Below are 72,089 nucleotides of genomic sequence, written 5' to 3'. Positions count from 1 at the left end.
CAGAACAGAGCCCAACATGGGGCTCGATCTCATGAACCATGAGATTATGACCTAAGCCAAAGTTGGACGATCAACCGACTGAGCCACCCAGGTGCCCCAGGAGACATCTCTTTACCTAGCAAATTTTTCTCCTTTGTTCAACAGTTCCTAGGGTGTCTTCTATAGGGAATAACGCCTTACATACCTTAAAGTGAGGTTTATACTACAAATACATCCAGCAACATTTTAGTTTAAGCTGTAAAATTTATAATGTACAGGTCTTAATGAGGAAGCATAAAGGCCCCATAAGAGGTATCATTAGGACAGAAAAGAAAGAACCATCATTCTAAGGACAAAATTCAGACTTTTCTTAATTGCAACTTTCTCAGATCAAAGATTAGGTGACTTTGAGAAAAAGATCATTTCTCCCTGAACCTCAGTTTCATTTTTAAAAAATTTTTTTTTTACTGTTTTATTTTTGACAGAGAGAGACAGAGCATGAGTGGGGGAGGGGCAGAGAGAGAGGGAGACACAGAATCCCAAGCAGGCTCCAGGCTCCGAGCTGTCAGCACAGAGCCCGACGCGGGGCTCGAACTCACAGACCGTGAGATCATGTCCTAAGCTGAAGTCAGATGCTCAACCGACTGAACCACCTGGGTGCCCCAATGAACTTTAGTCCCCAATGAACTTCAGTTTCTTTACCTGTAAAATGTGAGGTTCGAGGTGATCCATGCAGTAGCTCTTTTTTTCCCTTCAATATGAAAACCACACCTCCTTCTTAGGTAGCTTCTACCCTTTGGACTACAAGCATGAGAACTTACCTTCATTGGCCCAATCTGAGTCTTTTTCTAAAGAAGCTTAATTTAAGCAAAGGCATACAGAAGTAGGAAAGAGTCAGCTACCTCATGAAAGGGGCACACAGAGTGAAGGTACACTGACCAGTCTACTGCTGAGGTCTGCACCCCGTTTCTGTCTTTTTGGGGAAAGCGGTGTCAAAAGCAAACAATATTGGGTTCAAATCCTACCTATGCACCCCTACTCACGTAACTTATTCTGTTTCAAGTTTAATTTCTTCACCTAATAAAAGGGGATCCTAATGTGCACCTTGAAGTGTTAATGCGATTATTCACTGAAAACATCAGCTCTATGAGGCACCTTTGTTTGTTCACCTTCTATCAGTGCATAGCTCACAGTAGGCTTGTCCCAACAAATGGGGGTTTCAGTTTCACATGTACTTTTTCCCATCTCCATGATCCTCAGCAAGTGTTTAACACTTCTCAGTGGCAGTTTGCTTATCTTTTAAATAGGAGATAACAGCTACTAACTTTTAGTATTACTATGAATATTCAATAATATGTAAACATGTAGAAGCTGATATTATTACTACTAATACATACAAGTGTTTGCTAAAACAATTGAAAAGTAGAATTTGAGAATCTACCCAACAAATATTACTTGTCAGAAACTGTTCTAGATGCCTATCATTTCCATTTCATTGGAAAGATTATCTCTACTGATTTCTTCCCATCCTATATAAAATATTAATAGTAAGCTTCAAAAGGGTTATGCACATTCTAGGGTGTCTTCTTAAATACCTGCCATACTGGTGTTCTGCCCCTTAAGAGAGGTAAGTTCAATTCTGCCCCTGGGCCTCCGTGCTTGCTGATCCCTCCATCATCCGCTTTTCCTCCAGCTTTTCAAATAATTGGCTTCTCTTCTTTATCCAGATCCAACTTTGTGGTATCTTCCGAGTCATCAGTCTTTCCCTTTCACACTTACAACTTTATGTCTTCCATTGCACTTATCCCTATATGAAATCATCTTTGATTGTATGTTCATATACATACATTCACATACCTGTTCGTATATATATGTTCATATATATCTCCTGTGTCCCTCCACCAAATTATAATCGCCATAAAGATAAGGATTATATTTGCTTTGTCTTAAACAGGTCCCAACATGTAATAGTTGCTCATTAGCTTTTTTTTTTTTTTTCAAAATGAATGAATCAATGGTTGATGAATATAATTTTGGAGAATGCTTAGTTTGTACTTGACAGCTTATCAGTTGTTTGGGGCTAGGAAATACCGATTTAAAAATCCTAAGTCTTTAAATTACTCTCAGAGAAAAAGCAGCAGAGATGACTTCCCTTACTTGATGGCATCTGAGCAGAACCCCCCAGAAGGCACAGGGAGCACAGCGACCCGCCCTCCAAGAAAGCAAACGTGTGTGTGCTAATTTCCTTACATCTGCCCCGGTGCTGGCAGGCACAGAAGAAGGTGAGTCTGTTGACGGTTGGAGGAGAAAATGTGGGGTCCCTGGCTTGGTAAAAAGCAATCCTCATCCTCCCTACAATCCCCATGGGGTTCATTCACGCGGAAGAGTGACATCGGTGCATTCAATGGAAACTACCAGATTCAGTGAGAGGAGCCCCAGACGCAAGTGGCAACCACATGTTTCTCCTTAGTGATGGTCCTGGCTGGTGACCAGCTCCGGAAAAGTCGTGTGCAGGCTGGGCACCTGAAAGGCCAGAGAAGCAGCCATCTTTTCATGTTTATCATAACAGATAATAGAACATTGTGAAGATGTACAAGGGAGAAGGATGCCAAGCAGGGCCCCTAAAATAAAACCGAGAATTCCCGAAGCTCCCGAGGTTAACAAAGGGAAAATGCAGCTCTTGTGAATGCGGTGTGCGTCCAAATCTTCCTCCCGGTGCGTAGGGGACGGCTTCACTTAGCCACTGCTGTCCCTGAGCAGAGGTGAGAGAGATGCTGGTAATAACAAAGACAGTCCCCGATGATGGCAAGTCTAATTACAGGAGGAAAAAAAAAAGTGCAGGGAAAGAAAGAGTTTGGTTTTCCCAAAACGTCATTTTATTACCGGCCTGACACAGCAACTTTCAGGGTCATTTCTTTACGGTCACTAAAATACCAAAACAGTGGGAAAAATATCACAGAGGCCATAGCCAAAGCCCCTGATGCTTCATTTCTGAAAACATTTTCCCACAATGGCAGCTTTTAAAAATTGTTTTTCTCCTTTTAATTAAAGAAACAATTTTGTTCCTCTGGACGTCTGCGAATAGTCAGCAGCATAAAAAGAAGAGGTAGGGTTGAAAGAAAGAAGTGAAGAAATAAACACACACACACACACACACACACACACACACACAGAGGTTTAAAGCATTAAGAAAAGCAAAATATGAGACCGTTTTTTAGAGAAATTTTCTGCAAAGTCGGAAAATGTCTTGCCGTGTACATTAAATTAGATTTTTCTTGAATGAGCAATAATCTTTTAAAATGTCTGTTCTTAATCATTAAATATGCTAAAAAGAAAAAGATAATGAATGTTATAAATCAAGAGAAGATTCTTTTGAAATTTTACTATTTTCCCACAGAATATTCTAGTAAAAGGCATTGATTATAGTTATCACATGAATGAATACAATGTCCTTTTTCTTATATGAACCATAATTTGCGCTTTTTATTAACTCAGACAAGACAACTTCAATTAACCTGAATTCATGAGGATTTACCATGTACATTGTGAAATGTTTAGAAAGAGGAGGGAAACTCTGTGTTAAGCACTATACTGGAACTACAAATATCCCCAGAGAGTAAGTATCTTCTATAGGCTTGCTTGTAAAGCAAATTTTTGCATATCACATCCCACAATTCCATGTCTTCCTTTCTAAAATCTGACATGCTTCTACTGAGAAAATGGGATCACAGAGCTTCCAAATCACATTTAATGGTACTGCACACCTTCACTCGTTGCACAGGAATTAGCAAGCCTGATTTTTTTCTGATATAATAACCATGATCAGCACTGAAATTGTATAATACAATGTATCTTTAAGTGTAAATTCCCAAAACCATGTTTTGTATTTGTTTGCTTTTGTTTTTCCTCCATGCCTAAATGGTACTACAAGATGTGGCATAAAAGTGAAAATCTTTAGACCCTTTGCTGTAATAGGCATATCATTTCTCTACCTTAGGTAATTGTCAGTGGAGAAAAGCCGTATCAGGAGAGGTACATTTTTATTTCTCAAGTATCTTGATTCAAGTAAGTTCTAGATTTGCTTTCTTTTCTCTCTGATGCTGGTATTTCATTTTCCTTCTACAAAATTGGACAATTCATCTCCTATATGTTAAAAGCATATATTTTAGTTTCAGGTCCTATATGTTAAAAGCATATATTTTTAGTTTGTAGATCTTTAGAATACTTTTACATTATAAAGCTGGCTTCTGACTGATCTCCCTACTTTCATTCTCTCCTCCTCCTTCCATTATTCTGTACAGTGGGGCTACAGTAATCTTCTTAAAAAAAGAAGTGAGATTATGCTATTGGAATATTAAAAAAACTTACAGTGGGTTTCCATTGTTCTTAGAATAAAATCCAAGTTGATTTCCATGGCCATCAAGGCCCTGATTGATCTGCCACAGTGTGCTGCCCCAGCCACTTCCCCCACCACTCACTTCTCACTGAGCTCCTTTCCTTCTCCGGGATGGAGCTTTTACTTCTGCCTCTGACTTTTATCCTCCTTTTCCTTTGAATCAAATTTCAAATGTCACCTCCTCAGACTACTAGAGTAGTTCCTTCAGTCGCTATGTCCTCCCCTAGCTATTTCCTCCAGCTGTGCTCTTCACAGTCTATACTTTTCTTGTTTAGTAATGTGTTTGCTTTATATTGTCTGCCTCTCCTAGCCTATCATTAGCATAAAGCTCCATGGAAGGAAACACCTTGTCTGTTTACTTCTATACTCCCTAACCTAGCATGGTGCTAGATACACAGTAGATACTCAGTAAATGAATTAATTGATGATGAGAGAGCTCTATAATTTCTTTATGAAATCATTGAATCTGCAAAGAGGTAGACTTGTACAAGGTAAGACTTATTAAATCCTAATCAGATCCTACAGACAAAGAGATAAGAAAGAATGTTTATTTTTATTGATATGATTTAAGCTAGCTCTTTTTGCCTAACTTAGAAAAGCTTTTCATTTTCCTTGAGGTCTTTTGTCACAGAGCTATGAATGTCTGTGGTTTTCAAAATGGTCATATTCTTGATACTATAAGCTCAAGAGGCATAGACACTGGTGATAGAGCTGATTTAACACCTATCACTACTCATCAGTGGTCTTGCACCAGTGATGATACACCACTTATCATATTTGGAACCCAATCCTTTGTAGAGATTTATCACCAGTAATGTTAGTAAATAAATATTCCAATGTTACCCAGATATTTCTGGTTCCAGGTTTTTGTTGAGTGAGATTTTAGAGATGGAAGGGACAGAACCAATAATGAATAAATTGAAATAAAAAAATAAATATTTTTGTTGGATATATTGAGGTTTTGATATATCTATCTACACATTAGGAGAATGAGTGATAAGACTGCCTGTAACCGTAATGAGATGGCTCATGCTGAGCCCCCAGATAGCTTTTGGATGGTGACTGGTTACCAAAAAGACCAACTACTTGATTTAAGAGTTGAAGCTTTGGGCCAGCCCTAACTCGTTAGAGGAGAAAAGAGGAAGATTGAGTAAATGGGGCTGGAAATTGAGTTTAAGCCTCAATAAAAACCCAGACACCATTTTCTCCCATTTCTTATCCTATGTGATTCTTCTTTTGGCTGGTCTTCCTGATCAGTATCTTTTAAAATAAAACTATGATCTTACTTTCTTGAAATCGATGAGCTATTCTAGTAAATTATTATATTCTGGTGAAGGAGTATGAAAACCCCCACAATTTTGGCCAGTCAGTCAGAAGTGCAGGTGGTCTGGGGGTCCACAAAGTGAAGTTGGTGTCTAACAGGACAGTTCCATGGGGACCTAAGCCTTCAACTGGTGAAGCTTGATCCTAACTCCAGGTAGTTAATGTCAGAACCAACCGTACTGCAGTACCCCCAGTTAAGGGTGAACAGAATAGTTATCTATTTCCTTAATATTTTAAAACTAATTTAAAATTTTCCAATTTATTTGTTCTTTAGAACTGCAGGAAGTTCAGTTCCTTCTCTAATATTTCTAATGTCTCGTGCTGAGCTCCTTACAGTTGCTTGTCTTTTAGCAGTTTGAACTCATGTTCCCTGATCAATTTGCATTCCTTTGTCCATTCAACAAATTTTATTCAGCACTTATTAAGAACTAGGCACTGTGTTAGATCCTCAGGATTAGGGTATATCAGTGCGTAAGAGAAAAGTGGTCCCCATTCTAAGGGAGGTCACAGCCTATTGGCAAAGGCCGAGATACTCCGATAAACAAATGTGAGTGATTATAAATAGAGCGGTTTTTAATAGAGGGATTTTTCTCTTTCCTCAACAATTCATTTCAAATATGGTTACATCTCTTTTGTCTCTTTATTTCCAAGTTTCCCCTAACAGAGTGTGTCTATGTCTTAGAGACTTTTACTACTGGTTTGGGGATAGTGCAGGGACAATACTGCACAAAGTTAGGAACAACTTAATTTAACTATCAGACGTCACTCTTTCAAAAATTACTAACCCATCATCACAGAAATTCTACACAGGAAGTCCATTCTGGGCCATCTTCCTCAAGTCCTTAACATGTCACCGCATCGATGTGTCCAGCTTTCTCCTTTCAGAGAAACCACTTCTCTCTTCTCCTCACTTAACTCAAAAATCCCTGCCTCTTTATTTTGAAAACCTTTTTCATGGCTCAATCTCTTTCTTTCAGACAATTCCAAAATAATGTTGCTACCTGTGCGCACCCAACAGATTCATTAAAGTGTGTCCCTACGTAAAATATCAGTCTTCTTGTTGTTACATCCCCACCCCAACATCAAATGCAAAAATATCTTCAGGGTAAAAAATAGCATCACAATACCAGAAATGTGTTACAAATATCAATGCTAAAGGCTTTATTTTTCTTAAACATTCTTCCTTATCTATTGCATTATTCTCTCTCCTTTTTTCTGTCGAAGTTGAAGTACCTAAGATTGCTCAGAATATATGTAGATTCATATTTAGTTTACCCATTTGTTAATGGAAGTGTAATTAATCACACGAATGAAGATTATGGATTTTGTTTATCCTGTTTTTTTTCCTTTATTTACATAAGTTATTTAGACATTTACATCATTTATATCTCTCTATATATATCATCTATCAGTGTATCTTTCTTTATATGGAAGAATGTGTGTAAATACACATACATAAATAAAAAAAAACATATATTATGCTATGAAAAGTTTGGTATTAAAAAATGACCTATTCTATAGAAAGTTTGGTATTGAGAAAACAAGATGAAAGGTCATTAGGATAGCTTTATTTTATTTTATTTTTTTTCCTCAGTTAGGTATTTGTTACTTCTCTAGGCAAAATCATTTAAACCATCTTTTTTCAAATGGTCAAATAAGTGACTGAATGTTTATTTTCTTATAAAAATAAAATTTTATTTGCCTTACTTGATTAATCAATTTTGCGTAATGTAGACATAGGTATTGCCTTAATATTCCCTCTTCCAAGTACACTTCCTTTTGAGATGACGTCAAAGGACTTTGCCGTGTGGACAGACCCATAAATCTACCTAGTTTCATACTGAGATGAAGATCTCCAAACTCAAATTCGGTATAGGTCATAAGCAGTGCAATGAATCACATTCTCCAAAGGCATTTGACCTGACTGCAAATTATTTCCATGTTTTGTAGATGCAACAGACTGTCTAAGGAAACTTTGTCCCTCTTGCCTCTGATCCCTGGGAGATGATGTATGGGCATTCTGTGCCCAGGTAGCATGGATACTGGATTCTGACTTGGGTATCATCTCCTGGACTACAATGAATCAGGTTTTATCTGACTACATTGAGCTTTCAAGAAGTGCTTTTTAAGTGCCTATCTTGTACCCAGCACTTGAGAGCTGAGAGGAGAAACCATCTTTGGATTTTCAGTAGTCAGTTGAAAACAATAGCAAAAAAGAAGAGACTAAAACTCACAGTTAGGAATTCTCTTCTCTTTTGCAGGAAGTGGCTCACTGCACTTCCTTCTGTGTAATACTCTAACACGGTCGGTTGCCAGACACTTTTTAGCCATTATCATCCAAAGCAAATAATGTTTAAGGCTAGCAGTTTCCTGTTTGTAAAGAAAACACAGAGCATATAGGAAGAGAGGGGCATATTTGGCATTGGATAAGGCTTGAATGCCAAAAAATGAAATACTAATGTAGACCAAAATAAACCACTATAAAATCTGCCTGTCAAAACAGGAGTTATGTCTGTGCTCTGTAGACGCAGAAATAGCTCAAATTTTGAATGTTTTCTCCTACATAGACCTCCACAAAAGCTGCCAACAGCTGTGGAGACAGTGCCGGATGAATTTGATGTTGGAGTCAGACCATCAACTCTTTCCAAAAGAGTTTTGATTTATTAAAGTTAGATTATGGCTATATCTGATTTTCTTGTTAATGTACAAATGGGGACAAGATGTCATTTTCCCACAGCTCTCTTTCCATTTATGTACTTTAAATGCACTTTAAAGCAGAGAATCTTTAAGTGAGAGAGCAAGCTTTACTGACTTTGGTATGTAATTGTTTACAATCAGTGAAAAGTGAGTACAAAGTGGATGGTGAAAAAAAATTAGCCTACTATTCCATTTCTATAAAACCAATTCTTATTTATCTCCAAATAAATCAATTAATGGAAGATACAAGATTTAGAAAAGGAAATACATTATCTGGGCAGCTTTTCTGAAGGCATCCAAACCTTAAGGGAAAACCCATACTACTTTGGTTCTATACTCTGAGGTGAATGTCCCCTGACGTATATGCAACTTAAATGCAATGTGTAAAAGTTAAGGATAATTGGGTCCTAACTCGGTCTGAACCTTTAGCTAGCTGTGTCACATTCAGTAAGTCCTTAAACATGTCTGGGTTTTGCATTCTATTTGAAAATAAAGGGATTCAGTACATTGTTTTCAGTTGTGCTCTGGGGGTCCAAGGAGTATTTTCATTAAGGTTACGGAACATGGGCTAACAGGCAAAGTTCCCCAATTCTACTTCAACCAAAGCAGCTCTGTTTCCCTCAGAATCATTTACCTTGCCTTCCAAATAATATTTTGTTTGGCAAAGATTTTGACACTAAAAACAACTAGAGTAGCAGTGATGATATCTTTCTACTCTTAAAGTATATGGCCCTTCCTCTATGGTCTCCAGACTGTTTTTCCACTCTGAGCTACCAGTTCTCAAACAATTCATCTTCCCTCCTCTCTGGTAGGGGACTAGAACTGGGTAAAATTAAACCAAGTAGGTGGGTTTCCCTTAAGAGGTGATCCAGATTTCATTTTCACAGGAAGTCATGAAAGCTGTCCAACTCTTGGAGGAAAGGAATCATTAACTGTAATAAGATAGCTTTAGAGATTTTATAGTGGTTTATTTTAGCCAACATTAGTCATTCATTTGTGGCATATCAACCCCCACTAATGTCAAGTTGAGCTCTGGGACTTTTGCAAAATAGACCACGTTTAAGCATATTTTCCAGTTCTCACACGATATGGAACATTTGTGCAGGATTTTGTCCAGTCTTACACAGTTAAAAAGATATATTTTTGGTTCCTGAAGTACTATCAACTATCTTTCTATTGCCAGATACAGAGCCCATTCTCAGACCCATATTTTCCAACTTTCTAAGACATATGTCAGTGACAGTTCTCTATCATTGATACAACTCATCGCATGCCATTGTTGGTTCCTTATCTTCTTCCTTTCTCGTGGCTGCTTCTTTTGCTTTCAGTATAAGTATTAATTGATGGCTTGAATTATTTTCTCTTTCTGTGCTCTGGTAGCAGATCTATGCTTAACCTGTGTTCCCTATCCTCTTTTTTGATTCCTTGCAGGGTTTCATGTCCATGTTGGATGACTCCCACAGCCACACCTTAGCCTTGTCTTCTTACCCAGTCTCTAAGTGCTTATTTCTTTTTGGCTCCATGATATCTTCAATAGATGCACACCAACCTCTCAAATTCAACTGCCTCAAGCTAAATTTAACTTTCCCTACTCTACAGCCCCACATTTCTTTTTTCTCGCTCATGTAGTCTATTAAAACCTATCTGTGGCACCATAGATTTTCTATGTCATTTGTTCCTAGAAAAAGTAGTTTTAGACTCACCCCTCAAAAAATACCTATTACATATGTTATTCAAATTTAACAGAATAAACCAATAAAGGCGATAGGATAACAGTTCTAATTGAGGCAAAGTTTGGAGGAGCCCTACTGACTAACATTTTTTCTCTCTCCCTTTCCTCCATATCCCTTGTATTGGATGGAAGTTTGGAACCTACTCCTCTGCAATTCATAGCTCATCGTTGTTTAGCTTCACCTTCTTTTTCTACTTTGTCACCAAATCATTTTTTTTTATTATGACTTCTGAAGTTTTTCTTTTTAAATCGTATTTTCCATCCTTACTCTTTCAGCTGTCACCAGTAGCTCTATTCTCAAGATTCCTGTCACACTTAATTTATACTATGGGTCTTAACACCTACTTGTTTTCAAATTAGATTTTGAATGGATTAGTTTTGTCTCTAATCCAGTAAGTATTTTAAGGGATTATTTTTCCGTCCATCCATCCACCTCTATACAACCATCTCTTTATCTAGAGTATTTATTGAGTCTACCATATGCCAGGCACTGTGTTGAGCACTGAACTGGAATTGTAATGAAGACAAGTAAGATTTCTGTCTCCATGGTGATATTCTGGGTTCCTGACTGTAACAATCCTTGTATTTGGAACATAGAAAATGTGCATTTGATGCTTGCTAATGAGTTGAATACACACCGATTAAATATCTTTCTGTTTTTCTAAAATGAAGCCTTTACATTTTCTTTCTATGCACCTTTGTATCAGGGCTAGTTGAGTCTAAGGCAGTAGTTCTTGACAATGGCTGATTTTGTCCCCACCCCCAACCCCACCCCCACCCCCACCCTGGAGCATTTGGTAATGTCTGGAGACATTCTTGTTACAACTAGAAAAGGGTAGGGAGTGCTGTTGGCATCTAGTGTGTAGAGGCCAGGAATGCTGACTAATATCCTACAATGAATAGGACAGCTCCCTACAATAAAGAGTTATCCAGCTGAAATAATAATACCAAGTTTGAGAAACTCTTATCTGGGATATTGAGGTAACATAATTTGTTTTTCTTAAATAGTAATGTGTTTATTTCATTTATTATGCACTCTTGTTACTATGATTTTTGCCAAAAATCATGAAATACTTCCACTTTTAATGCCATACTTTGAGCTTCTTTGCTGTTACATCTAGGCACTACTGAAATTACTATTCCTCAAACATAGGAAAAATGCCAGATGCTCTTGGATATAGGCTGCTCTGGCTGAAGGTAACATAAAACCCTAACAAACCTGGCATAGATAATAAGAAGATGTATTTTTTTTCCTTTAAGCAAGCCAAGGAGAAAAGTGCCTCGGCAATTGGACAATTTAGTAGCATAATGTTGAATTCAAGGGCTTAGGATCTTTCCATCATTCTACTCTTCTATATTCATCATGTTGGCTTTGTTTTCAGATGGCTTTCCTCCTGATTAAAAAATTCCTGCTATGGTCCAGGCATCTCGTATAGATATAAAATATATTCAGTGGAAGAAGGGGGACTGATTCCTCCTGTGTATATCTATTTTAGAGCAAGAAAACTTTCCCAACAGATCTTTTTTTTATTGTCATATTGTGTAGAAAAGAGTCACATACCTATCCCTAACTAATCTTAGGCAAAGGGCATGAAATACCATGATTGGCTTCGACTAATCAGAATTTATCCATGAGTCATCTGGGAGATGGGTGGACACTTGAACATACTTGGGATTCTGCCAGCAAATAAGGGGAAAGGTTACAAATGGGCACCCATTTTAACTGTAAGACCTGTAGTTGAGGCCCCAACAAATCATTGTTGTTGTAAGTCTCAATGTATTTTCAGAAGAATAAAGAAATTAACCTTGGCAGTTTGGCTACATTACAAAGTGGATAATTGCATTCAGTGTCTGAAGTTTAAAGAGGAGAAATTATTCCGTTGTATTCTTTAAAAGCATGAAAACACATTTCGAGCTTAGTAGTGACTATCACAACCAGGACAAGGATGAGGTAAGTAAATTACCCAGAACGCAAAAATTAAGGGGATATTCACACTTTAGAGTACCCCCTTAAATTTTGTGCCCTAGACACCACACTTGCCTCACCCTTGTCCAGGTCCTGATAACCATACTATAATATGGGCTTTAAATGGCCATAGATTGGGGCGCCTGGGTGGCTCAGTCGGTTAAGCGTCCGACTTCGGCTCAGGTCATGATCTCACGGTCCGTGAGTTCGAGCCCGCATCGGGCTCTGTGCTGACAGCTTGGAGCCTGGAGCCTGCTTCAGATTCTGTGTCTCCCTCTCTCTCTGACCCTCCCCCGTTCATGCTCGGTGTCTCTCTGTCTCAAAAATAAATAAACATTAAAAAAAATAAATAAATGGCCATAGATTGAGGTTTTAAATATTTGAGGATAGACTCAAGACATTAAGTCTACAATACAACATTTTTTCCCCCTATGAAACACCTTGAAAATAATTCCCTGCTCATAGAAAGACAATTCTGGCCATTGGGTATATAACAAAACACGGCAATAGTTTTTTGAGCCAGGGAAACTTGGTTACAAAACGATTTTAAAAATACTTTTCTCTTGAAGTCTTGACATGATCAGCACTGGGCGTGACCTAAAGATGGAATGAAGAACATGAACGGATGACTGTTTCCTTAGCAACAAGAACCATATGTTTCCTTTGAAACATGAAACCATAAGAAACGGTTCCCCTATATTTTTTTTCCTCCAGTTTAGTGGCTTAAACTGTAGTGGTGTAAAATTTTAATATTTATTCAACCAATATTTATTGAAGACCAACCATATGCAAAGCAATAATTACATTTAAAAAATTTAAATAGGACGTCTTTTACCTATTATCCATTCAGCTACATTATTAGATGTATAGGCAACTCTGCAATGCAAGTAATCTACTAAAATCTCAGCTCTGGCAGCACATAAGGATTGCCTAAGCAGCTTTCGAAAAACAAAGATGCTTAGTCTCCAACAGAATATGGTTGTGTTGTGCTCATCCAGCATCGGCATTTTTTAAAAGTGCCCCCAGGTGATTCTAATGTGCAGCTAGGATTGAGAACCTCAGCCCCAAGAAAATTTATGGTGTTGATAAATCAGCTGAACAATTTGAATTACATCGGTTGGAGATTAGAGTTTATAGAAAATTTCAGAGCATGTAGTTCAAATTCTTCCTTGATTTATTGTTTTTCAGGACAAGGTTTCAACAAAACTAATAAATCAGTTCCCCCACCCCCCAATTAGTCAATTGTTATATCTACCTTGGGATTTTGGATAGGTAAAGAGCTGATGGCGGGACTGTAGCTGACACCAAACCCTGCTTCCCTACAGCTCCAGAAGCTTCTCTAGGGGAATAACAAACTGAGAGGCTTCTGCCTTAGTTATGTCTCCACTAGATATGCAGCCTCAGAGCCCTCTGAGAAGGGATGGTCTCTACCACCTGTCTGGTCCCTTTCTGCGAAGGCTGAGGCTCTCAGAGACTGCTCAAGTTGGCCATGATCAATTCCAGAAGTGTGAGAGTGTAGAGAAGATTTGATCTTCTAGTTCTAACCCAGAGTCTGGGTCACATAGTGGATAGAGATAGACAGGACTCTGATTCTCAAACCTTTTCTTTGTTTCTGTTTTTGAAACACTTGCCAGGTAATAAAAGACAAAAATCATTATCTCTTTTAGTTTACATGCTCAAATATTAGCAAGCTGCTCTTTTTTTAGGCCTTTTTACAATCATTCATTGATCTTTTGTCCTATTCCACAGTGTTTCATGTGTGTCTACTATATGTCTGGGCTGTGTTAAGTGATGGGGGTGCAGATATGAATAGTGTATAGTTCTAACTTGTAAGCACCACAAAATCTAAATAAGGATGCAGACAGGCACGTAGTTTGTTTGGTACATGTGTGATAGAGGTAAGTCCACGGACTATGAGAATTCCAAGAAATAATCTATTAACTGGAATTGGAGGATGAAATTGGAAAATAACTCAGCTAAAGGTAAATAAAAAATAGTAGGGGACATAACGTACTAATTTAACCTACTATTAGTGAGTTAGCTACTAAAAAAAGTAGTAATATGTATTAAAAAAAAAAAAAGATGGGTGTTACAAGCCAATGGAAAGCACTTTGCACTTAATTAGTCCAGCAAATACTCATTAAGCACACAGTATTTGAGAATACATGGACACAGGAATAAAACGGTTGACATGAGGGGTTAGTCCCTATTTTTAAACTGAGATTGTGTTTAGTAGTAAAGGAAAATATTAATAATAATGACATGGTAATAAAATAACATTGATAAAAAAATAACTTTTAGGTGCTCTAGAAACTTCCTACCAAATGATGGTTCATGGAATCCTAATACTGGCCTTTCCAGAGAACTCATGAGAAATGTAAGTCCCATCCCAGATCTGCTGGATCAGAATCCTCATTTTAAGAAGATCTCTAGGAGAATTGTATGCACACTTAGGTTTGAGAAACAGTGATGCATAATATGCTAAATGTTTTACAGGGATTACCTCCTTAAAATTGCACAGCAACTTTATAAAGGAGGTACCCATTTGTACCCTCATTTGATGATATCTGAAGAACTTGAAGGTTAGCTACGGTAACTAAATTGCCCAAGATAGTACAGATAGCAAAATGACAGAGTGGTTTGAATCACAGTAGGTTGACTTTCAATCCCATGTGCTATGTGTCTACAAATAAAATAATACTTAAAAAGCAACAAGAACTAATCCGACAAGTAGCTCAACATCTCGGAAGCTGATCTGGATTTATTCTACAACTATAAAAATCAGAGGCAAATCATCTTTTTATTCAACTACCATAGCAATTCATCTGCATGATGTCACGAGAAACTGTACTGGACATAAAAAGCTGTGGAGACATAGGAAAGTCGCCATGGGCCCTGTTAGAGTCAATGGATCCAACTGCTTCCGCATTAGATCTTCCCCAGAGGTTTTGAGAGGTTGAGACTGCTAAATCATCCTGAGTGATCAAAGCCCTATGCCGAATTTCATGGGCTAAAGCAGTCCATGGACACTGGTGGACCTGCCCCGATTAATGCCTCAATTGTAGTTTATCTTCTTTCTACAATTTGTTGAGTTAGTCCCAGATATAGGCAACATCTGAAATAGCCATTCAAAATTCTATCAGCTGCCTGAATGAAGGTGGAGGAAGGAAGGAACTACCATGTAACAAGGGGAAAATATTCCAAACAATTTCTCAGCTAGTTTCAATCAGCCAAGGAAGAAGTTCTTCTAGCAAAAATCAAAACAAAATAGTTTTCAAAACTGTCTTATCAGTTAATGGCACAACCTTAAAATTTCATTTTCCTAAGGTCTTTTCAAATTCTAGAGGTGACACACAGGGAAAAGATGTCACATTCACTTGTTTTCTTTAAAAAAGAGAAGGCAGCTCTCTCCCAGTTTGGATGACTGTTTTGAAGTCCATTTCTAAAAATGGCTTAAGAGAAAGGTGATTGTAATCAAAGAAGAGATGTGGCAAAATTCCAGAATGAAAGAACATATTTTACCCTTCTCAGGTTTTGAGGAAGTTAGGCTGGATAATCCAAACAATTGCTTTTGAGACTGCACTGTCCATTTCTACACGTTTCATGTGTAGAGGGACTTGATCCATTATAATCACAGTCCCCTGTAGTTAATGTCTCTTTCTTCCATCTAGGTTTGCTGGTAACATCCATAAGGTTGTAGCCGAACATTTCTTTTAACAGATTCAAAAGGTTTGATTTACAAGGTATCTCAATGGTGCCAGATCACATTAAATTGTTTTACTTTTTCAGGGGTAAAAGGGACCACGTGCATTTTTTTTTTTTTTTTTTTTTTTTGGTATGGCTACAGTGGGAATATCCTGTAGGTGGTTGATGGTGCAATTACACAGAATTTTTCTGTGCTTTTAAAGATGCAACTAACATGAGAATAGAAATGGGGAAACATCAGGTTCTCAGCATGTGGCCTGCTGGAAAAATTATTAACAAAATGTGGAGCCTTAGGATTGTAATTCTCTTTTGTACAGTAAAAATAGAACAACAGCCTTCAAAAAGGATATAACTGATGGTATGGGACATGTTTTGCAAACTTATGCCAACTTAAATGGATTGTAGTGGGTGTGGTGCGTTATGTTGATTTCAAGCTATTTCAAGACTCTGAGGAAAAAGAAAGAACTCAGGGATCCTTTTTGAATCTCTGCTATGTAATTGTGGTTGGGGATGGGGATAAGGGTGGTTACCCACATGCCAGAATATTTGCCATATCTGGCGTAATACGTTGTTTCTCATTCGACTACAAAGAACTATATATACTTTCCTTTTTCCCAAAGGCTTTTGCACTATTATCCACATTGTGCTGTCCCCACCCCCTGCACAATTAAGTCAGGAAGCCATCAGTGGCTTAGCAAAAAACAAGTTGATGCAATCTGAGCAGTGAATGGCGATTTAATTCTCTTACTGGGCCCGTGCCTAGAAGAGTTTGAAAAGCCTTTTATGTACCAATCATTATACGTAAAACTGAAATCTCTATCGTTTTTCATGGGAAGAAATCCAAATAAGTCATTTGGATGATACGATTGGAATGAAGTACACCTTCCTCATCCCCAGCATCCTGGCCAAAATGGATTGATCAGAGCTAAGAACTCTCAACTGATGTGGGACAGGCCCATGGGTGGTAATGGAATGAGATTTTAGCTGAGTCGAGAGTCTAGTCGAGATTTTAGCTCTCAAGAGTCCAGTGTCTCTAAATGGCCTGATGGAGGACAATCCAGGTAAGCGGTGAGTGCCGGAAGACTAACGTAGGTAGTTGGCTGGGGTGGGCTGGGGAGAGTGTTGGTTAATGGGTCAGAGTTCAGAAGCTGGAATAGATTTCCTAAGCCTATGGATATTCAAAAATTGGGTTTCTACATTTCAGGTCCCTCTTGTCCGTGTTCTTGCCATTTGCTGCCCAACCACTGAGGTAATTCCAAATATTTTAGGATATGTATGTTTTTCTATAGTTGAATCTCATTTCAGAGTAACTTATCTCTAATAGTTCAAGCAATGCTAACTGACATGACAAATAAATCGCAAAATCTTAGCGAATTAATTCAAGATTTTTCCCCCTTCTTCACATAAAGTTCAATTGGCTACAGAAAGAAGTAACTGTTGCCTTCTAGCCATCTTAGGTTGTCCTGAATTTAGACACATGGCCATCTCTTGTTACAAGGGAGACTGGAAAACAGTAGCTGCATGATTGGAAGGAAAGCGAATAGGCTGGACATCTAGCCTGTGCCACAAAGGCAGAGATTGTTCCTCTGAGCTGCTGACCAAGTATGTCAATCCTTGCCTGTGTGTTATATAAATATAATGTGTCTTGTCCGGATAGTTTTATTAATTTGCCAGTTTTGTCAGTTTTCTTGCTTCATGTTGCGCCTTCAAGTCTTTGACTTAGGAAAATCATGACTCTTCTTTTATAGTTTGCTTTATAAGGCAACCTAGTATGCTTTTGTGACTAAAGAGATGATGATATATCTTCCATGACCACGATAACAGGAGACATTCAATGAGTAACACCTGTCCAATTCTGCACACACCTCACAGTATCTCATTGTGCATTTAAAACACTCTCACATTTGAAGACTTATATTTATATTATCTCAATATCATGCTAAAAAGAAATGGACAGGTGGTACCTGAGTATCTAGAAGCAACCTCAGGGGCACCTCAGTGGCTCAGTCAGTTAAATGTCCGACTCTTGATCTCGGCTCAGGTCATGATCTCACAGTTCATGAGATCAAGCCCCATGCTGGGTTCTGTGCCGACAGTGGGGAGCCTGCTTGGGATTCTCTCTTCCCCCTCTCTCTGCCTCTCCCTGGCTTGCTCTCACTCTCTCTCTCAAAATAAATAAATAAATACTTAAAAAATAAACAAATAAAAGCAACCTTAACATCCGAATGCCTGAATGATGTCACACGTATTAAGGAGTGGTGTAAATGTAGCAAAAAAGTAGAGTCAAATTGAAATCCAGTTTGATTGCCTTCTCTTCCCTCCCATTTATTCTTTTTGTTTTCTCCTTCCATCTCTACTCCTATGGTTCCTCTTCCTTCTCCGTCATTATATACCAGAAACAAAGGCTTGAGGGAAACCCTGTTAGTTGCCAGGTGGCATAACTTTGGAATATCCTGAGAATAAGACGCAGAAAGCCTGACATTGTGACCGAGATTATTCTTAGTTTGATTGAAGCGTGTACATGATGTGACTTGGAAAGATTTGAGAACACCGAGCCAAATAGTTTCATAATTCTCCATTTGAACCAGCTCCGTTCCTGCAGCATATTATATTTGTGCCATGTCCTGACGGAAGCAAATAAATGGTTTGCGGCAACCCAGGACTGGATTTGTCATGTTCCACAGGACTTGGAAGACTAAGATATGCTTAAATGATGTAAGTAAAGACCTGGCTGATTGCCCTTCTGACTCTTTCTCCGTTATAGGACAAATCAGTTTTGAATTGGTACAGCACTGTCAATATGAATGAGTTCATAAAAATATGTAAATATAGCATTTAATAATTTTTATGAACATATCATTGCTTTAGGAAATTTATAACATTTTTCCTCAGTTGATTTTGTCACCCCTTGGAATATTTATTCATTTAAAAATAAAAAGTGTGAGTTCTTTTTCAGTTGGCATCTGGCCTGTACTCAGCCCCTAGTGTTACTTTAAAAATGACCCTGACCTTCCAATCCCTGACCAAAATCTTAGTGAATATACACTAGAGATTTACAAGATATACTCAGAGGCTCGCTTTATTTAAAACTCATTTTTAATGGTTTGATTCTGGAAAGTAAAACTTAAAACATCTTGTCAAGTACTTCTATGATGGTTATTAAAAATACATTTGTATTTCAGGGTAGATCTAAACCATATGTTCTTATTTGCTCCCATTTAGCACATTAAACTACTATTTTGAAAGAGACAATCAAAATCCCAAAAGCCGCAAGAGCACTCTCTTAAAAATAGTTTCATGTGTTTCTACTTTTAGCATAAAGTAACACTTTTTCCCCACCTGCCAGCACTGAACACACCTGGAAGGGTTTATATTTAGCCAAAACTTAGAACTCATAAAACCAAAATTATATTAAGCCTTGGCAAGTTTTTATTTGTTTGAATGAGGACTGAGTTAGAAGATAGAATGATGTCTTAAATTTCTTTTGGCCATTTTTCTCTTCTCTCCTCTTCTCTTCTCTTCTCTTCTCTTCTCTTCTCTTCTCTTCTCTCCTCTCCTCTCCTCTCCTCTCCTCTCCTCTCCTCTCCTCTCCTCTCCTCTCCCGCTCTCTCTCTTTGCCTCAGCTATTTAAACAACTAGAAGATTGGATATCAAGCAGCATTTATCCAAGTATTTTAAAACTGTGCCAAAATAAAAGCTAATCATTTTGTAATCATTTTGTAATCAGTATGCATAGAAGAGAGGAAGAAGCAGTAAAGCAGTTGCTGCATGTTTGCTGACAAAATATTGAATCCAAACATTTAATTTCAATCTGCCACTGTTCTCAGTCAGTATAATTACTTTAAGCAAATACCACGTTGGAAAGAATGGTCCCAGCCACTGAAATGTAAATAATACAATATAATCATGGCCACACTCAAATTCATATACTATAATTTATTTAGATCAATTTCATAAATATGGGTGTAATAAATGTTTAAATTATTATAAACATGTGTACCTAGGCTACGCTTATAGGACCTGATTTACTCTTTCCCGTCAGCTACTTATACCTGAAATAAAGACTTGCTGAACAAGTCAAATCACGTGGATCTTCTTACAATATCACTGGGGATAGGAAAAAAATTAGTGTTTTAGATTTTTGCCATTTTGTCAAGGTTAGGCAAAGCCTATCACTTACAAGAATAGAAATTATTTGCACAATATGTATTTGCAGAATATGTTAAATATGAAAAGTATATTTAAAATAAGAGTTTCTAGAAATATTATAGAAACAACAGATATACATTTTACCTTAAAAGAGGTCGCCATCAATAAAAGTGTTCATTTTTAAAGACAAGGATCAATAAAAATATGATGGTATGAAAATAAATAAACTACCTTAGAGCAAGGCCTTTGTTTTATTTATTTTTGTGTCATTGGCATCTACAAAATGCTTGGCACATAGAGGGTGAAGGTCTGGGGTTGTGCCCATTATGGTGCCCAATTTGCTTTCAGCCATTTGTGCTGAATCTGCCTTCCCCACCTTTTCCCCACAGGCATACAACATTTGAAAATTCTTTGTGAAGGAGCGGTCAGTTATTGGATAAAAGTGACCAGCTGACTCAGGCTGGTCAGAAACTCATAAGATAGTCTGGTATTTAGGGCTTTTCACACAGAGCTTGGAACCAATCAGATATAGTCTCTCTAAATTTAACTAAAATAATAATCAATAAATACTTGTTTCATTAATTAAAATAGTATATTTTCTAAAGTCTCTTTAAAAAGTAAAAACTTTTAAAATATTCTTATGTCGATACCTCAAAATAGTTTGGGAGCAGGGAAATGAGTGGATATTTAATTTTTTTTTTAATGTTTATTTATTTTTGGGAGAGAGAGAGAGAGAGCTTGAGCATGGGTGGGGCGGAGAGAGAAGGAGACACAGAATCTGAAGCAGGCTCCAGGCTCTGAGCTGTCAGCACAGAGCCTGATGCAGGGCTCGAACTCACAAACAGTGAGATCATGTCCTAAGCTGAAGTCGATCGCCTAACCAACTGAGCCACCCAAGCGCCCCATGAATGAATATTTTAGATGAAACAAAATTGGTCCTGTGTTGGTAATTGTTAAAACTGGTGATGAGTTTATAAGTGTTTAATGAACTCTTCTGTCTACTTTGTACATTTTTAATAGTTTTCCGTATTAGAAAAATTTTAAACTCTGTTCTTCTGCCTAGAATCAGCCCTGGGTCCATACAATGTAGGGACTTTTCCTCCCTAGTCTATTAAATATCTGTTTGCATACAATTCCAGTGTTTTCCAGAGATACGTCTGCTTTTGCACTTCCTGTTATCAGATATTAAAGTTAAGAGAACTACTGTGCCTTCGACTACTTGTAACAAAACACCTAACTAAATGTGATGTATACATAAGGACCTTTATTTATCTCAAAAAAGATATCTAAAGATAGATATTTTTAGGGACAATTAAAAATTGTCATCATGAAAGACATCTTACCATCTTTGCACCTTGTCAACCTCAGCGACAATTTTGTGAAAACTTTAGACGTCATAAATTGGGCTAGTTTTATCAATCTCTTAAAATGGCAGCTGAAATTCCTGCTATGACAGTATACAACGTCAGATTAAAAGAGAGAATTTTTTCCATGCTTGTTCTTTTACTAAATTCTTTTGTGTAAGACTGTAGCAAAAGTTCCTTAACGTCTCTTTGCCCACTGACTAGACGTAAGGGAGACTGGAAAATTAGTAGTTGATATTTTCAGCTTCTACAATTTAAGAGAGGTATTCCGCCATAGATAACATGGTGAGGAGGTGTGCAAATATTTCTTGTATAGATAGCCAACAATAATTCCTAGTAGATCTCAGTAAATGGCACTAACATGGCCTCTGTATCAGTTATAGAAGCCACAATAATGCTGAGTAACAAACAGCCACACAATCTCAGTGCTATAAAATACACCTTTTAAAGCACATATCTATAGGGTTTAACTTATCTAAACTGAGCTTAATGTCATCTAGCCTCATTCATGAATCTATGGTTAGGGGCAGGTTGGCATGTTGTCTTAGCTGGTCATGGCTGATCTTGGTTGGGCTGCTTACATGGCTGATTAGTTGTCTGGTAGATGAACTAGGATGGTCTTCGCCGGGGTGGTCAGGGAGACGGCTCTGTTCTCATGCCCTCTACTCCAGCAGGCTGTCCTAGACATCTGTTTATGGCTGCGGCAGAGAGACAAAAGCAGAGAAGCAGGACCACACGAGAATTTTTTTCACGTTTATGCATGTGTCATATCTGTTCGCTTCTCAGTGGCCAAAGTATTACCTAGGTATCAAGATGTCAGGACACAGACTCTATCTTCTTTCTAAGAGAAATGACAAAGAAATACGACAAAGGTTGCATACAGAAAAAAACAGCAAAGAACTGAGTCTGTTGTTGTAACTCAGCTACCAAACCAAACTTTGGAAAAGCTAGACATTGGTGGCTAGCCCTGACACTTCTTTTTTCCTCAACTCCCATTTCCAAAACGCTCAAATCCTCTCCATGTTTCTCCTTAAATGTCTCTCTGTTTCTTCTGCTCTCCATTTTATTAGCAATACCGTAGTGCAGGCTCTTAGTGAGGATTCTGCAATAAGATCTCAGCTGGGGCCCCTGTGCAGTGCCACACAATAGCTCGAAAGATGTTCAAGAAATGGATCTGAACACGTGACATTTTACCATTTCAGTGATTCAACATTGCTCTCCAAATAAAAATAGAACTCCCCTCCAAGTTCCTGACGATTTTGGACTCTACTTAGCTCCTCCATTTTGTCTTGGACCATACTCTCCACCTTTTAATTCCAGTGTCTTTACAGTCCCCGGTGCTTGCTCTCTTCCCTTCTGTCATAGTTTCTTTGCACATGTTGTTTTTTCTTCCAGGAATACTCTTCCATCTGCTCTTTGCCTAAATAGCTCCGACTCATTCCTCAGATCTCTGCTTAAGTGTCACTTTTCAACAGTCTTGCCTGACCTTCTTTATTAGAACCAATCACTCTAATACAGATTCTCATCATAATACAAACAGTCCCTTTGTTGAATTATCCTAATTAAAATTTTATATTAGTTTTGGTGACCTTTTCAATAACCTTTATATTTTAAAATAATTTTAGAGAAACAGAGGAGTTGCAAAGATAGAGTTCCCATGTACCCTTTACCTAGTTTCTTCTAATGTTAACATCTTATATAACCACGGTACATTTAGGAAAGCTAAGAAATTAATATTGGTATAATATGGCTAACTAAATTACAGACTTTATAGAGATTTCATCAGTTTTTTTTTCACTTATGTCCTTTTTTACTTTTCAGAATCCAATCCGTGATACCATGCTCTATTTAATTCTCTCTCTAGTTTCTTCTAATTTTTGACATTTTCTCAGTCTTTCTTTGTTTTTCATGACCTTGTCACATTCCTAAGATTTCTGGCCAGGCATATTTGAATGAAATTCAATTTGAATTTCCCTGACATTTTCTCATAACTAACACTAGGATTATGGCTTTTTGGAATGAACATCAATGAACTTTGGAATGAACTTCAATGAGAAGCACAGTTCCCATTGATATCGAGGCACATGCTGTCAACATGGCTTATCACTGGTGATAACTTTGGTTACGTGTATACAGAATTGTCTACCAGCTTTTTTTCATTACAAAGTTACCATTTTTCTCTTCCACACTCTACTCATTAGAAGTGAGCCACTAAGTCAAGGGCACACTCAAGTGAAAGGGAGTGAAGTTTTATCTCTTGGAGGTGGGAGTATCCATAAAGTTGTAAACATATGTTAAAACCACCACAATAATTATTAAATGTTCGGGGGAAATGCTTGGTAGTTATGTAAAAATTCTCCTTAAGTTTTCGCCTACTAATTTTAGAATTCATCTATGGATCTTGCAAGCAGAAATTATTGTTGTGATATTCTAATGATCATTATTTTATTTCCCTCATTTCTTCTATATTTATTATCTAATATTATTCCATCTATTTGGAACACTTCCCTCCTCTCCTCCATTTATTTAGTTATCACATATATATTTATTTTATTCTTTGGGTTGTGATCCAATACTATCATAATTTATCATATTGCTCACATTGTTACAGCATCAGACATAGGAAGCACATCTAGATAGGCTCCTATGTGCTTTTTATATGACTTCGTCACTTTTTTTAGTGTATCCTGTATGACTTTATGTTTTCAGTTTTTATTCAGGTTTTTGAATGGGATATACAATTGAATGATGCAAAAAGAAGCTATATATATAATATACATTAGAAATATAATAATAATATAATAATTTTACTAAAATTCATGTTCTCTGAAATTAAGATTATGACCTTTGCATCTTTTATGCTGCATTTGCCTGACATGACTTGGTCTGGCAGCTTCTTTTCTTTTCTTTTTCTTTTTTTATTTTTTAAGGTTTATTTATTTTTGAGAGAGAGAGAGAGAGAGAAAGAATGAGAGAGGGAGGAGCAGAGAGAGAGGGAGACACAGAATCCAAAGCAGGCTCCATGCTCTGAGCTTTCAGCACAGAGCCCGATGTGGGGCTCAAACTCACCAGCCGTGAGATCATGCCCTGAGCCAAAGTCGGACACTCAACCGACTGAGCCACCCAGGCGCCTCTGGCAGCTTATTTTCAACCTTCGTGAATCTGTTGTAGGTCTGCCTTTATAGACATTGGATTTGCTTTGGGAGCCAATGTGCACATTTTTCCAACTGGACCAGCGTGGCAGCCCGGAGGTACTTATGCTGATCAGATCTCTCACCAAGAGAGAATCTGCCGCAAGGAGTGGAGTTAGGTACCTTCCTTGGCTGCCTCCACCGGTGGGATTTACGGCAACAAATATCTTCAGCATGCTCTGTCCACACTGCTCCCAGCCAGTGGCTAACACAACCAGAACACTTCTGCTCAATAGGACACTATTTAATATCAATCTTTGCTGGAATTGCACATAGGCCTGTCTGACACTATCTCACAGATGTACTTCAGTCTGACATGTCTTCTGCCTACTCCCATATCCTTCCCTTTCTCCTTCATAGGTGTCCAACCTACATCATGACCTCCCTTCTTATTCCTGGTTGCCTCTCCTGGAACATTCATAAGTGTCCCCTACAGTTAATCTCTTGCATTTCTAACTCCATTTTGGTATCTGTTTCCTTGAGAACCTCAGCTAACGATGCATTTCCCTTTACATTTATCAATATGAAAGCGAACTTTGCTCTTCGTTGTCTCTCAGTCTTGTCTAGGATTCTACCAGTTTATGTTTCATCCCTTCCTGTCATCTTAACTTCTCTTCCCTGAATTCTTACATTTCATCTTGGCAGTCTTCCTTCATGAATTCACTCGCTTTAAATAAGTAACAGAACTTGGGTCATAATTTTCAGCCGCTCCATTCATCTTTTTGGTGAATGCTTTTTGTCTGCTGGTATGTTTTCCTCTTCTCTTATCCTTTTTTCTTTATAAAATCGTTGCGTTGTCTTTATAAAATCAGTGCTGCTATGCCACTTTATCTTTCATTATTCATTATTGAATGAGCTTTGCTTTTTTTAAGACAAGATCTGGGAAGAAATATGGTGTGTGTGTGTGGGGGGGGTGATTATTTCTGAAGCCCGATTAATACTTTATTAAAAACTGGGTCTGGGAAGCCTCCTTCTACTCACTTGGCATTCTCAGTTCTTGCAACAGTGTTGCAAGTAAATGACATTGCTTTTTTCACTTCAGAGTATATTCCTCTCCATGATACAGTGTAATTTTACCCTATAATTTGGTCTTACAATATCTACTGCCACTGCACTGAATTTCTTCTCTTCCCTCTTCTTGTTTCTCTTGTGCCGAATCCCGGCTGCTTTGAAAAGCCTTTATCTATATTTTCAATCTGCAGATAGCTCTTATTATTACTCTGCAAATGGAGTTTGTAAGTCATTTTGTATTCTCCTTCTTTTGTTTTGCATAATATGTAGGAGAAGAACTTGCAAAGTGCTACCATAGACAGCCCTGTTTGCACCGGTAGCCTTTGCATGCAGAGCAGTCTACTCCAGTAGCAAGGATTCCCAATGACGGCAGTATTGACAATTTGGGGCAGATGGTTCTTTGTTGTGGAGACTCTCCTGGGCATGGCGGGACGGTTAGCAGCGCTTCTGGCCTCTAGCCACTAGATAAGTGCAAGTAGTGATGATCAAAACGATCTCCATCTATCACCAAATGCTCCTTCACAGGCAAAGTTGCTTTCAGGGGAGAATCACTCCACCAGACCAAAAACCCAGTGAGAATTGCAATGTCTTCTTTGTTAAACTTTCTATTCCCAGTACTTAGCATAGCTTAAGCCATAGTAAGAATTCAAATGCAATATTTTGATGGTATGGATGACTAAGTGGAGAGAATACCATTGAGTTTATTTGTCCTTCTTCAGATCTGCATTATTAGGAGATGATACCTTATGATGTAATCATATTTTGACCAACAATAGGATTTTCCCTAGTGAAAATACACACAGAATTCTATATATGAAGGGGCCTTGAGGATGATCCAGTACAAAGCTATTATTTAATAAACAAAGAGATTGACATCCAGAGAGTTTGTGACTTCTGCCTTATTACACAGAAATTTAGTGATAAAGTTGAGACCACCTCTCTACACATCAAGGCTTTCTCAAAAATACTATGATGTATTATTTAATCCAAGACTGCTCTTAGTAAATACATATTCTGTAGAATAAAACCTCTGAAAATCAAAAGAAAATTAAATAAAACTCGTGTCTGTTTTCACAAGTAAGAGAATGGGAAGAAAACATCACAGGAAAATATTTGGATTTAGTTTATGGGAGAAAACAACACAACTGTTTTTCTAAACATAGTAAATTATCAAGGAGACACATGCTTTAATGGCAAAAACACAGTAAAGAGTCTTAGCCCTGCTAAGAATCTTGATTATTTTGACAAAGCATGATTTATTTTTTAATAAAGAATCTAAACTTAGTGTCACTAAAGGAAATTTAAAAAGCTGTCTGGATAAAAGGTATACACTAGTATATTTTAAATGACAATAATTACAGCATTGGAAAATGCAATTTTAAAACTCTTTTAAAAACATTTTAAAAAAAAGCACTAAAGCAGCCTGTGAGATTCTCAGGAGTGTTGTTCTTTGTTACTAATGTGGGATGGGACGAGGTTATGCCAAGTTAAATGGCAGGCTGACTGGCATAAGTATGACCAGGTTACAGGCAGATACTATAACATAGTTCATGAAAAATATGACAGTCACACTTGCCTACATTGTATGGTTCAGTGGTGAGGAGGAGATGGAATATTCTCAACCAAGACTGACTTTTTTTTTTTCAGTTACTGAGTCAGAAAGAACCCTTTTCTGGCAACATCTTCTGTGGGAACCAATATTTATCCTTCAACCACTGCGTATAACTACTGATTTCTCATTGATTCACTTGGTTGAAGTAGGGAATTTGAAAAGCTCGCAAAATCAGTCTGTTATTTGAAGTTCTATAAATGGATATGGAACGATTTCTCACTAATAGAACTCAAAACTTGCTTACAAACAGCACCGTTCCTAAGAGCAGAAACTGCAGTGTTTTTTGTTTTGTTTTGTTTTTTTAACTTTAATTGCGACAAAGTCATTGAAAGTGTTTATATGAAACTCTCCAATGTCTTATCAGGAGATAGCAATTTCTAGGTCGAGGGGAAATGTTAATTGTGTTAAGGATAAAAGGAGTGGAAATGGTGTTTACTGTAAAAATAGAAACAAAACTCTGAAATATATCAGATGAAAATTATGGCCAATATGAAGACAATTACTGCAAAAACAACACTAAAGTTGTGAACACCTTGAAGGGAAGGACTGTGTTAGGTGCCTTTGTGTCTTTGATGACAAATAAATAGGTTGCCATTTAATGGGCAGTGAATAAGCGTCCGTAGAAAGAATTAATAAGTATGCAAATTAGGTTATTACAGATTTCTGGTACCAGATTTTCAAAGAGAAAGTACATTCTAAAAACAACCTCTTTTGGAAGTTCTTTTAGAAAAATAACTCACTTTTAGTGTAAAAAAAATTAGAGATTACAAAAAGAAAAAAGATAAAACTTTCCTGTATCTTACTATCTAGATATAGCCAGTATTAACATTGGGAAGTATACTCTTCTAGACATTTTTCTTGTCACAGCAGGCTCTATAAGTGTTTCAAAAGAGATGAAGAGTTAGAGAAGAAATAGGTTGTCTTAAACACTTATTGTCACTCATTCACTTGCGGAAGGCTGCTAGGTGGGGCTGTTGGGGAAGATTTACTCTGAAGAGCATGCCACAGGAGAAATCAGGTGCTAACCCCCTTCCTCGGTAGATTTTCTCAGTGCGCACCATCATGATTTTCTCCTTTAGGGGAGAAGTTAGCCTTACTGGCAACCAATACAAGACAAGAGAGAGAGAGGGAGCACTCTGCTTTTCTAAAAGAATAAGGACCGCTTGATTTTAAATTTCCGGTTAACCATAATAAAGTTCTGCTGAGAAGTAAAAGAGTATTCACTTGCTCTAAGTAAATCAAATAGAAAACATCTCTTAAAACTATTGACCTTGTTAATAATTAAAATTAAACAGCTTTTACCCAATTTCTTTGTTTTCTCCTTCCAGCAAGACTGTAACTGAAGAATGCCTGGGATTTGCATCACACAGTGCCACATAGTGTAGAGTCAAAAATATGTGAACAAGCACCACCAGAAACTATCAGGCATATGGCATGAAACACATTTTCATTCATCCTCCAGAGGGGAAAAATACATTTCAACGGAATGCAAAATATCGTGCTCTGGTTTACTTGCCAAATAGAGAAATGTATGAATTCTAGCATGGAAACCAATGGCTAGTTTGCATTTGGGAGGTTTTAGAGTAATTCCTCCACAAGCAAGTAATTTGGACAGGTTAGGTGTTTGGGCGTGGGAATTTAAGAGTTTCTTAGAGGCTGCCTGATTTTCCTTTTTATTTGCAGACTGAAAGCTTTTGCCCTGATGAATTTCACTTCTGTAGCAATCCAGATTTCTGCAGAGCTGAATGCAAGGGAGCCACTGCCACATTCATATACCCTGGTACTCCTCTATCTTCTAGAGATTTCTGGACTGTTGCGTGTTCATTGTTTTATGAAGCACCATAGATAAAAGAGATATTCATCTCTTTGTTTATAGAATCTGTTTCCTTTTAAATAGAATTACGAGCATCAGCAATGTAACTGGACAAGACTGGCAGACATAAAATATTCAATAACAGCCTGCACAAATCCTCACAAATAACCAGTTTTAATTAGTTAACTGGAAATGCATCATCCTACAGGAAACAGGACAACTGGATCAAACGTATTTCAGAAAGCTGCATTGGAGTCATGTTACTGGCAGAAAAATTACAACCATAATTCTCAGAAGTAAAGGGTGTGATTCTGTTGACTTTTTAACCAGACTTGCCTATATCATAGGTCAAGCACGTGTGTCAAAGTGACTTCTGCACAGCAGTGACTTCTCTTACTTACCGGATTTGTTTATATGAGTAAACAGAACTCATCTCCTCTGAAACCCAGCTCAGAAGAAAAGGCGGCATCTCCAGTGGTGAGCAGGATAGGAAGAAACCGACAAGGGCAGAAATAGATCTTTATTTATTGCTCCCAGCAGGTGTCAGATGCCACAGTTTCTTTGCAACCATCAACACCCTGGGGCTCTTTAGTTCCACATCCAAGACTAGGAAGAAGGAGGATGGTGACTAACCCCAAGGGATTAGGTACCTGAATCCTATCCCAACTACTAGCAGACTCCAGCTGCGTTTAAATATATTTTTTTAAAGAATTTCTGATGCTCAATGGTTGCTGATTACTTCCAGATTTTAGTTCTAGCCCAGTGAAGATTTGCCGGAAAGAGTTTATCTGTTATTGTTAAAGTTGCCATTGCTACAGGAAATGTCTTCTCTTAAGCCAGTTCCCAAAACCTGAACTTTTACATCAGTTAAACAAACAAACACAACACAAACTGAGCTGACATAATCTTTAAAAATGCATTCATGGCACTGAGGGAAGAGGGAGAGGAAATGCGTGGGCAAGACATGGCATTCCTTTAAGATTCTTATCAGATATCTTCAGAAACCAGTTTGTCATTGCTGAAGTCACTATATTAATGCCTTTAAAGGACATGAAGATGTGTTCTTTACTCACTTAAGTCTAAATTGACAAGCAAGGTTAACTTTTGAACCCAGGATAATAGCCCAACTATTTAAGGGGCATAACTATTCAGAGTTTCTCGCCACCCCTGCCAAGTTTATTCAGAATCATTTTCCTCGATAGCGAAACACACACACACACACACACACACACACACACACACCCCACACCAAAAAACCACACTCTCAGACACTCAGTAGTTCATAATATTTCATAGAAAATTTGAATCAGTTAGGGACCCAAACCATTTTCTAGGATGATAGGGTATACGGTATATGTGTATGCGTTTACCTCAGTAGCACTGGGTGTTGTATGGAAACGTTGAATCACTATATTGTACACCTGAAATTAATATTACATTGCAAATTAACTAACTGGAACTTAAATGAAAACTTTTAAAAAGCACTGAAGATGCCCAATTGACATGTTTAGAAGGGGTAAGATCTTACAACACCCCGATGCCCTAAATATACCCTTCCATGGATCAGACGTGTGCTAAATATCTCTTCGTTAACACTTGCCCCTTGTGTTGTGGCTGCTGCTGCTTTTAGAATCCTGGGTTGCCAGAGATGCTTCTTGGAGGTGTGTTCTGCCTGAAGGATTTTCCTCTGGGAAAATTTCCTCATCCTGGATGTCAACCAGGCCTATCAACTGCCCTTTGACTACTACTCATTCTCCTCTCAACTACATTGAATACATAGAGTTTAAGAAGTCCTGTTTTTGCAAAACTGATGAGAAGTTTTTTCAAGTGAGTGTATAGACTAATTAAGCACCATGTGACAAAAGTCAATATTTTTCAAACATAAAACCACCCCATTCCAGAAACAGACATTTTATGTCCTCCCAAAGGAAAAAAAAAATCCACTCAGCTTATCCATGGACACTATCTTCAATCACTCTTTTTGTTGGCATAAATCACTCTTTCTATGGTCCCATTAAAGGACAAACATTTGTCTAGGTCTTATTTATTTCATCAAGCTTGCAACATAAACATACAGTCTGAATTATAAAAATAAATGGAGACCATGTCGATACATAAAACATAAAATGAAAATTGAGATAATTCAGCTAATTGTGATCATTCCTTCTTCACCATTCTTCTTTGAGATGATCCAGATAACTGAGGGAAAAGCATGGCCTCCTTTTCCAGATCATTGTCTCAATTGGTTCAGTTTTCATGTGCGGATAAGAATGGAGTGCGCTAACAACGTATCTTCTTCATATCTTCAGGTCTCTACCCATTCTTTCTATACCTTCAAAGTATATCACCATGGCCACATCTAGAGTAAGAATGCTGGCTAGCTATTGCGTCCTCTCAGGTCTTCACAGTAAGCCTGTCCCAATCCTAGAACCTAAAGAGGACAATGTTCTGTCAGAGCCTACTGCTCCTGCATAATAAATTCTTATTAAGTGCCGCCTATGGTTTTCAGTATTACGACGCTTGAATTGTCTGGAAAAGGATTGCATCTTGAGAAATCTTATAATAAGCTTCTGTATCAGGAAGAATATGGTCTTGCCATTGCAATTTGTCCTTCTCCTGTGTGGTTTATAGCTAATTGAAGTCAATTCATCTCAGAACATGAGATCTGCACTAAAGAAAAGACGACTTGCTTTAAAAACAAATCAGGGAGTAGAAATGAGGATGAAATACCCGTAATTTTTACAGGATAATGATCACATCAATACCAAAATAATTATGTTCCTTATTATATCGTATCTATAGCCCGCAACACATTACACATTATCTTTAAACATTAACAAGCAGGAGAACTAAATGAAAAGTTAAGTAAATGAACATTTATTTAATGCTAACTACGCTCAACTTGAATACTAAACACAGCATTAATGATTAGGATATGGATGTTGATTTATAGAGTGCACAGTCTGATGAAGAAGACAGATACAGATGTGACTAATGATCAGATGAGGTAAATCATAAGAAGACCAGGGGCAGACAGCTTCTGGACTTAGATGAAGGATCAGTCATCCGAATGGGAAATCGTGGCTGCTGGCACAGAAGAGGAGACGTGGGAATTAGGTCTCATAGTATGCACATGAAACATAATTGCGAGTCATAATCTTTGGTTGCTAGGGTCAGAAATATAAAACTAGTTTTGGAAACAAAATACAAGTTTGCCACTTCACAAATTGGGACTTTTAAAGGTAAATCTGGAGATGAAATTTAAAGCGGGAACTCAAAGCCTCGACGGTTACCCTTCTCATTTTGTCTGATTGTGTCTCAGTTTCGTTCCACCAAAACAGCTTCCCTCTGGGGCTGCAACCACAGCCAAGAACTGCTTGAACTCACGGTTACCACTTTATGACCAGAGAAGAAGGTGACTTCTCTATCCTTATTACGTTTTGAAAAATCCACTTTAAAGCTCTTACTGGTCCAGCTTGTATCACACGCCTAACTTTTAGACCGACTACCAGGGCAGGGTAGGAAGGGTTTTCAAAGAAACAAAGATAATAATTTTCCACCACAAAGAATTCGGAGAAAATGGGAACTCGATTCATTAAAAACACTTGTATAAGTCTGTAGATGAAAAGGAAGAAAAACTGAAGGAAATACTGTAAATAACACTGCAAAGAGATTTGGAGGGCAGATTATATGGCACATTGAGTGTGATTCATAGTGCTTAAATATTTACCAATAGAGCACAGGGAAGCATAAGATATCTGAGGACACGATTACCTCTGTCATAAACCATAGATTCAGGGGGTCACATAGAAGGAAAAAAAGAGGGTAAGGAGCGGATAAAGAGGGGAAGAATATGAGATGAAGGTCAAGAAAAATAGTTTTCTAGTCCTGATCTGCCATAATTTAGTTACATGACTTTTGACAAATCACCTGTCTTGGCTTCAGGCTTCCACATTCATAAGGATAGAAATCAGAACATCTCTTCTACCTTCCCATTAATGTTACTAAGAAAGAATGATCCTGATTACCCTTGAATTAGTTAGAAGTGTTAAATAAATGCACAGTGTTATTATTTGTAATACCACTGCCACTCCAATTTTCATTTCATTAAGGAATTCAAGACCTGGTTCTAAATTTGTCAGCATGGATCACCGCTGCTTGTTTGAATTTCAGACTCATCCAGGAAGTACATAAAATGGAGGAAAATAAAGTCTCGTTGCAAATTAATAAAAACAAATAATGTCAGATATGGACATCTCATTCTAATTGCTTAAGAAAACAAGTCTCAAACAAGGGGGAAAAAGTCAATATGATGTAAAGGGAAGATCTTGGGCTTTGCAAAAAATTTGCATGGCATTTAGTACCTACTCTACACTACACATGTGACTTTGGGAAATAACTTGATCTCTATGAGCCAAAACAAATGGAAAATAAATATATTTCCTTGGGTAATAAATTACCCTTTAAGCTTCATCTGCAAAATAGCAATATCTTGCAAAGATTGAAAGTAATGAAAGTCCAGGGGTGTCTGGGTGGCTCAGTCAGTTAAGTGGCTGACTTTGGCTCAGGTCATGATATCATGGTTTATGGGATGGAGCCCCATGTCGGGCTCTGGGCTGACAGCCCAGAGCCTGGAGCCTGCTTCGGATTCTGTGTCTCCCTGTCTCTCTCTGCCCCTCCCTGGCTTGCACTCTGTTTCTCCCTCTTTCTCTCAAAAAGGAAATAAACATTAAAAAAAAAAAAGTAACAGAAGTCTTAAGAAAGTATCTGTCATTCAATGAACATTAGGTCCTTCGTACATTTGGTTCATCACATTGCCCTCAGCTTTCCTGTTCTAATTCCTAACCACAAATATTAATCGAATATAGTAAATAAAATCAGTATTGTACATAAAAGCTATTCATTAAATTGAGAGCCCTCGGAAGATCTCTCCACACCCTTTCAAGCAAATATTCATAATACATCTACTATACAAAGAGTGTTGTTTTCATTGATCTTGATATGCTTATCAAGAAGAAGTAAGCAAAAAATTATTGGTCATTTCAGGGGATAAGATAAATAAATATAACAAATTAAAGAAAAAAAGTTTAGGCGGAACTCATTCTTTCTTGCTTTTATACCAGGAAATTGTTGTATATTTTGAAACTGTAAGTAAAGGTTGGGGTTTGACTTAAGCATGTGTTTTTCTTTCAAAAAAAATTGTTATTACAAGTCACTAAAATCTGATCATTTTGTTTTCAGGCATACATGAAATCTAAGGCCACTATTTATTAGATGGTCTTAGATTGCAGTGATAGGAAAGCTAAAAGCTGGCTAAGATAGTTTGACCTTTTTCTCTCCACCTTTTAACTTTTTGATTCTGGCTTACCATTACACAGAAAATGATTGTAAATTATAATATTTTCCACTGTGTAGGGCACACTTAAATGCTTGTAGAGATAGTGCTTCTAAGAAACTCTACTGAACTTTTTAAAACTGTTTTTGTTATCTGATCGAAGTTTGGTGATATTACAGTTTTCTACTTTCAAAAATACTTTTATACTCTTAATTATAATTTGAGAGTTCAGTGATACTGAACTCTGCATGGTAAATAATATTTGAGGTTTCATGTTTTTTTACCAGATAGATAAGGATGATTTTTATAAACCCATAATAATGGGCTGCCCATCCTCAAAATATAATCTCCCTGGAATAGCTATATTGACTTCTATTATGGTATACCACAACATATGTATATTTAATCCTATGATGCTTTTATATTTATCTGGTATGTAACAAGAAAGAAGGAGAAAAATGTAAGAATAATTTTTTCAGATTAACTTTTAATGTACTTACCATTGATGATGTTCTTTATTCTTTCCGTCTGATGTTGGGGAGATACTATCATGGGCAAGGAAAAGAAAGTAAACAAAAAAGAGAAAGACAAAGAAGAGGAAAAAGTAGAAATAGACAGACTTCTAGAAACATTATCATCTGGTCTTCAGAAATTCAGTTGAAACGACTGAAGGAAGAAAAGAGACCCGACTGTTCTCTTTAACTTCCTAATCTTAAATTTTGGTCACCCTTTAAATAATAAGACATCTTGGAACAGGTCAATTTAAGGGGAGGTCAGAGGAGAGACTCTAATACATCTGCTGTTTATCACAGGAATCAATAAGAAGGGGGGGGGGGAAGTAACTTCACATGATCCACAGTGTGCCAGAATACTGTGAAGTTCTTTGAACTCTTGTCACGTGTGAAGTGGGGCTCGAAAGGGATATGAACTAGTAGAGTTTCTAGATGATCAATAAGGCAAGTTGTACTGAGATGGCCCATGAGCAATGCTATTCTACTAGGTCTAAAATATGAATATTCTCACTTGGAGCAAACCTCTTTGAAGCCTACAAATTAGTAGCATCGTAGCATGAAGGGAAAGGCAAACTTTTGGGACCCAAATCAGACATGGGTTCTGATTTGTCGCCACTAATTAGTCGCCACCAATTATCACTCATTTAACATTCTGCAAGTTATTAAAATTATCTGGACATGTTTCTCTAGTTGCTAAATTGGGGGGGAAATACTTAACTCATAGTGTATTTGTGAGTATTAAGTAAGATAATGTGTACAAATAGTTGTGTAACAGACTTTCAGTAATCGTTCGTGTCATTATTCTGCCTCCATTTTCCCACTCTGTTGCACTCTACTCTACCTATCCGAGAGACAGCAACAGGCTCTGCAGACTATCTAAGTTCAAGTCCTGATTCCACTTAGTTTACTCATGTTTATAATGGGGACAATAAGAATACCGTCTCCATAGGGACGCCATGAGAAATAAATGAGGTGATATGTATAAAGCGCTCAGAAGAGAGACCGGAGCATGGATGTCAGGACATAAACGTTTGATATTAACATTTATTTAATTGTTAATCTCCAAATAGTCTCAGAACAGTTTGGCTGTGTGTTCCTCTTTCTTTCTTATTGAAATTTGAATCACTCTCATTACTCACAGATACGGGTTTGTTTTCCACTGCTTCCTTTTACAGTTAATCTGTTTTTTAAGAGTATTGTGACAAAGGAAGATCTATCCCACGAACAAAGAAGTATCCAGTAACGCATTCTTCTGGGCTGACAAATTCTGGGAAGACCACACCTGGTACCTGTTTCTAAAGCGGCTAAAGCAGGTGCTAAAATAATGTGTGCACATGATAGAAATAAAGTTGAAAGGCAGAATGTTGGTATCTAATTTTCATCAACTATTAAACAGGGACAAGAACCAATCTCACAGTGTTATTTAAAAAAAAAGAAATAAAAATTTTATTTTATGTTAAATAAATGCAAGGTATTCAGCCTCTGTATTCTGATATATATAAATATATATATTCTTATATTTTACTTATATTACATTATATGTTATATATCATGTATTACTATGATAATAATTAATGATTAATATATAATTTAATTTAAAGAATTAATTTGTGGGATTGACAAATCCAAAGCCTATAATGTGGAAACTTATGCAGGAGTTAATACTACAGACTTGAGGCACAATTTCTTCTTTTCCAGGAAACCTCAGTATTTACTCTCACAGCCTTCAACTGAATGGATGAGGCCACCCGCGTATCAGGGGTAATCTTCACTCAAAGTCAACTGATTGCAAATGTTAACCACATCTACAAAATACCTTCACCGCAACACCTAGATTAGTGTTTGATTGTATAATTAGGTACTATAACCTAGCCAAGTGATACGTAAAACCAACCATCACAAGTATTCTTAATATACTCTTGCTAAAAAATAACAAAACTGTTTTTTTCCACGGTACCCAGGGTTCATTTACTTAGGTAATGTCCATTGTTACCTATGAGAGACATCATTATGTGGTGAATGAGGCACGGGCCCTGGGGCTGCACTAACTGTATCCATATCCTGGCCCTACCATTAGTGGTGTGACCTTGGACAAGTTACTTAAGTTCTCTGTGTCTCAGTTTCCCTATCTGTAAAATGGAGTTAATGAGAGTATCTACCACATTATGCTGTGAGTGTTGATTTAGCTAATACTTGAAAAGAACTTTGATTAGTGCCCGCCATATAACCATAAATGCCCTTATAAAAATTGTGAAATAATGCTTAGACTTTAAGGGTCAGGCCCTCTTGAAGCAAAACAAAGTAAGAATGACCAATTGTAATCCAAATGGTGTGAAGTAGATATCAGTTCTATGAGATTAGAGGAAAAAACTATTAATTCTGCCTGGTTGCTAGTGGTGGGCATGGTCTCTATGAAAGTTTGAGTATGTATCCAAACAGAAGAGGTATAGACATGGCAAACATACGGATAAAACTTGTATTTTGAGATTCTTAGGGGATTTCTTAAACCTAATAAGCTTTCAAGTTTTTTCAAAGGCAGATACATGGACATAGTTAAGATTGTCTGCCTATTCTAGCACGTCAAAAACAAAATTTAAGAGTTACTACTCTCAGATTGTATATTGATTCAAAATAATGATGCTCACTTCTATTTACATAAAATATAACTTTCTTCGTGTTATATTAGAAAACAAACACTATAGCAGTCCTGTCACTAATCATGTGAAGTGGAATATCGGTGGGTTCCATATACACCCAAGCCTAAGTGGTCCCCCTTATCCACAGAGGATATATTCCAAGACCCCTGGTGGATGCCTGAAACCACAGATAGTACTGGACCCCATCTATACTGTTTTTTTCCTACACAGACATACCTGTCATAAAGTTTAATTTCTAAATTAGACACAGCAAAGAGACTAAAAAAAGAACCAATAATTAAGTAAAAAAATAATACCCTATAACGAGATAGTTAGGTGAATATGGTCTCTCTCAAAATATCTTGTATGTCCTGTATACACCCTTCTCGTGATGATGTGAGGTGAATACCTACATTATGAGATGAATTGGGGTGGGTGGTAGCCATTGTGACATAGCCTTAGGCTACTTTTGACCTTCTGATGATAGTTCATAAAGGAGGATCATCTGCTCCTGGACTGAGGTTGAGTGTGGGTAACTAAAGCTGCAGAAAGTGAAACCATGGATAAAGAGAGGACTATTGTATTGGAATTCCTAGATGGCCCAAGTTACTTAAGCCAGAGTTTCAAATCACGCAAAGCAAACACCTGCCCCCAGGCACACATTCCTGTCACCCACTGAACTCACCGAAGTGATCATGAGGTTGGTTTTAAAACTGCCTGTCGTTTTTGCACATTGTCTTTGTATGCACCACCAATTCAAAGAATCTATTTATTGGTTAGTTAGTTTTTTGTCAGTTTTCCTTACTCTATTGAAACTCCATGATAACAGCGTCCATCAGAACGTCAGGACCAAAAGTTGATCCATTTCTGTTATAGACTAGTCTTTCCCAATTCAAGAAATATATGAACCACTTCTAGTGGGATAAATTACCTTGAACTTGAGAGATTATCTGTGCTAGACCCAAGAGGGCCAAAAATGGCCAGTTTAAAACTAAAGTCTTAGAATAAGCAAATATCTTTTATTATTTTGGCAAAATGAATGTTTTCTGTTTCTAACTAGTTAAAAGTGTGTGTGTGTGTGTGTGTGTGTGTGTGTGTGTGTGTGTGCTTAAATTCTCATAAGAATGAAAATACAACATTTAGAAAGTTTCATGGGCTGCCCAGCAATATGTCCTCAGACTTCTGATGGCTCAGACATCAGTCTAGAAAACAGTAGTGTAGACATTTGCAAGTTCATACTGGTAATTGTGTCAGGGGAGAAATATTTTATTCACATTATGAAGCAGCAATGATAGGTGCCAGAGTTAATCCAACTTTCTAATATCTTCTGTAGTGACAGAAAGAAAGGAGTAAAATGAGTCTACCTTACCTAAGGTTAGGTAGATTATATGAGTTAAATAACTTGAGAAAAATCTCTTCAGTAAACAAGCTGTCATCATCTCAACTTTATTATTATTTCATAAACATTATGGGAGAGAACATTTGACCAAATCATCACCACTCTTCAAAAATTGTTCCCATTTCACTTATATGAAAGTTAACTTAATATTTACGATTCTAGGTAGCAGAGAAACATCAAAAATTGGCCAATGGAAGATAACATGAGTAGGAAAACATCTTAAATGAAATTGAAACATAATATCAGTAATTTCTTTTTTTTTAGTTTTGAGTTTTTTAGTTTTTTTATTTTACTTTTTTTTTTACTTTTTTTATTTTTATTTTTTTATTTTGAGAGAAAAAGCACGCATGAGCAGGGGAGGGGCAGAGACAGAGGAAGAGAGAGAATCCCAAGGTTCTTCATTGTCAACATAGAGCCCTACGTGGGGCTCAATCTCACAAACTGTGAGATCATGACCTAAGCCTAAATCAAGAGTCGGACCTTAACCAACTGAGCCACCCAAGCACCCCAATACCAGCAATTTTTAAAAGACCTAAGGAAAGCACTTTGATAATGAAAAGACGTACACTGAACTACTATTATATATCTTAACTTAAAACAATTTAAAGTTGCCCAATACCTTTTTTTTGTATTTGTAGATATATAAAAGAACTTGATATAAATTTATATTTATATGAATTCGAAAATTTGGTTCTTTAGACCAGAGATACAATGTATGAATGAAAAGGCAGAAGATGAAAAATCTAGATACTTCAAAGAAAATAGTATCTATTAAAATTAATAAATACTGAAAAGTTTCTTTTCTTTTAAAAATTTAACACACCAAATAACCTTCATATTGTTTTTACTGCTATCATGTATTCAAAAAAGCTTCAAACACCCTGTTTTACAGAATATAAAAATTTTATAGGAAGAGGAAATGCATAGAAATAAAGCAAACATATAATAGCAGTAATAATTAAGAGAATTAAACCTTTATATTTGTTTAAGTGCTCTCTGAAGAGCTTAACTACTCCCTACGATAACAGCAGGAGCATAGAGAGAGGCTGGGATCCAGAGTGGTTTCTTAGCCTGTAATATTTATTCATTCAAATATTTGTCGATTGTTTAGTTTTGTCTAGGTACTACAAAATGATTTGAGGTTACTCAGATGGAGAAGATACCATCTATGCCTTTTGGAGAGGGTGGAAAAATCACTCATATTAAAAGCAAATGCAAGGGAAAAGTGATATGTGACACATAGGTAAAACTAAAATTCTAGGAATGCTGAGTAGCAGGCTCTGGAAAATAGAAGTCTTCATGGAGTATGAGTACGTGGCCTTTGCTTTGAAGGATGAGTCCAATTTGACCTTTGAGAAGAGCATTCCAGGCACAAAGCTAAGGGAATCAGGACAATATACGAAGATTATAGAGTTTAGTATGGCTAGAATATTCATTTTACATCAGAAGCTTAATGCTATTAAAACAAATCCCTTACCCTTCTGTTTCTTAATTTAGTCCCTCTGTAGTCTACCATACCGACATAGTTATCGAGTGTTTCCTTAAAAAACACCCCAAAACGTAGTGGGTTCTAATAATAACCATTTCTTCTGCTCACTATTCTAGAGATTGGCAACTTGGATTTCCATCAGAGGTGTGGTTTTTCTGCTTTGAATCAAACTCTGTGTTTTTGTCTGGGCTTGCTCAGGAATTTGTAATCAGTCAGCAAAGTCAACTAGAGGCTGGGTCCTCTAGGAAGACCCCACTGGGATCACTCAGCTGTGTCTGATGTGTCATCCTTCAGCTGACTAACCCGGATTCTTCACATGGCAGCTGGGTGGGTTTCAGAAAGCCAGTAGAAGCTTAGGCAGACTATCACTTCCATCACATTCTATCAGCCACAGTAAGTCCTGAGTCCAGTCCAGATCCAAGAGGTGGGGAAATAGAATTAACCACTGATGGGAAAAGATGCAACATCACATCACAAAGGCTATGGATACAGAAAAGGATGAAGAATCAGGGCCATTAGTAATCCATCTGTCACACAAGCAGTAAAAAAAAGACAAGTTATTCTAAAATATTTAGAAATAGTCCATTTTTCTAAGCTAAATACTGGATTTTACTTCAGCAAGTATATGTACACATAAGCATGTAAATGCAAACACAGCCATTCCACACTCTTATCCTTAGAAAATTGGGCACTGTTTCTGTCTGCTTTATTTTATAGCTAATTTTTTTTTCCAGTCACTGGCAGAAGCAGTAAAGGACTGGTCAAAGTGTTTTATTTTCCTTCTTCAATTCAGTGTCTTTTAACTTATCAACTGTCGTTACAATAAAGGAACATCAATTAATGCTAAATTACAAAGGGATTCTTGTGGGATTGCCTATTATAGCTGCCCTGATGCCAAAACCATTCAAAGTGATAAATGTTTTACACTGAATACCAAATACACTCATAATTATTTTGCCATTTACTAAAAGTGTTGCCAATCTACCTTTGATTCTAAAGAAACTGCACATCTTTATCCACTCAAATATAAAATCTTGTGCTCATGAGATCTACACAAAGACCCTTTTATGTGGGTCAAAAGGATGCTTCCCCCATGCCCATTTAATATGTTTTCTCTGAAGTTCTCTATGCTGCCCTTAGGGCCATCCACATACTGATGATAAGCATGTAACTTGCATAGCAAACTCCCTCCCTCCCAACCTCACATCACAATATCCAGAGTTCAGTATGTCCCATAACAAAATGATATATTTTTGTATGCTCTACACATACAGCTAAGGTATTGCTTTGTGAATAGAGCCCTACAATATAGATACAGTTTACCAGGAACTTAGCATTTAAACGACTTTCATCTTGACAATGACTGACATGTCTCGCTGAGAATATTATATATTTAGAAGATACTTTTTTTGAAGGCTCCGTACTTAAGAATCATGTCTCATCATATTCAGTGAACTTCTGAACTAAGTCTTAAATGTTTAAAGAAGGGTCACAAAGCCACTCTGCTACAAAAGTCTGCAACTTGCACCCAACTCGTATCATAGAAGAAATTCATGCATAGAATAATTTTTCCTAAGTTTTATTTCCATTTAAAGAAAAAAAAGGGGGGCTCTTCTACTTTCAGCTTTGAATATTTATTACTGAGAGGAGAGCTCGTGCTGGAGTCAAACAAAGTGAAAGACAAACTCTAGGGGGGGAAAGTACATCACACTCTTCATAAACTTTGTAAGAATTTCTCCAACACATGCTTCTCCATTTATACAACAGATCAAGGAAGGCTAGAATCCAATTTCAAATCAAATAACCCCCATATCGATGTGCAGGATAGTTGACAGTGCACTCTCATCAACTCTGTGCTTTCTGGTGGGTAATGTGCACAGTGTAACTTAGAGTAGCCATTTGGCAGAAAACCGCTCTAGTCAAATTGAAATAGCCTTTAGAGGCTTGGTTAGAATGGAGACCATAATGTATGCTTGTCATTTGATGAAAAATAGTGCGTTTAAATTAAGGGGAAAAAAATCCTGTCGTCCAGATCCGAGCTTGTACAATGACACGAGTGTCAAGATCTTATTTAAAAGTGTTAAGGTACAGTACTGCTCGGCTGCACAATTTGCAAGGAAACACGGGATCATGTGCCGGGGACTGAAGATTTGCTGCCTGATAGCAGCCATCGGGAGTGATAAAATATGTTTCTTCCAGATAATTACTTGCTGCTCAAGGAAAGTGGCATTTCTAAATTGATATTTCAATGCAGCATAAACAGATTATGCGGCACAGGTAGACACGGGCTAGTTTTTGTCACGCGATTGGACTTGGAATCACTCAATGCCACATAAAACTAATTCTGTTTTATGCTTACAAAGCAATACAACTTCTCCGGAGTTAAGAAAATGTCCACTTTTGTGAATATAATGAAAGATTTGAACCTCAGATGGCAAAAGAAGAGAAGTTGTGGGTCTTTTTTTTTTTTTTTTGACAGTTTAAAAGGATTTTAAGAATATTCATGCTAGTAAAAGCTCTATACACATCTAGAAATGAAGCAGTTCCATGGTATTTAGGATTTCTCAGTTTGGTTAAGGAATAATTTATCTTCCAGGTACCATGCTAATGGATTTATATGCACTTTGTTTAATTCTTAAAGCAGTCCTACGAATCAGATAATAGTATTATTCTCATTTTACAAGTGAAATACCTAAGGTGAAAGACGTTAAGTGACCTAAGGTCTCACACGTGTGAGGCTAGACGCCAAACTCAGGTGTCTGACTTGAAAATTGTGTTATCTAATATTACGCACTGCGTATGTTCACAATTAGAGTTACCAAGAAATATAAGCTTGTTATCCGTGTATATAAGCAAACATGCTATGAGCAAAGAATACTAGAGAAGGTAACAGCTTTTCCCGCTCTTATCCTAATATCTTCGGTAATGGTGCTAAGATACTGAATGGTGCTAAGTACTGTAAAATCCTCATTTAAAGACAGCCTTGGCCGCCCGAGTCTGGACAACTACCCTACTTTTTTCTACTAAGAAATCGGTAAACATTAGAAAGGTGGAGTAATACATACTCCAGCCTTACCAGCGTGGAGAACAAAATATGATATTGTTTTCATTATTATTTATTCAAAGGAATACAGTTCTGGGCCCTCAGCCAATCCTCTTTCAGCGAGAGCGTCTTTTCTGAAGTTGCCATTGATGTAAGTTCCTCAGGATACAACGTGAGGAGGGGTTCCAGCGGCTGCCATAGGCCAGGTTCCATCCTTCCAGTTCACTTCCCTCACCCCTAAACACACATAAGAGCGGACTCCACTACCCAGACCGCACAACCGTAAGAGTCCATATCACTTAATTACACAGAGCAACCTCCACTCTATTCCAAATCGCTTCCTCTTGAGGTCTGCCTTGGTTTGCTCAGGCTGCCATAACAAAATTCCAGAAACTAAGTGACTTGAACAACAGACATTAACTTTCTCACAGTTGTAGGGGCTAGAAGTCAAAGATCAAGTTCTGGTTTCTTCTGAGGCCTCTCTCCTTGGCTTGGAGCTGGCCACCTTCTCACTGTGTCCTCACGTGGTCTTTCCCCTACGTGTGTACTTTGCTGGCATTTCAGTGTCCACATTTTCCCTTCTTTTAAGGACAGCAGTCATTTTGGATTAGGACCCATGCCAATGGCTTCAGTTTTACAGAACTATCTCTTTAAAGGCCTCATCTCCAAATACAATAATGTTGTGAGGTACTGGGGGATTCAACATATGAATTTTGTGGTGGGAAACAATTCAGCCAATGACAAAGTCCATTTCTACCTTCTTTTAAGATTCAGTTGGACCCATTTTAAACCACACTTACCATTTGTCATATCTATAAGGTAATTACAAATGACCACACTCTAAATGGATATTTGACTTATATGTGTGCAAATAAAGAATTTGTCTTAATGTGTTTCCTGAAACAAAGATACTATGTCCAAATATAAATATACAGTATCTTTAGGTCCTCCAACAGCGAGTCACTTTCAATTGTCATTCTCTTGAGTGGAAATGAGGTCCAACTTCAGGTAGTATCTTACTAAAGGGAATAAATTTAGTTATGTGATTTGCCAGCTGCTAAGTGTTTTTTGTGCAATTTTATGGTGATATGAAGGAGTGAACTTGAACATACCACTTAATGACTTGATGTCTCAGTTTCCTTGTCAATGACATAAAAGTTTTGGATTTTGATGACTTCCAAGACAGTTTCTAACTATAGAAGTCAGTGATTTGGGACCCAGGGCAAGTGATGTCTACATTATTGTATCCATTTTTGAGAGTGAAGCCCAGTTGGCTTTCTGAATTGCTACCCCAACTGTGACATAAAAAAATAAGCCTATACATGAAACTAACAACTTACAGAGTTACAGAATTCTCTCCAAAATTAATGGTGAAAGTTATTTTGGTTAACTTTAATTATTCTGTTAGATAAAGATAGGTTCCCCTCTAAGAAACAAGTAATTATTCTTGTATCAGTTAATTCGCTCTTAAAAATTCCCAAGTACTTGGGTTCAATTATGTAGATATATCTTAGTGGAATTCATGCCTTTTTTTTCCTTATAAGAATCAAAACATTGATTAGAATTCACAGAAAGAAAGTTCTTACCCAAATGTCTTACTCCACATCTCTCTACCAATCATTTCTGTTTTCCAGTGATAAATATCTTCAGCAATCTTTGCAATTTCTTCTGGTATTTACCTCACTATCTCACTTAGAAATGTTTAATACTTCTATCAATTTTATTTTTTATTTGTTACATTTTCAATTGAAAACTAGAGAGAAGAGTATAATGAGGATACATATACTTACCTACATATTTAACTATTATTACATTTTCCAATTATGCTTCATTTTTTCTGTTTTGTTAAAAATTATTTTGTCATTGCTTGATTTTTTGAATGTTTATTTTTGAGAGAGAGAGAGAGAAACAGAGCATGAGCAGGGGAGGGGCAGAGAGAGAGGGAGACACAATGCGAAGTAGGCTCCAGGCTCTGAGCTGTCAGCACAGAGCCCGATGCGGGACTCGAACCCATGAACTGCAAGATCATCACCAGAGCCAAAGCCGTATGCTTAACCTACTGAGCCACCCAGGTGCCCCTGTCATTGCTTGACTTTTAAAAATTGTGACTTTCTACTTTAGATGATTTTAGCTCTAGTATGTTCTCCACCTTCCCTACAATTATTGACTTATCTTTCCATTTGTTTAGTTTTATGTATCCCACTCTTTCATCCCTAAATTCTCCAACAGAACTCAAAACACAGTTTTTGTATATTCAAACATATCAGGTTTAATTATAGCTTAAGTCTGGACTGGTTGCCAGGACTGTAACACGGCTATTGACCTAGTACTTCCTGTATTATTTCTCTGGGAACATTTCTCTCATTTTTTTTTTCTGGTGTTTAATTTATGCCTTTCTTTTTTTCCCCCTTTTGGTTATTTTGGTGGACCGTGCAATTTAGAAACTTTCTAGAAAAATGGAACATAGAGATACCATATGTTTTCACTCTTATGTGGATCCTGAGAAAGTTAACAGAAGACCATGGGGGAAGGGAAGGGGAAAAAAAAAAAAAAGAGGGAGAAAGTCAAACCATAAGAGACTCTTAAAAAACTGAGAATAAACTGAGGGTTGATGGGGGATGGGAGGGAGGTGAGGGTGGGTGATGGGCATGGAGGAGGGCACCTGTTGGGGATGAGCACTGGGTGTTGTATGGAAACCAATTTGACAATAAATTTCATATTAAAAAAAAAAAGAAAAATGGAACATAGGAGGTAAATATTTTGAAATTGTGCATGACTAATTAATGATAAAATGACTTTACAGTTGATTGATAATTTGGGTAGTTATAGAATCTTGGGATGGAAATATTATTCCCTTGGAATTTGAAAGGATTTGGTCCATTGGTTTTAGTTTCTGGCAAGGCTGTTGACAAATTTGATGCTATTCTGATTTCTCATCATTTGCATAGGTCTGTTTTATATTCTGTTAGCTTTTAGGATCTTGTCTTAATTGCTGCTATAGTAAAATATCACAATAATGTGCCTTGGTGTGTTTGTTTTATCATTCATTATACTGAGTCTTTTCTAACCGTCCATTTTTGTCTTTTTAGTCTGGAAATTTGTCTCTAACTTTTTTACTGATGATTTTCTCCTTGCCGTTTCTTTTGTTCTCTCCTTTTGAAGTTTTCATGATTCTATGTTCGTTTCTCTTTTTTGCTTCTTTCTCTCTCTGTCTCTGAGATTTCCTTGACTTCTTTTTTTAAACAACATTAAAATATCTACTAACATATTTTGTATTTTCCCAAGTTCTCATTTTGCTGGAGCCTTTCTGCTCATCAGTATCTCATCTTTTATTCTAGATTACAAATATTTTGATCTCTGACACTGTGTGAAGTGGATGGAGGGTTGGAGAATGCTCAGAATTGTCAACGTTCTTCGAGGTTAGTGAGCTCAACCATTTAATATGTGGACTATAAATACTTCTTTTTTTTGTAAGCCTTCTTGATATCAGTTGTGTTTAATCTCACAAACCCAAGTTCATGATGACCTGGGAAGAGTACTTACCTGGCTAAATGGGTAGAAGAGAATTGGGAGCTCATTTGTTGCCTATAGACTTCATAAAACCCTACTGTTTTCCTCAATTCTTTTCTCCTGAAGTCCCTAGTATCTTTAATTTTCAATCATATCCAGGATTCTGCTTTGTTTTTTCGCTTGTTCTTTGGCTTCTGGCTCTGCAAGCAGTTAGTTTTCACTTTTTCCAAACTGCCAAGTCCATTATGAATCATTCACCCCCATTTGACTTTCCAAAGTCGTGTTGACATCCATTATAGATGATAGAATATTCTGTTGTGTTCTTTTTTTTTTTTTTTTTTAGCCTGATCTATTTCTTCTTAATTTAAAAAAAAAAAAAATGAGCAAGTAACCAAGCTTTCCTGACATTTTAGTGAGGTTTTGGAGGGAGCAAGAATAAAAAATTCAAGAAGTGATACTTAATATTAAGTATGTATTTTTTCCTAAGGATTTCCTGGAAATTATATCAAGATAATCCATCATAGGTTAAGATATCAAAATAAGAAAAAAGTTACACCTTTAAGTTGAATCCATCCCTTTAGCTATTAATGTCTCATTTAATGAGACACTAAAGTGTCAATAAGAGATTTTTTATTAACTTTTTCTAAATATTTAGAAATGTCTCTTCATTCTCATATCTTACTTTATCCCATCTCTTCAAAAGGTAGTTGGCACTCAGGGTCTAACTCTCCTTCTTTTGGTCATTAAAACCTGAAGTCAAGTTCATATCATTTTGAAGCACTCGTCAATTTAAACTGCTCAAGCCACAAGCCTATTTCGAGCCGTGATTTTTTGCCCCCTCTGAACACTTGATACCTTTCTGCTCTGACCCTTCAGAAGTATCTTCCCTCTTGCTTTCTGTTCATTCTGGTCCGACTTCGCCTAACTGCCTTTCTAGTCCTCAAAGCTGGGCTATTTGTTGTTTACTGTTCCCCCGAAAAAAATCCAGTGGAAGTCGTTGTCAGTGTCCCGCTCTAGGTCCCCTGGAATCACTCTCACGCTCTTATTATACATAGTCTGAATGTTTATTCATTTTTGACGGAGAGAATGGGCAAGCAGGGGAGGAATAGAGAGAGGAAGAGAGAGGACCTGAAGCAGGCTCTCCGCTGTCAGCAGAGAGCCCAGCACGGGGCTCGAGCTCATGAACCATGAGATCATGACCTGAACTGAAGTCGGATGTTTCACTGACGGAGTCACCCAAGTGCTGCCTCTTATACATAGTCTAAATTACAATCCGTCAGTAGATAACTTCCAAACCCCCCCTTTTTTTTTATGCTTTTGCAAACCATTCACTTATGCTCCAGATCATCTTATCTGTGAGGGAGTTCCTCATAAATGTTTTATCAAAAGCTCAAATTCAATATACCTAGAGCTCCATCCAATCTTGCAAGGATAGCCCACGTCATCTGTGCTAGAGCTGGTTGGTGCAAAATGGCTTCCATATCACGTCTGGTAATTGGTATCAGATACCAGCTGAATGCACTGACGTGATTGGCCGTGTATCACAAGCAACGTTGCCTAGGCTTTTTCCCATGATGGTCACTGGATTTGCTGGAGCTGCAAGAGGAGTTACACCCCAACACTTCTTTTTTTTCTTTTTTTTCTTTTTAAAGTGTATTTATTTTATTCAGAGAGAGAGAGAGAGAGAGAATCCCACGCGGGCTCCACACTGTCGGCGCAGAGCCTGACACGGGGCTTGATCCTATGAATTGTGAGATCGTGACCTGAGCCGAAATAAAGAGTCAGATGCTTAACTGAGTCACCCAGGTTCCCCCACACCCCAAAACTTCTTAATTATCTGCTTATGTCGCATTTACTATTGTCCAACTATCCGAATCAAGTCATATAGCGAAACTTAGAGCTGACATCAGAGGAGCCTATTCAAGGGCATGGATATCGGGAGGCACAAGCCAACTGGGTACCATTAATAGCAACAGTCTGCATCCCTATGCAAACCACGGTGTTCTCATACTTAATGTTCTCACCATCCTCCTCATCATCCAAAAGTGAAACTTCCATATTTCACCCTCTCCTAAGCACATCATGAACTTTCCTACCTTGAGTTTTAATTCATGAAATTGGATTCACAGCAGTTCTTTCTAAAGATGCAGCTTCATGAGGCTCACTCAGGTGTTTCAATTCATAATCGCCATGGGTAAATCTCAGAAATGTCCCAGTTTGACTGGGCCCCTAGAATACTCTTATGCACAATGAAGTTTGAGTATCCCTGCTCCAGTCTATTCGTGTAAACTTTTTAAATATAACCCAGGCATGAGATTTTTAACTAACTTGGGAGTCACAGGTTTTTAAGGCTATGATGATGTTCATCAGAAAACATAGAAATCTCCTACGATTGTAAACGGTGTAAATGTGGGTCTATGTAAACTTTTCAGTGCCCATAATTTAGATTTGGCCTAGCCTGCTGGTTTGCTCTTGAATTCCTTTATTGGCCTCTCATGTTTAGTCACCCACCGAATTCAGTCTCCAGACAAGTTTAGAACGGTGCTGTGGAGAACAGTGTTCTTTCATTTAAATTCCATTCCTCGGGTCTCTCCCCTGCCCTCCCGCTCTAGAACTCAAGAACAAAACTGCTCTACATTTGTAAAGGAACCAAAGTTGCAAAGTGCTTTCACATATGCGTTAACTCGTCTGATCCTCCAAATCTCTCTGTGATGAATTAAATCAACTCTAAGTATTCCATTTTATAGAGCAAGAACCTGGATTCCTCAAGGGCTTGTTACTAGTTGCAATAAATTGAAATAGGATTCAGATCTCCTGCCGTGCCTAGCACATGACTGTGCCTAGAACATAAAGGGTCTCACTTAAGTCTCCACAAATTTGGACTCACCACAAAGGTTCCTACTTTTCAAATATGTGGGGAAATCCCACGGGGAGAAGCTAGAATTGTAACATTAACACTCAGCTCTTCGATCCAAACTCAAAATAGTCCACCTTGAGGAACATGTACTGCAATTTATCACCTGCTGGAAAGGATAGACGTTTCAAAGCAAAACAATTGCTGCGTAGGAAAAATGCATTCAAAAGTTTGGCGTTAGTCCATAATGCGTGAAAAGGGGTGGATGCTTTTTTGTTTTTTAAGGCTGGATGTTTTTGAGGTTCGAAATTGTCTCTGTTCTTCTACTACCAGTGCTGTGTTTACAAAAGAAAGAAGAAAATAATTTCCAACGGCACAACTTGCTACACTGTATTCAAAAGCACATGAAACACGCTAGAAATTTAAACCAACTATGCAAACCATTCAAAAGGACGATGTTATACCAAAGTGCTGCATGTTGGGCTGTAAGTAAAGTTTGTAGCAGAAAGTAGGCATGTTGGTCCCCTCTTAGCATAGGTATCCCCTCCTTCCTGTTTAGGGGAACCTAGATCTAAAATCCTGCTGGAAATCATATTTCTATAGGCTTTTTTCCCCCTAACTAGACAGACTGGCATTTCTTAAGCTCTTGACAGCTGGACATTACAAATGTGACAACTCAAAGATGTGCAATAAGTCGTGTAGGAGAAAAGACACCTGATAGCTCTACTCAAACACTCCAGGATCACCTGAAAAGGAAAAAAAAATACCATCAGTGGGCAGGAACAGCTGAGTTTTATCACTTGCTAATTTGTCTACTGTAAGGGATGTTAAAACTGTCATGTTAGAAACACCACTTGGGTTTTACCTTCAACAAATATTGCATAGATTGTTGAAAAATAAGTAAAGTAGAGATAAAATCTGTTTTTTATGGGAGTTAGATACTGGGAGAGGCCAGTATCTTGAACTCCACTGCGGGGCAGGCCATTGCATGTAACTCTTATGGACAGAATACTCTGGCACATAAGCCAGATGTGACCCAGAGAGGTGTTTTAACAGTGCAGGAGGTTTCCTTTTAAAAATAATAATATCTGTTAACATAGGGCTTACAGTTCCTCTATGGTGGAATAGGAATACTCCACTTTGCCAGAATTCCTACCCAACCTACCTCTCATTTAAGTTTGCCGGGCCCCTGTGGCTAATTCAAGTGTTTCTCATTCTCCATTTAAGGTAACCAGAGACCCAAGTCTCCTAGCAATTTCTCTTCCATCACTCATCTTACCTAGTTTGTAAGAGGTTGCTGTAGAGCTCCCTTGAGAATAGGAGTGTGTATGATGATTACATTATGAGGTATTAATCACTGTGTTGTTAATAAAAGCGAAAATTACACAATAGCTAACACGGGATCGGTTAAATACATTAGGACATATCCATAAAATGGAATACAATCTTGAAATGACTTTTGAGAGGAATATTCGTTGACAAGTAAAGACATTCATGAACACAGATGAGGGAATGGCCACCATCAGTACGTGGAGTGATGTGCTGGAGTGGCTCATATCCGCACGTAAGAACCACTGTGCACATCTCTCTCCATCTTGTCCTTCAATGACTTTATATTAGTAGCTGGAAATCAGCCATAGTGAGAGTATTTCAACACAGAAATTGGCGAGTGCTACAAATCAGAGCTTTATTTATTTTTCTGGAGAGTAGGTTGTGCAACATTGACCTGCATACTACGAGCATCATATTTTTTAATATGGGAAGTTGGGTAGGTATATATGAACACAAGAAAATGGCGGGAGTGCTCTTTTGTGAAGCCCATAATACTGTTATGGTATTAACAGTGGAGTTATCCTTTCTTTTTTCTTCTATTTGCTTGTCCTTTCCAGATATTCTTCAACAGGTATGTCACTTCTATATTTTCTTAAAGTGATGCAATTATCTCTAAATAAAAAGTGTCCCCTATATAATGAACTTACTAAATGGCAACACTTCACTGACCTATTTCTACATTTTGTGAATATCTCAAATCTCAACATTTCTTGGAGAATGCATGAGATTTAGCTAGGAGCTAAATATCTCAAATGAATTCACATTTACCCACAACCCCCTAAGGTTTTCAATAAAGTCTCAAGTATAGTAGATGAGCTATCAGGAGGATAAGACTATGGAGGATTAAAAAGAAAGCAAAGCGCTCTTCTTTCAACAGTGCTCAAGGCTTGAGACAGCCTGAGCTGTTTGAAAGAGTCCTGACCCCTAGGGCTCTGAGTGGCTCAGTCAGTTAAGCGTCCTCCTCTTGATTTCGGCTCAAGTCATGATCTCACAGTTCATGGGATCGAGCCCCTCATCAGGCTCTGTGCTGACAGGCTCTGTGGAGCCTGCTTGGTATTTTCTCTCTCCCTCTCTCTGCCCCTCTCCTGCTCATGTGTGTGTGCACGCACGTGTTCTCGCTCTCAAATTTAATATAATTTATTAAATAAATAAACATAAAAAAGGACGTGTACTGACCTAGCATAGTTCTAGGTATCCCAGGGGTGTAGAGATTGTCCTGGTTTAAAGGTTTGTGGCATGTAGGCAGACCAGCAACACTGGTATTAGCAGGTTGGGAGAGGTAGCCAAGAAGGAGGGGCAGGCATGACCATGGATCATTTAGTTCTGGTTGTGACCACTTTGGGTTTCATTACTCCTGACATCAGTGTCAGGTTGGAGTCTAGTTTGTCCCCCACTAGACATGGCCTCAAATGACTCAGACCGTGTAAGTGCACAGCCAAGTACCCAGATCTAACTGTAAATTTGTTAGTTTTCTTTAAATAATTCCTGTGTATAAATATACCGTGACACGGAAAAGTGATCACAGAGATCCTGAGAGGCCTTTGCAAAAGCTTTTAATGTAATATATTCTGTAAATATTTTTCAAAATCGGGGTGCCAAAGGGTGTGTGTGGAAACCTTTGCCCAGTGCTAGATGTATGTAAAAGTAGAGAGAAACTGGTAGTATTTTAAGCAAGAAGAAACATGACACATCTCTATTTAGAATCTTAAAACTTTAAGCCCTTTTTCCTGGCTCTCTAAGAACACTTCTTAACTTGTTTTCAAAACTGTACATTCACCGATCTAAATTCACCCTTCAGAGAATTAGCCTTAAATTTGTTATCCCTGAAATGCTCTCTACTGGCCGCCACGTGAGTTCACAGTCCTGTGCACTGGTGGTTAATAAATAACCTCAGGGCATTTTTGTTTGTTTGCTTGATTCTTCCCTTCGGCAAAAATTTCTCTCGGACGTTATTTTATCTTTCTGTATTCCCTATTCCGTTTTTCCTTGACTGTGCTGCTTTTTTGCCTCTTGTCATAATTATCTGTAATGCTGAGTCAATTTTGAAAGTAAGCCCAAATCTGCCCTAGAGGTGGCAGAATTTCTGTGGTGGGTAAGTGAAATGATTGCTCCATATAACTTTATAAAGTGTAAAGGCCTCTGAGATGAAAGGAGCTATATAAATGTAAGGCTGTCATTTTAAATTGCCATTACCGTTTGAAATTCTCAAGAGAAGCATTACTGAAATCCGGCGTATGTACCATATTAGATTGCTTAATATCATTAAAGCATGTGCAGCAAATGAAAATACCAATTTCCTCTTATATGTGGTGCGTGTTTAAGGCAGCGTATCCAAAGCTGGCATGTTCACAGCTCATTCCGGCATATTAATACTCACTGGAGGAAGCAGAAGCTAACAAAGTACGAAGACAATGGTGCTTCCCTAGCCTGGTGATTGCCGCTTGTGTGTGTGTGTGTGTGCTTGTGAAGACAGAAACAGATTTGTGAAACTAAATGAAATGAGACGTATACCACAGGAGGTTTGATATGACCTGCAGAGAAGCCCGGGCAGAAACCTATAGCATATCACTATGTGATTTATGTTTAGCTTCGGCAATAAGGAAACCGAAAAATAATATGTATTTACAACAGCAGCAAAGAATTGTAAGAACAGAAGAATTATCAACGTGGTGAAAATGTCCTGCCCTCAACGTGAGACCAGCTGTTTTTGTCACCTCCGTTTGCAAGTTTGTTTTAGGAAAGGAGAATGCTCCGTGTTATTGGAGCCATGCACAACCTAGCAAATGCCAAGAAATAAGCAAGTGAGAGCGAGGCATCGGTGGCAAATTGGAATCTAAGGCCTTTTGTGCTTGTTAAATGGTGGAATGATTATAATTGGAAAAAGTGATGTGCATTAGTTCTGAGTGAATGTACAAGAAATGACAAGCGTGTAACTTAATGATTACTTCACAACACTCAGGACTGCCTTCTAGTCTCGCACCGAAGAGTTCAGCCCTACAGCAGAGAAAGCCACATGCTTTCTCCTCCTATTCATGAGTATTCTCCACAGGTCACATGGAAATAACCCTGAAGTGATAAGTCTTGGTTTAGGAAGTCTGCTGCTTAAGCTGGTGTAAGTCATTGTGACAAAGACCGGTGGGATGTATTTTTTCTTTTCCTTGCCAACCATCACAATCCTTGGCAAGCGAATGGACAGGATCTTGTTTTAAAGGAAATAGCATATGTTTACTCTCCCGGGGATAGGGAGGATATGAGAAAGTTTCCTGAAAATCAAATCTAACATTCAAATGAGCGAAAGTGCGCCACCTTTCCCTTCACTGGTAAGATAGAGGTCTACACAGAAGGGTGATTTTACAATAACATCAAAAGCGTGTCCTTAATTTTTCTGTATACAAAATTTACTGTATGTGATTTTGCTGTATGTAAGTTAAAAAGTTTGAAAAGGAAAAAAAAAAGATGATTTTCAAAAGGTTTCCGTGGTGACACAGAAGTATTCTTACGATGTTTAGAACCTAAAGTATAAATAATAACAACAATTAAAATAAACTCAATACACTAAATTATTTACTAGAGTCAATGAACACATATAAAGAGCCAGGATGCAGAGTCTATTTCGTTTTACCCTGGGGACTGGATCCGGAGCTGGTGTCTAACCGACGCTATGACAAGGGAAGGCTTGCATAGGTGCATTCTTCCTAAAATCCAAATCAAGTCAAAACGAGTTTATGATTGCTAGTTATAAACACAGCTTAAAGACTGGCTCTAGAGTGAGAAAAGCATAATTTAAGAGAGGAAAAACTGTCATCAAAGTGAGAGGAGTGTATGAAATTCTCTTACATACTGTAATGTGGAAGGTGAGAGTTCACCCCGAGATGTACTAAGGAATTTCAGAAATTCCTCACAAATGTTCACCAAGTTCCGCCAGTTGTCACGAGGTGGCATGATCTGTGACAGGGCAAAATCAGGAAAGCTGTTTTACTGAGGTCTTTTTCGGTGCTAATGATGTCCTCGAGCGAGGAATACTCCACAACACCAGGAGAGCCATAGATGTATTTATTCTCTCCATAATTAAAGTTTCATATTTTTATTTAAATCCATATCTTCAAAACATAGGATCCCTAAATGCTTTTGCCAACATTTTGAACGGATGTCCCTTCTACTACTCTGAAAAGCCCAGTGATATTCAGTGTAGCAAAATTTAACAAGAGGGTTTTCTTGGCATAGAGGAAATAAAGTCCCTTATTATGTCTCTCTTTTTTTAAAAGTAATCTTCATTTAGATATATGATTTACTGTGGAAGGGTTTAATAAGAGAGCTTTTCTTCTCCCCTTTTTTAACATCTATTAGTAGGATGAAGTGAAGATAGTTATGATGGAGAATATATTATCAAGACCACCGTGCAGGTAATATCCTGCATATTGAGTCTAATCACCCATTTAAGTTAAAGTAAGAGTTGTTAAGAATATGGAGACTCTCACTGTAATGATTAGTGATGAGAATCACCTAGATAATGAAATTAGTATTGAGAAACATATTTTTAGGCAGAATGATTATCTTGGGAGATTGATTAAAAGGATAATTGAAGAACAATGTAACCTTTTTCATAGTTATCAAGTTGAACTTGGTTAAGGTAATTTATCATAATAGTGTGGCTATGACAAATCATAAAAGGCCCGGCCACTGCTTAAAAAGATGTTTATTATATATTAATCCAGACATGTTGTCATACCAATGAAATATCTTCAATAAAAATGTGGAGGATGATAAGTGTAGTGGAACAATATCTCAAGCTATCTCAATAACTCTTGAGAAGCAGCTGAAAGGAGTTTGCAACGTATGGAAAGAGGATTCCTAAAAAGGAACCACAGTTTAATGGTGCTGTTATCAACAACAGAAGAAACTAACTGCTTCAGTCTTGAAATATTACCAAAGATTGCATGATAATAATTTCCTTCTTCGGAAATAAAACGAATATGAAATGCTTATTTCCAATCAGTCATGAGAATAGATAGAGGAATTCATTAACTAATTGAAACTGGAAGATAAAAAATGGCAAGATGTTCCTTGCAAAAATCTGCATTGGCTTTGTGCTGTCTATAACTGGGTTTTCTTGCCACTTACATTTTTGGATAACTGAATTATTATTCTTTCACCGTCTGGTTTTAAATGTTCGTTTTTTAATTAATATATGATAAAAGTTAACTTTTTTCTTTTAATTAGTGGACTTTTTAAATGTTTGTATTTTAATTCCAGTTAGTTAACATACAGTGTAATATTAGTTTCAGGTGTACAATACCGTGATTCAACACTTTCATGCATCACCCAGAGATCATCACAAGGGCCCTCCTTAATCTCCATCACCTATTTCACCCATCCCCCAGCCACCTCCCCTCCGGTAACCATCACTTTGTTCACTATAGTTAAGAGTCTGTTTCTTGGTTTGCCTCTCTATGTTTCCCCTTTGCTCATTTGTTTTGTTTCTTAAAATCCACATGTGAGTGAAATCATATGGTATTTGTCTTTCTCTGACTTATTTTGCTTAGCATAATACTCTCTAGCTCCATCCATGTCATTGTAAATTTGCTATATATATATATATATATATATATATATATATATATATATAGATTATCACATTCTCTTTATCCATTCCTCAGTTAATGGACATTTGGGCCCTTTCCATAATTGGCTATTGTAGATAATGTTGCTATAAACATCAGAGTGTATGTATCACTATGAATTAGTATTTTTTTTTTGTCTTTGGGTAAATAGTGCAATTGCTGGAACATAAGGTAGTTCTATTTTTAACTTCTTGAGGAACCTCCATACTGTTTTCTCCCATGCTGTGACTGCACCAGTTTGCATTCCCACCAACAGTGCGTGAGGGTTAATTAATAGACTTTATTTTTTTAATGTTTACTTTTGAGAGAGAGAGAGAGAGAGCACAAGTGGGGAGGGGAGGGTTGGTGCAGACAGATAGAGGGAGACACAGAATCTGAAGCAGTCTCCAGGCTCTGAGCTGTCAGCACAGAGCCCGACACGGGGCTCTAACTCACGAGCTGTGAGATCATGACCTGAGCTGAAGTTGGACGCTTAACCAACTGAGACACCCAAGTGCCCCAATAGACTTTATTTTTTAAAACAGTTTTACGTACAGAGAAATTGAGCAGAGGGTATAGAAAATTCCCGTATACTTCCTTCCTTCATCTTTCCGCACCCCCTCCCCAACAGTTCCCTCTATTATTAACATCTTGCATTTGAGTAGTGCATTTGTTACAGTTGATGAACTAATATTTATACATTATTACTACTATTAAGGTTCACTGTGTTGTAGAGTTCTATGGGTTTGCCAAATGCATAATTTCATGCAGTCACCATTACAGTATCATACATAATAATTTCTCTGCCCTAAAAATCCCCATGTTCTACCTCTTCATCCCTCCCCCAACACTCCCAACCCCTAGCTGCCATTGATTTTTTTACTGTCTCTATAATTTTGATTTTTCCAGAATATAATGGAGTTGGAGCATAGAATATATGGTCTCCAGAGTTCCTTCTTTCACTTAGCAGTATGCATTTAGGTTTCATCCGTGTCTTTTTGTAGCTTGAGACCTCTTTTATCAGTGAATCGTTGAATCCTTATCTTATTATTGTCTGGATGTATCACCATTTACTCACCTAATGAGGGATATCTTGATTGGTTTCAAGTTTTGTTGACTATGAATAAAGCTTCTATGAACATTCACGTACAGAATGTTGTGTGGACATGTTTTCAATTCATTTGGGGATGTAGGAGCACAATTGCTAGATTGTATGGAAAGATTGGGTTTAGGTTTGTAAGAAACAGCCAAACTTCCTTCCAAAGTGACTGTATAATGTTGTATTCCTACCAGCACTGAATGAGTTTCTGTTGTTCTGTATCCTCACCAACATTTGTTATCTGTTTTAGATTTTGGTCTTTCTAATCAGTACATACTGATATAATAGTGGTACATATTGTGTACTCTTCTATGAATTTTAACACACATATTTATTTATCTAACTATCATAATCAAGATACAGAACAATTCCACCATCCCAAAAAACTCCCTAATACTTCCTTTTAAATCATCCTCCTTTACTCCTAACCCTTGGTAACCATTGATCCATTCTCCATCACTATTCTTTTATCATTTCATGAATGTCATATAAATGGAACCCGACATCATATAACTATTTAGGTTGGCTTCTTTCACTAAGAATGATGTCTCTGAGATGAACCCAAGTTGTTGCAAATATCAATAATTTGTTCCTTTTTATTTATAAGTAGCATTCCATTGTATGTAGGTATCATAGTTGGATTTTCCATTCACCCATTGAAGGACATTTGGACAAGGTTGGGCTTTTTGCTACAAAAAATAAATGTACTATAAATATCTATCTATAGGCTTTTGTGTGGAAATGTTTTCATTTTTTCTAGGGTAAATATATGCAGGAGTAGAATTACTGGGTCATATGATTAGTATATGTTAACTTTATATATATAACTGTCAAATTATTTTCCAGCATGTCTCTCCCATTTCGCACTCCCACCAGCTATGATTGACAGTCCCAGTTGATCTACATCCTCTCTAGCACTTGATATGGTCGTTATTTTTATTTTAGTCATTCTAACTGTTGTGGAGTGATACCTTATCATGGCTTTATTTTTCATTTTCCTAATGGTTAATGATGCAAATCATCATCAGTGTGCTTATTTGCCTTTTCTATATAGTTTTCTATATACTTTATGCCTTTCTAGATGCCTTTTCTGTTTACTTTTTAAAAAGTGCCTTTCAAGTCTTTTGCTTATTTGGCTTGCTTTTTAAAAAATTGTTGAATATATAGTTCTTATTGTTCTTTACATATTCTGGATATATGTCTTATGTCAGGTATGCGATTTATGTATATTATCTTTTATAGATCATGTATTTAGTGCCATGTCTAAGAAATTTTTGCCTAACTCAAATCATAAGGATTTTACCAGATGTTTTCTTCTAATAGTTTCATAGTTTAACTTTTTAACTTTAACTCAATGATTTACAGTAAGACCTCATAAGAGTCCAGAAACATGCATGTAATCCAAAGCACTTGTATATCAAAGGGAATTTCAAGACTACTGGCTCATTTGTGATCATGTGACATTCGGCATCACATACTACTTGTATTGCAAGACATCATTCATTTATCGAATTAAAATTTATCAGAAATGTCTTCTCGTCTTGTGGAACACTCGCAAAACAAGTTACTGGCAATCCAAGGTTTTACTGTACTTTGAATTAATTTTTGTGTAATGATCATAATGTAGTTCAAAGTTCATTTCTTTGTATATGGATGTACAATTGGTCTAATGTTATTTGTTTAAAGACTGTACTTTCTCAATTAGATTATATTTGTACCTTGGTCAAAAGGTCAAAAGGTACAAATATGTCAATAGACCATATTTACATGGGACTTTTTCTGGATCTGTTCTGTTCTATTGATCTATGTCTCTACCTTTTTGTCAATATCAGTCTGACTTGATTACTGTAACTTTAGAATAAGTCTTAAAATCAGGTAGCACAATTTTATTCCTTTTTCAAAATCATTGTAGTTCTTCTAGTTCCTTTCCCTTTCCATATAAATTTTACAATCAGATTACCTATATCCACAAAGAGACCTGTTGGGATTTTTACAGGAATTGAGATAAGTTTGTAGATTTATCTGGGAGAGAATTGGCATATTTACTATATCAAGTCTTCTAATCCATGAACTCAGTATGCCTTTACCTTCATTTCAATCTTGTTTTCATTTTTTTGTAAGCATTTTGTAGTTTTCAGCATGCAGATTCCATATGTAAAATAGATTTATACCCGTGTTTCTTGTTTTTTTTAAATGTTAAAATGAATATTTTAAATTTCATGTTCTAAATTCCTCACTACTGCTATATAACAATAGCAATATAATTGATTTTGGTGTGCTGACTTTTTTTCTGTGACTTTGCTAAACTCACTTGCTATTTCTAGGAGGTTTTTTGGATATTCCTAGGGAATATTTAATATGAACAATCATGTTCTCTGTGAATAGAAATAGTTTTATATCTTGCTTTCTAATCTTCTGCATATTTTATTATTATTACTAATTGTTTTGCCCTATGGCTCTGCCTAGTACTTCTAGTATGATGCTGGACTGAAATGATGAGAGTGAACAACCTTGTTTTGTTCATAATTTTATATCACCATTAATTATTATGCTACCTTTTTGGAAGGGGCACAGGGATAGATACTATTTACCCAATTGAAGAAGCTCACTTCTATTTCTCGTTTGCTGAGAGTTTTTATCAAAAATTGCTATTTAATTTTGTCGTGTGTTTTTTCTGCATCAAGTGATATGATCATGTGGCTGTTCTTAGACTGGTAATATGAGGCATTAAATTGATTTTGAATACTAAGCTAGGTTTCTAGTCCTGGGGAAAAATCTGACTTAGTCATGGTATATTATTCTTTTTACATTTTTCTGGGGTTTTTTTAATGTTTATTCATTTTTGACAGGGGGAAGGTAGGTACCGAGAGAGTGGGAGAGAGAGGATCTGAAGCGGGCTCTGAACTGACACCAGAGAGCCCGATGCAGGGCTTAAACCCACAAACCATGAGATCATAACCTGCGCTGAAGTCAAACACTTAACCCACTGAGCCACCCAGGCACCCTATATATTTCTGAATTTATTTGCTGACAGTTTGGTGAGGATATTTGCATCAGTATTATCTATGTTATTCATTTTATACTGCCTTTGCCTAGTGTTTTAATATTAGGATAATGCTGGCCTAGTTGTGAAGTGATCTATCATCTTGCAATCTTCTGGAAGAGATTGTATAGCATTGATCCAATTTTTCTTTCAATATTTGCTAGTGAAATCACCTGGCTATGGAGATTTTTTTTTGGAAGATTTTAAAATATGAATGCAATTTGTTTAAAGTTTATAAAATCATTCAGGCTCTCTATTACATCTTGGGTAAGTTTCAGTGGTTTATAGTTTCTGGGGAACGGATCCATGTCTTCTATGTTGCTGAATTTATGGATGAAGAATCATTCATAGTATTTCCGTATTGTTTTTAAATGCCTGTAGTGATACCCCATTTTTCCTTCCTGATACCGATCATTTGTGTCCTTTCTTATTCATTTTTTATTAGCCTCGCTAGAAGTGTATCAATTTTATTGAACTTTTTTAAGGGCCAGCTTTTGGTTTTATGGTTTTACCTATTGCTCTACTGTTTTAGATTTCACTGACTTCTTCTGCTTTTTTTATGCACTTCCTTCGTGCTTTGAGGTCATTTTTACTCCTCTTTTTCTAGTTTCTTAAAATGGCAGCTTAGATGGTCAAATTGAGATCTTCTTAAAAAAATAGCAATTAATACTAAAAATGTCCCTCTAGGCATCACTTTAGCTGTACCCATACATTTAGATAAACTGTGTTTTTATTTTCATTCAGTTAAAAGTATCTTCTAATTTCCCTCTGGACTTCTTTGTCTAATTGATTATTAAAACTGTGTAATTTCCAAGTATTTGGGGAATTTCCTCTCAACTATGTTATTAATTTCTCTTTTTATGATCACAAATCTTTGTATCAGAAATAATGTTTTGTATCATTTTAAATCCTTAAAATGCATTAAAATTTTTTATGACCCCGGATATCTGCTATCTTGGTGAATTTGTTCCATGTGTACTTGAAAGGAATACATATTTGTGCCATTTTGGGGATAGGTATTCTACAAGTGCCGGTTACATCCAGTCAGGTTGTTGGTGGCTTTGAGTTGTTTTCTATCCTTGCTAATTCCCTGTCTGTTATTTTTGTCAGTTGCTGAGAGAGGTATATTTAAATCTGCAACTACCAACTGTAGTATTTCCTATGTCTCCTTTCAATTCTGTTAATATTTGCTTCATCTATTTTGAAGTTCTGCTGTTACATATGTAAGATCATGATGTCTTAGGGGAATCAATCCTTTTATTATTATAATAATGCACCTTTGTATCCTTGGTCATCCTTTGCTGTGAAGTCCACTTTGTCTGATATTAATATGACCATTTGAGCTTCATTTTGATTAGTGTTTGCATGCTATTGTTTCTTTCATGGTTTTACTTTTCACTTACCTTTACTATAACATTTGAAGTTTCTTGTAGCCAGCAGATAGTTCGGCCATATCTTTAAATCTATTCTGACGATCTCCTTCTTTGATTTGTATTTAGACCATGGTTTAGCATCATTATCGCCACGTACAGGTCTATCATATAGTTGTTTGTTTTCTGCGTGACTCCTCTGTTTTCTATCCCTATCTTCCTCCTTTCTTGTCTCTTTTCTGTTACTTGAAAGTTTTTAGCCTTCCATTTTAATTTACATACTGTGGTTTAACTATATATCTTTACATATATTCTAGCACATGATCTACATATTATAATACATCTACTTGACATTTTACGATACATGGAATTAGAATTTCATCACTCCAGGTGGCATGTAGAAATTTTACCAACATGTAAGCCCTGTACTCTCCCCTGTTATGCAGTCTTACATATTACAGCAACATGCATTGAAGATCCCATTAGCAGCGTTATAATTTTAACTTTCAACCATTAAAATAGAAAACTTAAGAGAAGAATAACTAATTATCTTTACTCAGATATTTACCAATTCTGTTGAGCTTTCTTCATTTCTGATTATCTAAACTGATATCTGATATTATTTCTTCCCCATGTTTTGAAGAACTTCCACGGTATTTCCATTAGAGGAACATACTGGTGATGAATTACCTTAGTTTTTCTTTATATTAGAATGTTTTTATTGCACTTCATTTCTGAATAATATTTCACTGCAAATAGAATTTTGGGTTGATCTTTTTTGTACGAGTTGATAGTTCTATTCCTTCAAGACTTTAAATATATCATTATACTGCTTTATGGTATATATATTTGCTGATGAGAAATCTGTGGCCCATCAGATTGTAATTTCCTTAATAAAAGAAATACTTTATTTGAATCTGTATATAAAACTGGGAAAATTTCTGGGAACATACTAGTTAATTAGATATATCCCTGGAACTTGATTGGCAGTGGTTTCTAGGTAAAGTGATTGCATATTTTATAGTGTTAAAATCAAGACAACTCTGAGCATAGTGGGAATATGTTAACCATTTCTTTAGCAGAAGAAGCAAAAAAACAATTAGGATTCATGGTCACCCTAATTTTAGGCAATGAGGTGCCTTCTAAGGAAGGAAAGTATTAAAACCTAGTAGATATTTACTGTTTCTTCTTTTAAGAATAGAAACTCCCATAGGGGAAATCACCTTTCCCTCAACCCATGTTTTCAAATCTTATGATTTGAATTAGTGTTGCTATATTTCTACTGATTTTGCTGATCCTTCCAGAGATAACTTCTTATCCAGCTATGATCGATTAAAAAAGGTACAGTCCCCAGACACAGGCTGGGCCATCACATTACCTTACCAGATTTAATAAGCTCAAAGGTAGAATTCTGATGAATGCTGGATTATCGCAGTCTCTTACAGACTTATTTTGTTTTGTTCCTTTGTTTTTGTTTTCTCCCAATAGGAATCAGGAGACGAGACTCAGGTCTTCTCTGTCAGTGAAACCATGTGACTTTAGAGCTACTGCCCAGGTCCTCTGTCATTTGGAAGAAGTCAGTCTACTGTAGAAGTAAAAGAAGCATAGAAGAAAGTCTTAGGACTTGTGCTGGGAGCAGTAGTTTCCTAATTCCATTGTCCCTCTGTGCTGGATGCCTTCTACTGGTTCCAATGCAGGAACCCATAGTTCTTTCTTTTGCCTAGGTGAACTTTCTTTGGTTTTCAGTCTCTTACAACCAAAAGAAACCCAAATAATACTTATTACTCTTGTATTGTTTCTGAGACAGCAAGAAGCTCTTCATAAAATGATGAAGTAAAGATTACTAACAGGCACACAAGTACATGTATTGCAAATACTTCCTTTTTTAAAAGTTTATTTCTTGAGAGAGAAAGCAAGTGCGTGTGCGCGCATGAGTGGGGGTGGGAGAGAGAGAGAGAGAGGGAGAGAGAATCCTGAGCATGCTCCATGCTGTCAGCGTAGAGCCTAATGAAGGGCTCAATACCACGAAGTATGAGATTATGACCTGAGCCAAAATCAAGAGTGGGACGCTTAACCGACTGAGCCATCCAGGTGTCCCACACATAATTATTTTTTATACTTGCATCTTATAACACTGTATTATTGTATTACATCTCTCTTATATTATGCCTCTTTCTCTTAATGCTTAAGTTTTAATTCTCAAGGATGTTTATCTAGCACCTAAGCTCTAAGAAGGTAAAGCATAAGACTGTTAAAATTGCTCTGTATAGTAACCACTTCATACTCTCGAGGTTGCTTATTATTCAACAATCACAGTGTAGGAAAAAACAACACGGTCTTGATTATTAATTCAATAAACATTTATGGTGCACCCATTCTGCTAGATGGGTGTGAAACAAAATAGAAAATGTCGTGGCACTAAGGAACTACATGCAACTGAACTAACTGCATGCAAGTTTAATGAAACTAGCAGTAAACAAGCAAACAAAGAAATAAACTACATTACTTCAGGTAGTAGTTAAGTGCTACAAAGACCTAATAAAACAGGGTAACATGACAGGGAGGAAGTGGGTTGGAAAAGTCACTTTAGAGTGGGGAGTTAAGAAAGACCACTCTGAGGAGGTCAAAGGCAGGCAGACGTGAAAATGGGGGAAGGAACTAGACTTTGGAAAAACAGTCCAGGTCCTGTAGCAGTAATGAGGTTGCTGCTTCAGGAAGACAGAAAGCCAGCAAGCTGGAATTATAGCAAAGGAGAAGAAGCGTGCTACAAGTTGACGTCACGATAATTGTTCTTTGCAGCGGTAGAGGAGAAAACCTAGGAAAATTTGAGGAATTTTTTGAGAATTAAGACCGCTCCTGTGTAGACTCAGAAAGATTCTCTGACTAAAGTAATTTGGCAAAGAAGAGAATAGGAGGAGAAACTCTTTCTTGCCTATGTATTTAATATTCCTACAGTTGGGCCTACTGCCCAATTGTAAAATTAGCTGCTCTTTGTCAGAAGTCTTCATTTGTTTGAAAACATGTTGTAAGTACTGTCAGAATTCTTTTTACCTGCGAACTCACCTTCAAATATATTACATATCTTAAACATGGTGTTATTCTTCCCTGGTTCTTTGTGACAGCTCGCTAGAGTCCCCATATGTAGGCAAAGTCAGAGATTCGAGGTGTTAAGGAAAGGTAAAGATGAGCTGGCCCGGTGTTTGTCAGTGAAGCAACGCATCAGAATCCTCTGTGGGCCCTTTTCAAGATAGCAACCGAGCTTCACTCTCCAGGACTCAGATTCACAGGACCTGGCAGAGGACTCTAGCACTATTATCTTGCAATGTGAAATGGTAAAGGTAGCAACATATTTTGACTTGCATCTCCTGCTGAAAGACTCGTTTCTCAGTAATACACAGGATGACCAGAGTGAAGACCAGAACCTTAATCTCTTGATATGGAAGTTTTTTGGTTTTTTTTGCCACTCTCCAGCCAACAGTATACCTTTTTCTTACTTTGATACGCTATGTTAAACATGTACAAAAATAGATTATGGTCCAAATGCTATTTTTTTTTTAGCATCTTTCAGTCATGCAATTCTAGAATTAGAAATCTTTGCGCCAGTTACCAGAACAAACAGCCAAAGAGAAGAAAGGAAGAAAAAGACCCCGAGTAGCCCAAATCCTGGATACAAATTCCTGGCATCAAGCTCATGCTAGTTTCCTGTAGCCCCCTTCTAGGCTCTTGGTTATTTTAGTGACTTTGTATCTAGACCCTATTTGGAGACAAACAAGACCCACACACTTGACTTGGTCAGGAAACATTTGCTTGCGGATTGATGGAGTGGTGGAAACACGGTGATTCCTGATTTCAACCAACTCTGCTGCAGCTGTAATTATGCTTATTAGCTAATGCTGATAACACCATTCATATTTTCACTAAAGAAGGACAACATTAATTCTTTTTCCTGAATGAAACATTGTCACCTGCATCCGAGGATGTAAAGTGACTTAAAATATAAAGGACTTTCCATTTCCAGACCAAATTCCTTAGTCTCTTTTTGGCTTTCAGTTGTTCCTGCCTCCAAGAAATGAGATACAAAAGCAGCTAAGAGTCGGTTCACTCCTCTGAAGCCAGAGGTAGAAGCAGTTTGGAAGACATTTTGTTTCATCTCTTTTTTAACTTCTTGAAAAATATTTCTGGAAAGAGTAGCTAATAATAAGATAGGTAGGTGGATGGCAGGGAGTTAACTAAAATGTTCAGAATAGCTCTGAGTACAATCGCATTTAAAAATAGAGAGAACAGGCCACGAACAAAACCCCACTAACTCAGTATATTTAGTTCAGATGTGGCTAATGTCCCTATTTAGCATCTTCAAGTTGCTTACACTTTCCTCACCAACCTAAGAATGTGCCTCTAGCACTGGAGAGCTTTCCAAGTCCAAGGACATGGGAATGTGAATTATCAAACAAGCTGGGGATGAAAGGTGCTGAAATCATCTTTTTACAATATTGCCAAAAACAGCTTGAGTTTCCAGGCTGCTAATTGCTGAAATATGTTTTAGCTTCCGACTTTGTTCTGAGCCCATGACCCACTCACCAAAAGGTAGGAAGCATGTTGTAAAAGAGAAAAAAAATGGCAGTAAGAGGGAGCAGAGTAAGGAACTGTTTAGCCCAGGGCCTCCTGGAAAGCCACGTTACATTAAAGGAAGTGTATTTTACTTGGGCCGTCTGCCCTTACAGTTTGATTTGACCACCAAAGTAATTCAGTCCTTTATTGTCTTTTCTGAACAGGAGTGAGTTAGCCACGGTCTTGAAAGTGTGGCAGTACAAATAGCTAATCTGAATTGGCTGTCTTCCTTTTTACCGTATTTCTTATTTAACTTTCTAAAAAGTTCTTTATGCCTGTTACCTCATTTCAGCCCCACACTGATTTGTTAGAGCAAGTAAAAGTCTCTGTTTTCTGTAGATGAAACTGAGGCACAAAGAACCAGAATGAGTTGCCTTAAAATCTCTTTTATTGGGGGCAGAATTAGGGATGGGCTAGGATCCCTTGCCCCTGCTGTGAGAATATTCCACTCCACTCCACTGCCACTAGTCATAAAAGTCCCTGGAATATGGTACAAAAGTAAGTTGCAGCAGCCCGTTTTGATATTTCTGAAAGAAAGCTTCAGCTACATTATTTTTCTGAAGTAGTTTATTAGCTAGCCCTGTAAGAAAACAGTTGTACCAGATAAAGGTCCCTTTCAACATTATGAATTTAATACCACAGAGGGACTTGCAGACTGAATTATCCAGACTCATCGTAGACACATATAGGCAGTCACTAAATGTGTGAATTAATGTTCGGTTATGGGTTTAGCAGATATAAATTTAAAGGTGACCCATAAGATATACTCAAATACTTTATTTTTGTTTATGCTTTTGGAGAAGTTACATCTTTACATGTGATATCTCTCCATAACACTTTTTAAATGACTTCTGGAACGTTTTTCACACGCAGGTTTAGTATTTGAACTTCATTTTGAAAAATGCCCTTTTCTAAAACAAAACCTTCAGACTGAATTAGTTAAAATGATATATTCAAAGAATGGTACCAACTTATTATTGCCAACAATTATTACCTTTGTATTATTTTTTTTTTAGGTCTGTGCTTGAATTTCATTCCGAAGATAGAGGCTCTGAAACAGCTAAAAATTGCAGGAAACGGTATCTGGTTGAGATGTCTGTGTATGTTCACACTTTGACCCACCATTTCTGCTCAAATCCATAACAAAGACAGGTCAAATCTGAAAAGAGGAAACCAAAATATGTATCTGTGTTTAAAAAGAAGACAAACATTTCTGTGGAGATAATGGAACAGAAATGCAAATTGGTGGGTGGAATTGAAGACACGGGCCTATTGAACCCACGAGTGTGGCTACCTGGGAATAAAATAGGTTAAAAGTGTTCGCTGTGAGATAGTGACACCAGAAATGGAACCAGATCAAATTGCTTGAAGCCAGGGGCTTGGGTAGGAGCTCCTCTGTTCCACTCGGGAAATAAGGCTGGGGGTGAAAAAAAAGGAACTATTGTTGCTGACCTCTTGGGGAGGTTGGACAAGGATATGGCCTCAAGACAGGGAAGGAGTAAGACTGTGCACGGCCTCCTTGAATACATCGACATATCATCGATATCCCCCCCACACACCAGGAGGATGAGTCATCATTAAAACACTTGATTCCACTGGGTGTTGTATGGAAACCAATTTGACAATAAATTTCATATATTAAAAAAAATAATAAAAATAAAAAAATAAAAAACAAAACAAAACAACAAAAAAACCCCACTTGATTCCAGGGGCACCTGGGTGGCTCAGTCGGTTAAGCATCTGACTTCAGCTCAGGTCATGATCTCGCAGTTCGTGAGTTCAAGCCCCACGTCGGGCTCTGTGCTGACAGCTCAGAGCCTGCAACCTGCTTCAGATTCTGTGTCTCCCTCTCTCTCTGCCCCTCCCCTGCTCATGCTCTGTCTCTCTCTGTCTCAAAAATAAATAAAAACATTAAAAAAAATTAAAACACTTGATTCCAAACCAGGAATCCAGGGAGTTGGCAAGGTGGGTAGAAGTTGCTTAAGGAAGAAAATGAGTGATCAAAATTAACTAGTTTCCACTAAAAAAAAACGAGTCTGAAAGCAAATATCCCCAAAACATGAAAGCATCTAAGGCTAAAAAAGACAGTAAAGATGCCAAACAATAGATATAAATTCTGGGACTTTGATCCTTGCACCAGAAACATCAGTATCACCTTGAAGCTTGTCCGACAGGTGGAATCTCAGGTGTCACTTCAGACCTGCTAAATCAAAACCCATGTTTTAACATAACTACTGGGCAACTCATATATCCATTAATGTTGGGAAAGCACTGCTGGAAAAGATAATATATTTATGGAATTGTTTGACAAGCTGTTTAACATAAATATGATGAATTTGCTCAGAGATGATGGAAACAAGTTTCATTTTAAAAGAGCAAAAGAATTAAGTAACACACACAAAAAAAGGCAGACGTGGTATATAGTAGCTGGTAAGACAACCAACTCAAAGTCTTGAAAATGAGAATTATAGTCACTTGGGGGGGAGGCAATCAATAGTAGGTATATACTGTGACCAGACACAAGGGCAAAAGAAAATTAATGAGTTAAAATATTCTCCTAATGTATTTGGGCAGAACCTGGCCTGAGAGAATGAGACAAAAAGAGCAGTTGAAATATGAAGAATAAACCGAAAACCTCCTACTTAAACCCAATAATGCCAATGGAGTTCTAAATAAGACTGAAAGAAAAAATACAGTCGTTTTTTGAAGCCATATTTATAATAATTATCCAGCACTGAAAGAAAATGTTACTTTGGGAATATACCATGAATACCAAGCAGGCTAAATAAAATGAATCTACATTTAGAAATACTGTAGGGGCACATGGGTGGCTCAGTGGGTTAAGCCTCTGTTTTCGGCTCAGGTCATGATCCCACATTTTGTGAGTTTGAACCCCGTGTCAGGCTCTGTGCTTTCAGTGAAGAGCCCACTTCAAATCCTCTGTCTCCCTCTCTCTCTGCCCTTCCCCCACTCATGTGCCCTCTCTCTCTCTCTCAAAAATAAATTCTTTCTTTCTCTCTCTCTCTCAAAAATAAATTCTTTCTTTCTCTCTCTCTCTCTCAAAAATAAATAAACATTTTTAAAAAAGAAATGTTGTAATCTGCCGAACAATGATGATAATGAGAAAATCTTAAAAACCATCAAGAAGAAAAGAGAGAGACTCCAAACAACAACAATAACAATTAGACTGTAACGTGTGTCACCAGCAAAAATAGATGACAGAAGAAAGAGGAGCATTAGGTTCCATGTGCTGAGGTAAAATAGCTGATACCAGCTGAGAGGATGACATTACTGTTCCCTCCCAGTTCTTCATCTTTCCCTGTAACCTTGTCCCATGTCCTAGAACTTCAGTTTATCTCAGTAAACAAAGATTCATAAAATATTGGTAAATTTAACGTTCTGTGTGTTTTATTTATTTATTTAGAATACGTATGTGCACACGAGAGGGTGGGGGAGGGGCAGAGGGAGAAGGAGAGAGAATCTTAAGCAGGTTCCATGTCCATTGCCCCTCGTGGGGCTTGATCTCAGGAATATGAGATCATGACCTGAGCCAAAATCAAGAGTCAGACGCTTAACAGACTGAGCCACTCAGGCACCCCAACACTGTGTTGGGTGGGTGACTTATGTTTTAGAGATAAACTTAAATTTTGAACTATTAAACCGAAATTGGGACTGTTGGGCATTGAGTTAATAAAGTATGTTGGGGGCACCTGACTGGTTCAGTTGGTTGAGCATCTGACTCTTGATTTGAAGTCAGGCCATGATCTCACAGTTCATGGGTTTGAGCCCTGCATTGGGCTCTGCGCTGACAGGGCAGAGACTGCTTGGGATTCTCTCTCTCTCTTTCTCTCTCTCTTTATCTCGCTGCCCTTCCCCCAATCACTTGCTCTCCCTCTCTCTCTCTCAAAAGTAAATAACATTTTATTTTTTAAATATTTTATATATTTTTGAGCAAGAAAGAGAGAGAGCACAAATGGGGTGAGGCAGAGAGAAGGGGGAAGAGAGGATCCGAAGGAAATTTCATGCCAACAGCTAAGAGCCTGATATGGGGCCTGAACTCTCAAACTGTGAGATCATGACCTGAGCTGAAGTCTCAGTTTAACCCACTGAGCCAACCAGGTGCCCCTTTTTATAACATTTTATTTTTTTAATGTTTTATTTAGTTTTGAGAGAGAGAGATCTCAAAACTAAGTAAATAAACTTTAAAAAATAAAAATAAATAAAGTATGTTGAGTTTGGGGATGTATCAGAAGAAGAATAGAAATACTAAATAATTTTTACTTTCTTGAAAAAGGTTAAAGTTTATAGATAGGTATGTTAAAATTTAAGAAGAAAATAAATGTCATGTAAGGCTTCCAAATAAATAGGTGAATAAAAAAGAAAGGATTATGAAAAGCTCTTAAATCAACAAAAGATGTAAAAAAAAAAAAAAGAGTAAACAAAACACAAAACTATATGGGAGATATAAGCCTAAAATTTTATAAAAATATTAAATTATCCTATTAAAAATCAGGTCATTGGATTATTAATTAACAAGCTTAATCTTATTAGTTAATAGGGAAATGCACCTAAATTCACATAAGTAATAATTTAATAAAACCACGATAACTATAATAAGAACACTTATCATAGGCAAAAATGTTTCAGTTCAACAATATTATGTATTAAAGAGGATTTGGGGGGGAAGAACTCTTTTTTTTAATTTTTTAATGTTTTTTTTATTTATTTTTGAGAGAGAGAGAGATAGAACATGAGCGGGGGAGGGGCAGAGAGAGAGGGAGACACAGAATCTGAAGCAGGCTGCAGGCTCTGAGCTGTCAGCACAGAGCCCGACGTGGGGCTTGAACTCATGAACTGAGAGATCATGACCTGAGCCGAAGTCGGACGCTCAGCCCACGGAGCCACCCAGGTGCCCCGGAAAGAACTCTTTACTGCTGTTCAGAGTATAGAGTTAACTGGTTCAGAGAGGGATGGAAACTATCCAGTAACATTGCTGACTCAGTGCTTTCACTTCTCAGCTTAAGCCATTAATTTCATTAATGAAAAAGCAAAATTGGTTAGTAACCTGAATATACATCAACAGGAAGTCAAGTAAACATTTCTTCTCTTTTCTTATTCAGTGGAATATTACACAACAGTTGACATGGACTAGAAACCACACACGTCATTTTAATTTAATTCAATTGATTTAATTTAATTAAAGCTCAGAAATGTAATGTTGCTCAAAAAAAGCAAGTTGCAGAAAAATATGCATACATAATGAATACAACTATAAAATACCTAAAAACACGATAGGCAGCCAATATATTGTTTCTTAATTC

At 37.2% G+C, this 72,089-nt stretch overlaps 1 long non-coding RNA gene across 2 annotated transcripts; it reads left to right on the top strand.

Moving 5' to 3' along the window:
* Window positions 1-36,851: 36,851 nt before the first annotated feature.
* On the top strand, window positions 36,852-63,955 carry LOC132673462 (uncharacterized). 2 transcript variants are annotated; one of them, XR_009608066.2, is made up of 3 exons: window positions 36,852-36,955; window positions 46,691-46,771; window positions 63,649-63,955. It is a non-coding gene; the product is annotated as an uncharacterized LOC132673462 (long non-coding RNA). The 2 variants fall into 2 exon arrangements; XR_009608067.2 differs by lacking the exon at window positions 36,852-36,955 and adding an exon at window positions 43,436-43,503.
* The last annotated feature ends 8,134 nt before the right edge of the window (window positions 63,956-72,089 follow it).

Source organism: Panthera onca, chromosome C1 (assembly GCF_046562875.1).
Source record: "Panthera onca isolate mPanOnc1 chromosome C1, mPanOnc1 haplotype 2, whole genome shotgun sequence".
NCBI classification, from domain to species: Eukaryota; Metazoa; Chordata; class Mammalia; order Carnivora; family Felidae; genus Panthera; species Panthera onca.
This window is presented reverse-complemented; position numbering and strand designations above follow the sequence as displayed.